Source organism: Cucumis melo, chromosome 3, assembly GCF_025177605.1.
Source record: "Cucumis melo cultivar AY chromosome 3, USDA_Cmelo_AY_1.0, whole genome shotgun sequence".
NCBI classification, from domain to species: Eukaryota; Viridiplantae; Streptophyta; class Magnoliopsida; order Cucurbitales; family Cucurbitaceae; genus Cucumis; species Cucumis melo.
In genome coordinates, this window is record NC_066859.1 from 18,428,776 (window position 1) to 18,500,864 (window position 72,089).

A 72,089-nucleotide genomic window follows, 5' to 3' on the forward strand; every position below is an offset into this window, starting at 1 on the left:
CGTCTCGCATTTTAGGCTAGAAGTAGCCTTTCTTCAATAGGAAATATGTCATCTGCCACCCAGGATAGCATGTCCACAGCATGTCATGACACTCGTACAGTAACTTTTTCCTCAGATCGCCTGCTCTCGAAACATATAGTCTGTTTTCCTTCGTCAACAACAAGTCTTCTTCAACCCAAAATTGTCTTGCTTTGTCAACTTTAGCTAGAGCAACTACAGCTTGGACAGAGGGATCTTTTTGAATGAACTCCCTAATTATACCATGCATCGATGCATCAACTTTACTCGAATGCATGGGGGCTAGCATACACAGAACTGCATGTTGGCCTTTATGATTGAGAATGTTGATAGGTTGATTATAGTACCTCTTTGTGCTCAAATTTGAAGTTGAATTCAGCCAAAAAATTCTGCCACCTCGCTTGCTTAGAAGTCAACTTAGACTAGTTGAAGAAGTGACAGATAACACTGTTGTCAAACTTTACAACGAATGGTGATTCCAGTAAATATTGCCTTTAGGCCCTTAGACAATGGACCACAACAAGCATTTCTTTCTCAAAGATAGTGTACATCCTCTCAACACTAATAAGCTTACGACTTTCGTAAGTTATTGAATGGCCCTCTTGGGTTAAGATGCCCCCAAGGGCAAAGTCTAATGCATCGATCTTAACTACAAACGACTTCAACACGTTTACCAATCCGAGGATAGGGCCCTTTATCATTGTTACTTTTAAATCGTCAAACGTAGTTTGACATTCGACTGGCCATCTCCAAATCGTACCTTTCTTCAACAACTTAGTCAATGGTGCAATCCTTCTTGAGAATCCTTCTTGAGAATCCTTCAATGAACTGGCGATAGTAATTAGCCAATTCAAGGAAGGAACATAACTCTATCACAAAAGTGGGGGCTCTTCACTCTTTAATGGCTCGCAACTTATCTTTGTCCATTCGAATCTTTTCACATTTGATGACATGATCTAGAAAATTAATACGTTGTTGAGCAAAAGTGCATTTCTCTTTTTTCACATACAACTAATTCTCTAGAGCTTGTCAAAGACTAACCGAAGATGGACTTTGTGTTCTTCAAGGCTAGAACTGAAAACCATAATGTCATTGAGAAAAACCACCATAAACTGATCTATATATTCGTGAAATACCCGATTCATTAAGGTATAAAAGGTTACAGGGACGTTGGTTAAGCCAAAGGACATTACGAGAAACTAGAAGGCTCCGAATGAACCTCATAAGGCGAAGAACATTACACATGTAGTCTTCGGTTCATCCCCCATGTTCTCCGAATTTGGTAGTAGCCTGGCTGGAGATCAAGCTTTATGAAGTATTGAGCTCTATTTAATTAGTCAAACAAATCATTTATGATCGAGAGGGGATATCTATTTCGAATTATGACCTTGTTTAAAGCTCGGTAGTTTATGCACAGTCATAGTGTTCCATCTTTCTTCTTTTGAAATAGCATAGCAGCCCCATAAGGCGTTTCTACAGGTTTGATAAATTCGACAGCCAATAACTCATCTAACTAATTTCTAAGCTCAGCTAACTCAGGTGGAGCCATCCGATAAGCATTCTTTGCTGGAGGCTTGGTTCCTATGACAAATTTGATCTTGTGATCAATCCTCCGTCGAGGAGGCAATGTCTTCGATAGTTTAAGTGGCATGATATTAACATAATCATTCATAACTTTCTGGATCTCTACTGGGACAGACCCAATTTCTATTTACTCATCCACCAACAGAATGGCCATGAAGGTCAGCTATTCTCTATCGAGGCCTTTTTTTAGTTGTAGGGCTAAAATCATTCTCACCCTACTCGATTATTTAATCTTTGCTTGGATCATTGTCGGGTTACTGCTCATCACAACCATACATTGAGCCAGTGGCATGCGAATGACTTTATGTTGTAAGAGAAATTTCACGTCGAGTACTACGTCAAAGTCATCCATACGGACCATGACTAAATCAATGTCTCCTCTCCATCCGCCTAATTTTAGAGATACCCTTTTTTATACCCCTACAATTGGCAAAGCTTTGGAGTTCACAGCTTTCATCTTGCTTGTGTCCTCGATTTTCAACTTCAACTGACGCGCTTCTTATTCATAAATGAACTTATGAGTTACACCTAAATCCATTATGGTGCTCTTTATGGTTTTGGAGTTTATGACTGCGTCGACAAACATGAGTCCTTTTTCAAAAGTATCCTTTTGGTGGGATGCCTTCTTTTGGATTGTCGATAAGAATTTTAACGCACCCATTTGGAGGGTGTCCCCCTCATATTCCCTTTCTACTTCTGTTTCCGCCTTTAAATCGTTAGAACATTGTAAAGAGGCTTGCAAAGCTGTCAACGAGTCTCGGTGTGGGCATTCAGCTACCCGATGGGGGCCTTTGTACAACAAGTAAGAAATAAGTCTTGTTTGATTCAAATTTTACTGGTGTGCTCCTCGAAGAGCAATAGAGCTTGAGGTTTGTGGTTTTTTTATCATTTGTGAAGTTACTTAAGGAATTAGGCTTTGAGATCCTATTATTGGGATTCAGTGTAGTCGTATTTCTTTTTTTATGACCTTTGGTCACCACCGTAGTCAAATAGTCTCTCTGCAGCAGCAAGAGCAGAGGCAAGATCTTGAACTTTCTGTTCGTATAACTTAGTCCTGGCCCACAACTTGAGCCCCTCTACAAAGCAAAATACTTTATCTTTTTCCAACATGTCTCAAATATCCAACATAGCACCGGAGAACTGTTTCACATACTCTTTGCTGGTTTCGGTGTATTTGAGTTTTCGTAGTGTTCTTTTAACAATAAATCACTACTAGAAAACTGACATTACTTGAAAGTTGCAGTTTTAAAATACTTGACAGTTCTAATAAAATTGTCAAGTAGAATGGAAAAACACCAAGAATAACGAAAAAGTGGAAAAATGCATAACTTTTCATTTTTTTCGATACTTGATAGGTTAAAAGCGTTAAATGTAGTTTTATTTTTTCCCTCCTTCTATAAACAAAACTTTTCCCACTTTTCCCTTAAATTTTTTATTTGCTCAACACTTCCCCTTCATCCTCACAAAAGTCATTTCTATTTGCCAAACCTCTTTCTTCACAAAACTCACCAAACATTCATGCCCTACAAATCCTTTCTATCTGACGAAGAAGATGGTGGCTAGCGAGGAGTATCTCTTCAAAATTGTCACCATCGGAGACTTTGTGGTTGGTAAATCCAATTAACTCTCTCGTTATTTTAGAAATGAGTTCAATATCCATTCCAAAGCCACTATCGACTTCACATTTCAAGATATCAACGACAAAGAGGTTAAGGCTTAAATTCGGGATACTACCAGTTAAGAAAGGTTTTGTTTTGCCTTTGCCTTATTACCACGATTCTGTTGGTGCTCTTATCATTTACGATATCAAAACTCACAAGCTCACAAGAATGGCTTTTCTATTGTCTTCTTCTTCTTCTTCTTCACGTAGTTCCCTCTTCTTCACTACAAACCCTAAATTTCGACTCTTCTCCACTCTCCCCATTATTTCCCATCCATCATTTCTCTCATTCAACCTCTCTTACAAGGAATTTTGAGCCTGACCTCCTATCTCTTCGATGACCCATCTACCACCGACGAAGACAACACCACTTCTCACAAAGAACTTAATTACTAGCTCATTTTTTTTCTTATTTTAGCCTTACATTTGGACCAACGAATCTCTCTTATGTACTTGTTCTTACATAAATTCCTAGTTTAGGCATGCTTTAAGTTGAGTAATTGCTCATAATTTAAATGTGTCCAATTACTACATGACCAATTATTCCAAAAAATGAAAAGAACAAACAAAAAAGAAAGAAAACAATAGATAAATTCTAGTTTTGAATATCCATTTAGATTGAAAGTTCAGTCTTATTGAAGTTGTTAGTGAAATTACTTTGGGATCAAGAGGGTTTTGTTCTACGACTTTTCTTTTTCTTTTTACTGAGGATGTAAATTGTAGGTTGATTCTTGTTGAAGTTGAAAGAAGGGCATGTCATGGGCTCTGTGGAAGAGAAGCTTAAGACATCAGGGGGTTTGATTAACAACACCCCACATACTAACCTTCTCGACGAGATGAAGTTGTTGAAAGAATTGCAAGATCAATCAAGTTTGTTTCCTTTGTTACTAATTATTTTATCCTCAATATAATTAAACTCAATTATGGAAATGCTTTTTTGAATAAGGTATTGCTTAAATGTCTATTTTTTTTATGTTAGGGGCTCGGACGGCTATAAACTCCAAGTTGTGGCATGCTTGTGTTGGTTCTCTTGTTTCCTTGCCCCATGTGAGTAGTCTTGTTTATTACTTTCCTCAGGGACATAGTGAACAAGTAAGAATTCTTTTTCGAGATTGAACATTAATTTCTCATATGAAGTTCCCAACACATCCCCTTTAATCTATATGTAGCATTAATGTTAATAATGCTATAAGTTTAGTGTTTTATACCATAATTGAAATTCCTGAAACTTTAAATAGTTGTTTTCTCTTTTTCACTTTTTGTTAATAGGTGTCCGTTTCTACCAAGAGAACAACAACCTCACATATTTTTTTGTTAATATGTTAATAATGTTATAAGTTTATGGTTTTATCCCATGATTGAATTTGTATACAGTTCATATAAGCTTCTCTTTTCACATTCGAATTTACCTGTGGATAAGGAAAAATTTGTTTTTCTAGTTCCTTCCGACTTTGGATTAAAGCCAAGTAAACACCAAAATGATAGTATGCATATTGGAGTTCTTGCTGCTTCGACTCATGCTACTACTAATCGAAATTCATTCACAATATTCTACAACCTCAAGTTCTATTTAACTTTCAAGTGGTTCAAGTTCAAAATTTCCAACTTTTTTTTATGAGTGTTCTTGCTTGATGTCTTTCTCCATTTCTCTGTTTGACAATTTTTCTCATAGGTAGAGTGGGATGAGCCAGAATGTTGCGATAAGTAGAATAGGGTTAGTTCATGGCAAATAGAAACTCTAAAAAGATAATTGGTTGATGTTGCTTTCATTATGGTATGTTGCTTAATTTTTTTTGTAGATTAATTTGTTAGATAATAATTGGTAATGAGAGAAGTAAAAAAATTGTGAGATCAATTGATATTTTCAAATATGTATGGGATCCTCAGCAAAGTTTAAGATTTAAGGTCTACTTCACCCAACAAGTCCACTTTTTGATCAAGAAACTCAAACTCTAAGCCTAGGAGTGAACGAGCATTGGTTGATATATTTTGTTCATATTAGATATAGAGCTAGGGAGAAAAATTTCTTCATATTGTAGAAGTTTGGGTTGTTATAAGTATGTAATGACCAACTATATGTATATTGAACAGTATGTAAGGACCAATTATATGTATATGGTTCAATGGTATATGCAATCTGTTAAATGTTAGTTCTTTGATAGAAAGATGGGTTAGTTCTTTGATAGAATGTTGGGTTGATTCAATTGATTCGATTGTTCAATTAATATGGACTTCAAAATAGGTGCAATAATTATATGGGTATTTCAAATTGCACAAATTTTCTTTTGAAAAAAAAAGCCTTGACATGCAAAATGTGTCAAGAATTAAATAATCTTATTCCTGACACTAGATTACTTGACGGGTAATAAGTGTCAAGATTAAATATTCTTGACGAATAATAATGTCAAGAATAAACAAATTTTTGACACGTAAAAAGTGTCAAGTGATCTCATTTACTTGACGTTTATAAAGTGTCTAGTACATTTTATCTTGACGCTTAAAAACTGTCAAGAAAAAACTCTTATTCTTGACACTGGATTACTTAACGCATTTAAATGCGTCAAGTAAATAAATACTTGGCAGGTAAAAAGCGTCGAGTAAAGCTAATTTTGTAGTAGTGAATTCAATATTTTTAGGGAAGAACTGAGCCCTTAATTCTTTTTCAAGATCTTCCTATGGTTAATGGTACATCAACCATTCTGGACGTCGTTCACATTCGACCTCCACCAGAGCTTTGCATCATCAGACAGATGCATGGAAGCTAATGTCACATTGGTTCCTGAATTGTTTCCACTAGCTTTAAAGTACTACTCCATATTGAAGATGAAATTTTCAAGATCTTTAGCATTGCGATTTCCATTGAAGGCTTTCAGTTCCGGGATCTTGAGCCTACTTGAAACACTATATACTTGATTCGAGGTTTGGTTCCCTACTACTCGCATCGTTAAATTTACTTGTATTTTCATCTCGACCATCTTAGCCTTGATTGTCTCGATCATTACTTTAAAATCGTTAGACAAATTGCTAAACAACTTTAGCATGGTCTTTTGGGAATAACTAAGCTCTTTGACGCACTCTTCCATATATGTAACATAACTCCAAAAGCTACTCCCATGTTCAAAACTACCCGCTTGGGTGGTTTTATGTTCCAACGAATCAACCTTTAGTGTCAGTTCACTTATGGGTTGTTCGTCTACTCGGGCATTCAAGTCGTCTATTTCTCCGAATTTTTCTTCCAACCCCTCTAACCAAGTAAGGAGAAATCTTACTTCATTTGGAAATTCTCTCAAATACAAGAATTACTCCTCAATCTCAGTTAGCCACTCAGATTGTGACTTCGACAGTTGTTTAATAGCCGACATACTTGTGTCTCGCTTAGCCAAGGAGCTAACAAAGCTCTGATACCACTTGTCACAATCACTACTTTTCAAACACGTGACAGGTAATTGTGCAACATGTGTTTTAACCTAGTGAACAAGTCAGCTGTCTAAAATTCGAAAGTCGCGGGCAAACTCGCAGTATAATATAGCCTCCCTTTACGTTTTAAGAGAAAATTGTTTTATAAAACATGAGAGAGAAAGAAAAGCATTGAAAACATCGTTAAAGAAAGCATTCAAGATTGTCAATTGTAAAGAAAGCTTAGAGTGCAAAGAGTACAACAAGCTTGGTTAGGGATTCAATTATTATGTCTCCCCTATAGTACATTTTGGGAGACGTAGTAGTTGAATCCCTGATCAAGCCTTATTGCACTCTTTGCAAGCTAAGCTTTCCTTTACAATTGATAGTCTTCAATGCTTTCATTTATGATGTTTTCAATGATTCCCTTTTTCTCTCACGTTTTATAAAACAATTTTCTCAGGAACGTGAAGAGAGGCTACATCGTACAGTGAGTTTGTGCACAGTTTTTAGATTTTATACGGCTGACTTGTTGACTGAGCAGAACAAGTGCCGCACAATCGTGTTTGAAAGGCGAGAATTGTGACAACCCAGCATGCATAATATATTTAGTAAACGATCATTTAGATTTAGCTATTCTTTTCTACATGATAGTTTAGATTTGGCTACCCAAATCTAAATGATTTTTTTTACACGATTCTTTGATTTATATTTGGATATTCCTTGGTACACGATCGTTTATATTTAATCATTTAAATTTGGGTAGTCAAATCTAAATACTTTTTTTGAAGATTTTTTGATACATGATCATTTAAATTTAGGTAGCCAAATCTAAACGATTTTTTCAAAAAATTTTTGGTAATGAACGTTTAGATTCGCTTAAACTTGGGTAGCCAAATTTTCATAATTTTTTTTCAAAATTTTTTGGTACACGATCATTTAGATTTAATACACGATTGTTTATATTTTGGTACACTAATCATTTAGATTTGATTGTTTAAATTTGGGTAGCCAAATCTCAACGATTATTTTAAAGATTTTTTGGTACACAAATCATTTAGATTTGATACACGATTGTATAGATTTGATAATTTAAATTTGGCTACCCAAATCTAAACGATTTTTTTTAAGATTCTTTAATACATGATTGTTTAGATTTGACTACTTTTGTACACGATCATTTAGATTTGGCTATCTAATATCCAAACGATTTTTTTTTTCATGATCTTTTATATTTGGCACACGATCTTAAACAACCAAATAACCGTTTAAAAAAATAGATATTTTATATTTGGTACATTATTTTGAACTAAATAACAGTTTGAGAAAAATAAAAGAAAAATTGCAGAAGAAGAGAAAATGGCGATGGAAAGGAAAAGAAAAATTGTAGAAAAAGACGACGGAAAGAAAAAAATCGCAAAGAGAAAGGGAAGAAAGACAATAAAAAGAAAGACAATAAGACAATAAAAAATAAACAAAATTACATAGTTTGAGCAATATTTTGTGTGAGGAAACAAATTCAGAAATTATGCCACTCATCATTGGCTTTGATTTAAAAAAAAGTTTACAAAATTGAAAATATACCTCCCTACCATGCTCTAAGCTTACCGAATGCCACAAAAAATGGGTGTGGCGTGTAGCATCTATTCAAAATCAGTGAAGGCAAAGAGAAATCGACAACGGGAACACCCACGGACAAATCGACAAGTGGAGCGGCAAGCTAAGTTCAAATTTTGTAAACCCAACATGCATGTCGATGGAGAACACTGAGCAAACATGTGATTGAGGATTTCAGAGGCAAGGAATACTCCCCACAGTCAACAAAATCCAACAACCGAAAACCTAAACGAATTTGGAGACGAAACCTTTTGGCCAAGCCTTTAACAAATTTGTGAAGGGTTTTGAAGAATGAGAGAGAAGGTGCACAGAGATGTAGGTAGATACGGTAACCACGTCGTGTAAAGGAAAAAACGCAAATACAGAGAAGAAGAAGAAGAATAACGTCAGAAATCGAAAGGGTTTTAAGTCGCACGACGTAATACACACCGATTTCAACTCAAAATCAAAGAGAATCATGGAGAAGAAGATGATGAAAGAAGAAGAAACGCAAGTAGGCTTCGACGATTGAAGATAAATCGAAAAGGCAACATGGGTTGAAGGGATGGGTGAAGACGCGTTGAATGAGGAAGTGGAGAGGTTGACGTTTTGGCAGACTGAAAGAGAAAGATGGTGAAGACCTGTTGAATGGGAAAGTGGAGGAAGGGCAAAACTGAGTTTATGGAAACCATAGTTTTCCATAACCCTAGTACCAAACAGTGTTAAACTGGCTATTAAACAGTCCCTAAAAGATCGTGTATAAAGAATCTTGAAAAAATCGTTTAGATGAGAGTAACCAAATCTAAACAATTGTGTACTAAAAAATCTTGAAAAAATAAAGGATCATGTAAACAAATATAAACAATCGTGTACTAAAACAATTTTGAAAAAATTAATGTAAACAAATCTAAACGATCGTGTACCAAAAAATCTTGAAAAAAATTTATTTAGCCAAACTAAACGATCGTGTACCAAATTTTGAAAAAAAAAATCGTGTAGCTAAATCTGAACGATGGTGTAACCAAATTTAAACGATCGTGTAACCAAACTAAATTATAGAATTGAAAAAATAAATCGTTTAGATTAGAAGCCAAATCTAAATGATCAAATCTAAACGATTGTATACCAAATATATTACGCACGTTGTTGACTACATGGTTGACATGATATTTTTGGTAATTTTTATTGTGGGTCTTTGAGATTTTTCCATTTTTGAAATTGTTCTATACGGTGTAAATATTTGATTTGTTATATTTTTGAAAAGATCCCAAATTATTATTTACTAATGCAACAGAAAATCAATTGAAAAACCTAAAAATCCACAATAATAATGATTCAAAACAACATATGTAAAATGAAAATTGGGAAATGAGTTTGACAGAGAGAAGAAAGAATAAGAAATTGACACCGTAAAGGAGTAGAACTTGTAGAGATGGGAGATATATTTGTTAATTAAATTGAATTAACAATTATCCTAATTGTAGGCCATATACCATAATTAGTTAGGATTAATAATTAATGCAATCAAATAAATTAAATAAAAAGAAAAGTATTAAGTAATTAATAGTTGAAATATGTCATTTTTAACATCAATAATAAATGTAATATAATATATTTATGGAAAATAAATAAAATAAATTTTGTATAAATATTTTAATTTTAATTAATGGTAAGGTGTCCTAAACATTGGTTAAATAAATAATTAAAAATTTAAAACATTTTATTATTTTTAATCCTAATCTTACCTGACTTTCTTATTTTAATCCTCGATTAAAATTTGGCCCCAAACAAGGCGTAAGATGATAGAAGGTTAAAAGCGACCTGATTACAATAATTTTCAGCTTGGGCCTCATTTTCGCGGGCTTTTCCTGCCAGTTCACACAACGAAAACACCACATACAAGAAGAGTGGACGTCTCTGCTCCGTGAGCTCCCATGGAAACTCATGCGAATGACGAGATTATTCCCATGGACACCGCTGGGGAAGAAGAAGAAGTAGTTCCTTGTAAAGAACCCCCCAAAATCCTCCGTCTCGACGAGTCCGTTGTCAATCGAATCGCTGCCGGGGAGGTCATTCAAAGACCTGTTTCCGCCATTAAAGAGCTCGTCGAAAACAGCCTCGACGCCCAAGCAACATCCGTCAACGTCGTCGTCAAGGACGGCGGCCTCAAACTCATCCAAGTTTCTGACGACGGCCATGGCATACGTGTCTCTTTCTTCTTTAACTCCATTTTTTGTTACAAAATACTGCTTTACATTCACAATTATCCGTTTTCTATTAAATTTCTAGGAGTGAAAGCGGTGATAATATTAAGATTCTATTAAGAAAGAAAATAAGGGAAACCTTGTGAAAGACTGAAAGTGGCTATAATTAATTCGAGGGAACTCGGGAAATTTATTGTACTAAATTTCTGATTTTCAATTTTTTCCTGTTCCCTAGTATGAAGATTTGCCCATTTTGTGCGAGAGGCATACGACGTCCAAGTTGTCCACATTTGAGGATTTACAGTCCATAAAGTCAATGGGATTTCGAGGAGAGGCTCTTGCGAGCATGACCTATGTAGGTCATGTTACGGTCACCACCATTACTAAAGGACAGCTACACGGTTATAGGTAGAATTACTACAAGCTATGCTCTGCGTCTCATGTTTTTTCGTACTGGGTTGCTCGGGGATTTGTAATTGTAGGGGAAAATAGTAATATTCAGGTTAAAGTAGTATTTTGGTTGCTGAGCTTTCAAATGTTCTAATATTCGAATCTAATGGTTATCTAGATTGTATGTACTATGTAGTTATTTTCACCTTGTGTTCAGAGAGTGAATGTCTTTCAGTGTTTTACTGAGTTTCATGACATAATGTGACAGAGTATCGTATAGAGATGGAGTGATGGAGCATGAGCCTAAGCCATGTGCTGCTGTAAAAGGAACTCAGATAACGGTAATTGCACCAGTCTAGACTACTCTCATTGGAAGGGAACAATTTCTGAAGCAAACAGTAATTTATTGTATCAACTAAATGAATTATGCAACATCACTATTGTGCATGTATGATTCATGATTAATTACAGTCAGGAGGTTAGGAGTTTTCTTAAATTTGATCAGAGATAATTTTGTATAAATACTTCATAATTTCATATTTCGTCATCATGCACTGTATTTGCGATTTTGTTTTCTTGGATGTCTCATGCCAGGTTGAGAATCTGTTCTATAACATGACTGCTCGGAGGAAGACACTACAAAATGCATCTGATGATTACACGAAGATTGTGGACCTCCTAAGTCGTTTTGCCATTCATCATACAAACATCAGCTTTTCTTGCAGAAAGGTTATTTCCATAATTAGTCAATCTTGAATGTTTTTATTCCTTTGGAATTGCTTTCATGGTTAGATGTTTTGATGCTTTAAAATGGGCTATCTGAGTTGAGATATGCTGGTTACAATATTTATTAGCATGGAGCTGCCAGAGCAGATGTTCATTCAGTTGGACCAACTTCAAGGTTAGATGCCATTCGTACAGTTTATGGTGCATCGGTTGCCCGGAATCTAATGAAAATAGAAGTTTCAGAAAATGATGAAGCCTGCTCAGGTTTTCAGATGGATGGCTTGATTTCCAACTCAAATTATGTTGCAAAGAAGATCATGATGGTGCTCTTTATCAATGGTACCAAATATTTTTCTTTGTGTTGTAAGTGATGCATCCAAGTAGTATCTCTATGAGGTTTCTGATGGAACTCCACTGGTATTCAATTACACTTTATTGATATCAAATCTCAATTACAAGTAGTAATCCTCTCCCTCTCGGTTATTCTATCTTTCAAGAATTAACACAAGACTTTCTTCATAAGATTTTCTCTATCTATTCACTGGAGTTCTATGGCTATTTATAATGCACTTATTCGACTACTTCTTTAACAGATTTCCTACTTACTTTGCTAACTGATCATAACAGTTTTGCTAACAAACTTAATTGCCTTTCTTTCTTCTACTGTATGTTTGGCTGATAGGGGGTCTATCATTACACCCCTTCTCCAAATTCACCGTGTCCTCAAGGTGAAGCTCAGGATATCGTTGCTGAATTTCATCGTAGTCCTCCCACGTTGTCTCCTTTCTCGGCAATCCTTTCCATTTAACTAAAACATCCCAACCAGCCACCTTGTTCTTTTGGTATCCACAGATTTCTTCCGGAATCTACGTAGGGCAGCTCAGCTACTTCAACTTGATGTTCTCCTTTCAACTTTTTTAATTGTGATACATGAAAACTAGGTGAATGGATGATGATGCTGGCAGTTCCAGTTTATATGCTACTGGACCAATCTTTTCTATAATTTTGTAGGGTCCAAAGAACTTTGGAGCTAGCTTCTCGTTTCTTCTTTTACGTAATGAGACTTGCCTATAAGGCCTTATTTTTAAGAAGACCATATCACCCACTTCATATTCTACGTCTCTTCTCTTTTGATCTGCGCTTCTTTTCATCTTTTCTTGAGCAAACTTCAAATGCTCTTTTAGTGCTCCCAATGTTACATCTCTTTCTTTCAGTTGTTCATCTAGTGCAGTGCTAGGAGTATCTCGGTCTCCAAAATAAACCAGTGGGGGTGGCAATCTACCGTATACAGCCTGAAAAGGTGTAATTCCCAATGATCTTTGAAATGTAGTGTTGTACCAATATTCTGCCCAATGTAACCATTTGACCCACTCTTTCGGTCTTTCGCCACAAAAGCAGCGCAAATATGTTTCAATGCCTCTATTTACGACTTCTGTCTGACCGTCCGATTGTGGGTGGTATGCCGTGCTTCTATGCAACTTAGTACCCGCCATCTTAAAGAGTTCTTTCCAAAAGTGACTTAGAAAGATTTTGTCTCTATCTGACACTATAGACTTCGGGTATCCATGTAATCTTACTATTTCTTTAGTGAATAGATCAGCCACTGATTTCGCCGTATATGGATGCTTCATCATTAGGAAGTGGCCATATTTGCTAAAGCGATCTACGACCACGAAATTAGTTTCAAACCCATTGGATTTGGGTAGACCCTCTATGAAATCCATAGAAATGTCACTCCATACGCTGTTCGGTACTTCCAATGGTAATAACAGTCTGGCTGGTGATAGAGCTAATGATTTATTCTTTTGACATATTAAGCACTGCTCACAGTATCTTTTTACATCTTGTTTTATCCCTTCCCAATATAATTCTCCAGCTAATCTTTTGTAAGTTCTGAGGAAACCGGAATGTCCTCCAAATACCAAGTCATGATTGGTATGCAGAATTGTAGGAAGTAATGTAGAAGTCTTGCTTATCACTAATCTGTCTTTGTATTTCAGCATGCCCTGTTGGATGGAAAACTTATTTCCCTTACTTTCATTTTCTTCTTTTAGTTCAGCAACTATTTTCTGCAGTTGTTCATCCTTTTCTACTTCCTCTTTGATTCTTGTTAAGTCAATCAATGTCGGTGCTGTTAAACTGTATAAGTGTACAGTGGGGGGTGTTCTTGATAGAGCATCAGCAGCCTTGTTTTCGAGTCCGGGTTTGTAAACTACTTCAAATGAGTAGCCTAAGAGTTTAGCTATCCATTTTTGATATTGGGGCTGAATTATTCTTTGTTCTAGTAGGAATTTCAATGACCTTTGATCTGTTTTCACTAAGAATTTTCTGCCGAGTAGATAAGGTTTCCATCTCTGGACAGCTAGGACAACTGCCATTAATTCCCTTTCATAGACTGGTTTAGCTCTATCACGTATTGCTAAAGAATGACTGAAGTAAGCTATGGGACGTTTCGATTGCATAAGCACGGCTCCAACCCCATAACCTGAAGCATCTGTTCCTACTTCAAAGATGGCATTAAAATCTGGTACTGCTAGTACTGGTAATGTCATCATTGCATTTTGTAGCTTCAAGAATGCTTCTTCTGCGTCTTTATTCCACTTGAATCCTCCAAGTTTCAGCAATTGTGTTAATGGTGCAGCTATTGAACCATAATGTTGTACAAATTTTCTGTAGTAGCCTGTTAGGCCTAAGAATCCTTGTACTTCCCTTACATTTTTCGGTGTTGGCCACTCTTTTATTGCTCGAATTTTTTCTGGATCAACTTCTACTCCTTTGCCTGAAATGATATGCCCCAAGTAATCAACTTTTGTTTTTGCGAAACTGCACTTTTTTTGATTCGCATATAGTTCATTCTTCCTTAATACTTGTAGAGCTAGCCCAAGATGTTGCAGATGAGATTCCAATCCTTGCTGTAAATTAATATATCATCGAAGAATACCAGTATAAACTTTCTCAGATATGATTTAAAGATCGAATTCATCAGGGATTGGAATGTGGAAGGGGCGTTAGTTAATCCGAATGGCATTACCATGAATTCGTAATGGCCTTCATGGGTTCGAAAGGCTATCTTTTCGATATCTTTGCTGTTCATTCGTATCTGATGATATCCCGCCTTTAAGTCGATCTTTGAGAACCATGTAGCTCCGTTTAACTCATCAAATAGCTCTTCAATCACGGGTATTGGAAATTTGTCAGGAATAGTGACATTGTTTAACGCTCTATAGTCAACGCAAAAACGCCAACTTCCGTCTTTCTTCCTTACTAATAAGACAGGACTGGAGTAAGGGCTATTACTGGGACGTATGATTCCTGATTTCAGCATCTCTTCTACAAGTTTCTCCATTTCATTTTTTTTGTTGGTGAGCATACCGGTATGGGCGGACGTTGACTGGATCAGTCCCCTGTTTTAGATGGATGTGGTGCTCTATAACCCTCTGCGGTGGTAATTTTTCTGGCCATGTGAATACGTCTTCAAATTTCTTTAGCACAACTGTCACTGATTCTTCTATACTTAATACTTCTTCGATTTCTTTTTCACTGTCTTCCATTGAAGTACTTTCTCCCTCCATTGATCGAAACTCTATCAAGAATCCTTGATCTGATTCTTCCCATGATTTCATCATATTCTTCAGACTAACTCTTGCTTTGATTAAACTCGGGTCTCCTCTAATCAAGATTTTCCTCCCTTGATGTAGGAAAGTCATGGTGAGATTTCGCCAGTCAACCTATGTGTTTCCTAATGAATATAGCCATTGCATTCCTAATACCACATCTACCCCTCCTAGCTCCAATGGTAATAGGGTCAGCTATCACTTTCCATTCATTTAGGATTATCTCTACTGATTCACATATCCCTTTGCCTTTTATTGCTGCACCAGATCCTAGGATTACTCTATAGTGTGAAGTATCCTTTGTAATCAATTGTAATTCACTGGTCAGTTTTTCAGAAACAAAATTGTGCGTGGCTCCACAATCTATCAGTATTTCGACCCCTCTATCTTTGATTTTTCCTCTTACTTTCATAGTACCTGGATTAGAAAGACCCACAACTGAATTGATGGATAATTCAATTACAGCTTGACCTTCTTCTGCAATGCTAGTCATTTTCAATTATTTTTCTTCGTAATTTGCTTCTTCTATTATTTCGAACTCTTCATCTTCACTTTTTATTACATACATTCTTAGCTCTCTCTGCTCCTTGTTTTTGCACTTATGATCATGAGAATATTTTTCGTTGCAGCGGAAATAGAGACCTTTCTCCTTCCTGGCTTGAAATTCGGCCTCACTTAATCTCTTCGATGTTCCTTCCTTCTTAGTTTCCCCAATTGGATTCGACTTCAGCGTGATTGTTCTCATCGGGAATGTGGTATTTCTTTTATCGCTTACTGTATTATTAGATTTTGAGATAGAAGAAGGGTAAAAAGGGTATTTACCTCCACTGTGGCCTTTGAGACCTGCTTCATTTCGAATTTTCTCCCGATTTTCCATTAATTGGGCTAATAACATCATTTCGGCCAAGCCGATCGGCCTACAAAATTCAACTTCGGCCTTGATCCACGGAAAAAGCCCACCCATAAAAGTCTCTTCGATCACCCGATCTGGTAAGTCCGATACCGGTGCCATTAATCTATCAAATTTGTTCCGATATTCTTCCACGCTCGATTCTTGCTGGATCCTTAAGAACTGCCCGCAGATTGATCCTTCCCTTGTTGATCGGAATCGTACAAGTAATCGTTCCTTTAAATTTTCCCAATCCTTGAATTTATCCCGCTCTTCTTGCGCTCTATACCAATTTAGAGCTGGTCCTTCGAAGCTGATTGTTGCTACAGTCATTTTCTTAGAATCAGTCAACATATGAATTTGGAAATAGCGATCTGCACGAAATAGCCACGCATCTGGATCTTCACCGTTGAACACGAGCATCTCGACCTTTTTGAATTTACTTCGATCATTGTTTTTTTCTTCTCCATTCTTTTCGTTCTCATTTCCTTCATTAATTGGTTCTGTCACTTTTGTTTTCGCTTTACTCGTCGATCCTTCTGATTCACGTGTTGTTGATTGTCCTTTCATCATGCCTTCGATATGTTGCAAAATTAGTTGCTGTTGATGTTGATTCTGTTCATTCTGTGAATCTATCTTTTCTAAGTGTTTTGTAATTTTTGCTTCTAGCATCGGTATTCTCTGTAATTCAGTCTGGATGTTGATGATTTCTTGCTCGATGGCTTCGAACCTCTCTTCAGCTTTCTTTGCCATTTTCCTTTTTTTGCCCAGGGTTGAACAACTCTGATACCAATGTGATGGAACTCCACTGGTATTCAATTACACTTTATTGATATCAAATCTCAATTACAAGTAGTAATCCTCTCTCTCTCGGTTATTCTATCTTTCAAGAATTAACACAAGACTTTCTTCATAAGATTTTCTATCTATTCACTGGAGTTCTATGCCTATTTATAATGCACTTATTCAACTACTTCTTTAACAGATTTCCTACTTACTTTGCTAACTGATCATAACAGTTTTCTGTTAACAGTTTTGCTAACAAACTTAATTGCCTTTCTTTCTTCTACTGTATGTTTGGATGATAGGGGGTCTATCAGTTTCTTGAAATTTTTTTTGTGTAAGCGATGCATCCAAGTAGTCTCTCTATGAATTTTTATCTGCTCTAGTGTTGGATGTTTTCTTGTACTTCCCCAAGGAGGAGTTGCTCTAGTTTTTCAAAAAGATTTTTGCACTTTAGCTTTTTAATATTCTGATAAAAATGTTGTTCCTTTTCAAATTAATAATAAAAATCTCCCCATCTATAAGCTCTTATGAGCAATCTTGGAAATTACCCAATTTCTCTTCCAAATTATGATATGATTATTTTCATCAACACCGATATCACTACCCCTTGATCAGTTACACCACCCCAAAAATCTGACTGGATATGTGCTCTTGCCCTAAATGAGCTTAATATCTAGGTTCATACTGAGAGGAAGTGTGAAGAATGAAATGAACTAAAAATATTATGTTTACAGTAACCTATAAAATTATGCATGTTTAGTACTTTATTGACTCTTTTTTTTTGTTTTTTGTTTTATTAGTTTCATGTGTTTAGAATAGGATCCTTATTATTGTTTTCATTTTTTAATACTTTTTTTTAATAATTATTTTATTTTATTTTATTTTAATTTAAATTTTCTTATTGCAGGAAGAATGGTGGAATGCAGTGCTTTAAAAAGAGCTATTGAAATTGTTTATGCTGCAACCTTACCCAAAGCATCCAAACCTTACATCTATATGTCAATTATATTGCCGCCTGAGCATGTGGACGTGAATGTTCATCCGACCAAAAAAGAGGTACTTCTGTTTGCTTGATATCTGGTACCCACAGTTTCTGCTCTCTAAAATGATATATAAAATATTTATAGAAATAAAAAAAACTTATAAGCCTAAATACTTATAATTTGAGCATTAGACTCATTAGCTATTTTATTGAAAAGTCTTGTTTTCGTTTTTTTTTTAAAAAGGCTGCTTACTTACAGTTAAGCAACGAGTTAATTTATTTTAAGTTTTGATACTTTTTTTCCTATACTTTAGTTTCATTTTCCAAGAAGTAAAAGAAAAAAAAGGAATAAAATTTTGAACATCTTAGTTCACGTGTCTCTAATCATTGTTGTGGTCACGAGCTAGGAAGCATAGATACCGACATGCGACATGGCGACACGCCGTGTTTCAAAAAAGTAGGACATGACACTCAGGGACATGTCTAGTTTTTAGTCAAAAAAATTAAATATATGTCATGTATATGAACATATTGAGAAATATTCCAATTAAGAACATCAAAATACAAGTTTAGAGCCATAAGACGTAACAAGTTAGGGTAGAGAGGGTTGGGTGGTGACCCTGAGCAGGTCAGGGTAGAGAGGGTTGGCGGCAAGAATTTGGAGAAATTGGCAGAGAGGGGAGAAATGTGTGAAAAAAGATTTGAAAAGATAAAATTAAAAAAGAAATTACCTAATACTTGTTAGGCGGGCTAATGGGCTTTTCTAACCTTTTCTTTATGTTTCATTTTCCAGCCGTGTCCGAAATTAAAAAAAAGAAACTGATGTGTCGGAGACGTGTTGGGGGTGTGACGGGTGTGTCGGTGTCAGAAGCGTGTCCGACACTAACACTTGGCCATCCTAGGAGTGTTGGTGCTTCTTATGTCTCGAGTGTCTAATGATATTCAATTTGTTGTGCATAACTAGTGCTTGATGCTTGCCTAAATATTGGATTAGTAATCATTTTGTTCAACTAACATCTGACACATGTTTATTGTACTAGCAAGTGCTTAATAGTGTCCAAGAAGTGTCAAATATCTGGAAACTATGAAAAGGAGTTGCTCCTAAAGAATATTAAATTGTAAAATCCACACATCTCGTTCATTGTTTGAAGTGTTATATTGTGCTGGAGAATAAAACTCTATCAATATGCAGGTAAGCCTCCTGAACCAGGAAGTTATTATTGAGAGGATACAGTCAGCGGTTGAATCAAAATTGAGAAGTTCTAATGACACGAAGGCATATCAAGAACAGGTTCTTTTAGAAGCTCTTTGTCTATCTGAAACTTGGTTTATAATTGTTAATTTATTGAATCTCAGCTATTTATTGATACAAATTCCACCATGAACTGCATATTATAGGATGTAGAATCTTCTGTGGCCTATCAAATGGTTCTTAGCAATGACGATACTCAAAATTCCTCGAAGTCAGGTACAACAGATTTTGTCTTTGTTGGTGTTACGCTGTAGTTTATAAGGTCATGCTTTAGGTTTTTATCTGTTCCTTCAGTCTCATATTATTATAATGCATGTAGGGTCAAAATCGCAAAAGGTTCCAGTGCATAAAATGGTTAGAGCAGATTCAACAGATCCAGCTGGAAGGTTGCACGCGTATGTTCAAATGAAGCAGCCTGGCCTCCCTGAATCTAGCTTACCTGCTGTAAGGTATGCGTTTGCTATTTAGTTTTCCTCCTTGATTTAATTATGGAGCTGTCAATGTTAATGTGTTGCGTCGATCTTGTCTCCTTTTCAAAAACAATGTGTTGCATTGAGACTGACTCTGTCTTTGATGTAACATTTTGAGTGTAGTCAAGTTGATATTCTGTTGATTATTTATTTTGAGTCTAGCTTAAAGCCCTCTCATTTCAGAAAAAAAGTTAACGTAAATTTCCTTTATTTCTTTCTTGGTATGTTTTTTCGAAAATAAATTTCATAATGATATTTTAGCTAATTTTATTTTTGATATTTTAGCTAATTTTATTTTTGATATTTTAGCTAATTTTATTTTTGATATTTCTATCCTTTTCCCTAATTTTATTTTGATATTTTAGCTTCATTTTTTCTTGATGTAGTAGGCTTTGGGATAGTTTTCTATCTTGAACATCTCGTTATTAATTTTTTTCTTAAGAAAGAATGATAATGAGATATTGTTGGGGTGCCACCCAATCAGAATCAGAACATTGAAATGCAAAGGTTAAGTACATGATGTTATTTATCTATTTATATCTATTGAAAGTAGAGACGTAGAACAAACACAAATTTACGTTGAAAGCCTAATATCAGGAAGAAAAATTACGATATTGATATTTCTTATCATTTTCTTATGATAATAATGGTACAAAGGGGGAAATGTTTATAGGCAACATGAGCCTTATTTAATAATAAAAAATTAGGGCAAAATAAATCTTAACTACCCTTGGGCTTTTGACATGACCTAAGCCGACTATTTATAACACTCTCCCTTAAGTTGGGTCGTAAATAGTTAGGACGTAAATGTCGGAAAGACCCAACTTGTGAATACATGAATCAAAGCTTTGTTTGAGGAGCCCCTTTGTGAGAATATCAACAATCTGTTGGCTTGAGGGTATGTAAGGGATGCAAATGCTACTATTGTCCAATCTCTCTTTGATAAAGTCCCTATCAATCTCCACATGTTTAGTTTTGTCATGTTGGATCGGGTTATGGCAATGCTGATAGCTGCCTTGTTATTGCAAAATAGTTTCATAGGCACCTCATAGTCTTGACGAAGATCAGATAACACCTTCTAGTGCCAGATTTACTCACAGATTCCCAAACTCATGGCCCTGTATTCGACTTCAGCGCTGCTTCTAGCCACAACTCCTTGCTTCTTACTTCTCCAAGTAACGAGATTGCCCTACACAAAAGTGCAGTATCCAAAGGTGGATTTTCTATCAACTATAAACCTAGCCTAGTCAGACCTCAATACACCTTTTGTCAGTCTTCTTGAACCTTAACCCTTTATGGGAGTTGCTTTTAGATACCTCAACATTCTATTAACTACCTCCTTGTGGTCTTCAAAAGGAGCCTGCATGAACTAACTGACAGTACTCACAACATAGGAGATGTCAGGCCTAGTGTGAGATAAGTAAGCTGTCCCACAAGGTGCTGATATTTCTCTTTATCAATAGGAATTCTATCACTTGAGTTTTCGAGTTTGACATTGAACTTAATGGGCATATCAGCAGGATGACATCCCATCGTACCTGTTTTAGCTAATAAATCAAGGGTGTACTTTCTTTGAAACATGGAGATGCCCTTTCTGGATCTAGCAGCCTCTATCCTAAGGAAGTACTTCAGATTCCCCAAATCTTTAATTTGAAACTCATCCCTCATCTTTTTCTTTAGTTTGGTGATCTCAATGGTGTGATCTCCAAATAGCACAATGTCATCAACATAGATGATCAAAACTACAATTTTCCTAGTCTTGGAGACTTGTGAACAAAGTGTGATCAAAGTGTCCTTGATTGTACCCCTGAGACTTGATAAAAGTGGTAAACCTATCAAACCGAACTCTCGGTGACTGTTTTAATGTGTACAAAGACTTTTGAAGCTTGCAAACCTGATTATCAAACTAAGCTTCCAATCTTGGAGGAGGACTCATATACACTTCCTCTTCTAAATCTCCATTCAAGAATGCATTCTTAACATCAAGTTGATATACGGGCTAGTCTTTATTCACACCAACTGACAACAAGACTCTAACAATGTTTAACTTTGCAACAGGGGAAAAAGTCTCAGAATAGTCAATCCTATGAGTCTAAGTGAACCCTTTTGCTACTAACCTGACCTTATGTCTATAAAGGGTGCCATCTGCTTTGTACTTTAGTGTAAACACCCATTTGCATCTCACAGTCTTGTGTCCTTTAGGGAGTGTGTAAAGATGTTATGTCTTATTCTTTTCCGAGGCTCTCATTTCTTCCATGATAGTAGTCTTCCACTCAGGGCACTCTAAGGCAAGGTGGATATTCTTAGGTATTGTAGTAGCGTCAAGGCTGACAGTGAAAGCTCTGAACTAGGGTGAAAGGTTCCCGTACGAAACATAGTTAGAAATAGAGTGCTTTGTATAGGATCTAGTATCTTTCCTTGACGCAATAAGAAGATCAAGTGAAGGAAAATACTTACCGATGTTTCCTAGATGGTCTAGCTTGGTTTTGTTTTCAGTAGATTCTGCAATTCTCATCAACACTTCTCTTTTCAACCATATCTTTAGGGATAACTGTCTTGGATCCGTTATTCACAAACTCGTCATTCTCACCCACCTTACTATCGGTATGTGTGTTAGTGGAATTCGTCTCGAACCTGTAATTCTCACTCATTATGTTATTAAGATGTGAGTCAGTGGAATCAGTGATACCTTGATCTCGTAAAGGTTCAAAATCCTGGACCGAAGTCGGTTGAACAGTAGGTGACCAACTTCCTTTATGAGATTCCTCATATAGTAGGTTTTTCCAGAGAACTTGGTGTGTAGGTAGGACTGTACTGTGAGGATTTGGGTTACGTAAGGTAACCAAAGTAGGATAGATAGGCTCTAAGGGAATCACATAGTTAGACTCTTATTTACACTCTCCCTTTGAAGTAGGCAAACAGGAAAAAAGGATGATCCTCAAGGAAGGTGACATCCATGGAGACAGTATTTACATGAGAATAGGTGAAAACATTTATAGCCTCGTTGGTGCAGAAGGTATCTAGCAAACATGCAAGCCTGAGCTCAAGGGGTGAATTTAGTTCGGTTAGGGCCGGGGCTATAAACATAGGCTGTGTACTTGAACACTCGAAGGGGGACATCAGAGATGAGACTGCTGGAGGGATAGGATTCTTTGAGATATTCTAAGGGGGTTTGGAGGTGTAGGACACGAGAAGACATCTGGTTGATGAGATAAGTTGCAGTGAGAACAACATTGCCCCATAGATAGTAAGGAAGGGAAGTAGACACATTAATGAACGAACAACTTCCAAAATGTGACCGTTCTTTCTCTCGGTAACCTAATTTTGTTGGCGGGTGTAAGCACAGGAACTTTGGTGGCCAATTCCTTTAAAGGAAAAAACTCTTTAATAGTTTGGTTTTGAAACTCACGACCCTTATCATTTCTATGGTGTGATAGAAGTCCCAGAACGTGGAGATGACCTTGGACTTGTCGGAGATGAGGAAAACCCAAGTAAGATGGGTATGGTCATTAATGAAGGTAACAAACCACAGTTTGCCAGAGGAGGTAGTGACCTTGAACGGTCCCCATCATTACGAACAAGAGTGAAACATTGGGTTGGCTTATATGGTTGCGAGGGAAAGGAGACCCGATGCTGTTTAGCTCGAATACACACATCACAAGATAAGGTGGAAACATGAATTTTGGAGAAAAGATGAGGAAATAAATGCTTCATCATATATTGAAAATTTGGGTGACCTAAACAAAAATGGCACAACATACCGTCTTTTTCTGATGTAAAGTACAAAGAAAAAAGAATAGTCCTAGAAATGCTACTAGAGGAGGTGTCATCACCAAGGAGGTAGAGTCCTCTATTGTGCCACAGTGCCAATCATCTTCCTCGAGCTCAAGTCCTGAAAAGTAACAGAATCAGGTAAGAATGTTGCTGTAGTTTAACTCACAAGTAATCTTGCTTACAGACAACATATTATATAAAGTTCAGGGCAAATGCAATACATGTGTAAAGTCAACTCTTCAAAAGGGAAAATCAGCCCCTTCCGACAATGGGAGCTAAGAAGTCATCTGCTATTCGTATCTTCTCATTACTAGCACACGGAATAGGACACAAAATATTTTGAGGCGTTTGTCAGATGATCTGTGGTGCTAGAGTCCAGAATCCAAGGACTTTTTCCATTAATACCAATAAGACTGAAGGACCGAGGTATACCTGAGTGCACAATAACTCCTAGTGTAGTCAGTCTGGGATGTTGAGAAGGGCTAGCAAACTCACTCACATAAGCTCGCCTCGTGTTCTGTTTGTTGTTGGAAAGACGTTTCTTACCTCTTGGGGGGCGACCATGTAGTTTTAAACGCTGCTCCTTGGTATGCCAATGTTTCTTGCAATGTTCACAAACTGGAATCAATTTTCCATTGTGCTTCTTCCTGTCATGACTTGGAATACAATTTTTGAGCCGTATCCCAAATATCTTTAGCAGTTGCAGGATATAGTAAGGGCTTGCCGATTTGTGGTTCCATACTGTTGATCAATGTGGACCGAATAAGAGAATCCTCCTCTTTCCAATATTGTTCGTGAGGATCTCCCAGTGTAGGACTAGGTATCTCCTTTGTCAAAAAACAAACTTGTGGTGCGCTTCAAGGATCATTTTAATAGATTGAGACCACGAAAAATTGTTTTGACCATTCAATTTCTCCCCTGAAAAATATCTTATAGATTGTGCCACTGGATTAGACACATAAGAAGAGGACAAAACAGGGAGTGAGGTTATTAGATTCTTAGAATGCACTGGTGTGGTCAAACGAGTGTTGGATGGAGCCTTTAGCATTGCCTCAACCGCTGCAATTTGCTGTTGGAGCATGTTTGAGTGATACCGGGAGACGGACCTTGCTCATGGGCCTTTGACTACACTGAGAACTCACCTACCTCAAAAGACAGTGGGTTTGAGGATTTCCAACCTTAGATTAGCCATTAGGGTTTGCGGCTAACCTTGTAGGAGGTGGTGCAACCAAAACAACAATAGTAGACTGAACAAGAGTTGGCGGTGCGTGAATTGACTGGGTGAAGGCGGAAGATGGTTCATACAATGAAGGTGCAGGCACAAGTTGCAGTGCATGAGGGCTTGGCTGGAGAAGGGACAACAGCACGTATGGAGAAATCTAGACCGATGGTGTGTGTGGAATCTGTGCAGCTGCAGGGTTGTGGTTAGTTGGCTGGTGGGTTCTGAAGACGTCGGAACCACTCATCCATGGTGGTGCTGATCCAAGCATCAACAGCAGCAGCGACGACGACACTAATGTGGCGGCATTATAGTCGACGGCTGTCCCCTCTGCTAGGGTTCCATCAAGTGCTCGATCGTCTAGGGTTTCTTCGATATATCGCTCTGATATCATATTGAAATTAGAGACGTGGAACAAACACAAATTTATGTGGAAACCCTAGTACAGGGGAAAAATCACGATATTGATGTTTTTTGTTATTTTCTTATGATAATAAAGGTACAAAGGAGGAAGTATTTATAGGCAACATGAGTCTTATTAAAATAATTAAAAAATTAGGGCAAAGTAAATCTAAACTATCTTTGGGCTTTCAACATGAGCTAAAGCCCACTATTTATAACAATATCTTATGTTCATCTTGCGAAAGGTGCATTATTGAAATTATTGTTTATTGTCAATAGAATATACTTTCTTCGGTGGTATAATGAAATTAAAGCTTCAAGATTTTGTATGATTTGGCTAGAGCAATATGGAATCATACTTCTCCTAATTAGCATTATTACTTTTTTTTGTAAGGATTATTAACTTGCTCTTTTGCATAAACGGATTTTTAGGTCTTTTGTAAGACAGAGAAGGAACCCAAAGGAATCTGCTAATCTTACTAGCATTCAAGATCTTGTTGCAGATATTGATAAGAATTTCCATGCTGGTAGTTTGCTTGTTGAATCTTTGAAGTTTGAACAATATGAAAGCTTTAGAAATTTTAATCGAACAGGTTTTATGTGCTGGTGCCAACTGCAGGTCTCCTTAACACTGTAAGACATTGCGTATATATTGGAATGGCAGATGATGTATTCGCACTGCTTCAGCATGGAACTCATCTCTATCTAGCGAATGTTGTGAATTTGAGGTAAAAACTCCTTGGGCAAATAATGAGTTTAGTTTGAATTTATTGTGCAATATTTTTTTATGAAGTTGCAGAAACTTCTTCAACTATATGGTACTTTTGGCGTAGTCTTGCTCTATCTGGCCGTTGGATTTTGCAACCATTTGTGACATGTCATATTCCCAAATTCCCAATATTAGCATACTGTTGAAATAACTTATTTGGATGTCTCTTTGAATCACCTATATGTGGTAAGCTACTATCAACCCAATTTTCAAATATTCAAATAGACTGAAATGAGGAGCTATGAGAAGAGTGAAAGCCTATTGGGTACAAGTGGAATATAATGAGTTGAAGAATTCTAATTTTGGATACAGTTAAACATCTGTTAAAAAAGAAAAGAAAAGAAAAGAAAATGGATCATAAACCTCCGTGTAAAATGTATTTTCTCTTATTTCACTTAGAAAGAAAGGGGTTTTGTTAAATAGAAGAAATACCCAATACAAAGTAGGATAATACAAAATAAGGAAAAGATAGATACACAAATATATCTTTAAATACAATGAAAATATCAACAATAAAGGAAAGAATTAACAAAGGAAATAATCAACAAACACAATGGGATAAGATATAGAAACTGGCCATTGTATCTCCATGTATGTACACGGTGCTGATAGGAATCAAAATAAAGAGAAGCTTTTATTTATTTCACACTTTTGTATAACAGATGTACAGTACCCTTCCTCCCACTCTCAAGACAATCAAGACACTACAAAATATTAAGCACCCTACACCACAACTTATTACACATATACATAACTTCTACCCAATAACCCAGACAACTTTAGATAACTTACGAGCCCTCCTAACTCCTCCTAACCCGTAAGCATCCTTATCCATACTACTATTACATGACTCCCCTTCTTCATAAATACTGACATTCCCCTTTTTATCATTACGATATTATTGAAATATAATTAGAGGACTATTAGGTGCCTGACGTTTGATAGGTTTGATACACTTGTTTTATGACATATCCTTTTGCTTTCTTGCTCCATCCATTGTATTTTGTAGCAAAGAACTCATGTATCAGCAAGTTTTGCGTCGATTTGCTCATTTTAATGCAATACAATTAAGCAACCCAGCCCCTCTATTCGAGTTACTTATTTTGGCACTGAAGGAGGAATATGCAAATTCAGAGTGTGAGAATGATGATTTTAATGAGAAGGTAGCTGAGGTAACGTGGTGGCATCTGATATATCTTTTTAAGGCATAAAATAGTGCTTTCCTCGGTTATAGCTTCTTGTTTTACATAGCTAATACTGTCGCTGTTTCTTAGACGAGTACAAAACTGCTCAAGTTGAAAGCTGAAATGCTGGAGGAATTTTTCTGCATAAGTATTGACAGAAATGGGAATTTGGCTAGTCTTCCAGTCGTACTTGACCAATACACACCTGATATGGACCGTGTTCCTGAGTTTATGCTTTCTTTAGCTAATGATGTAAGTTTTTATGTGCTCAACTTTTTGTCATTCCATAAATTTATTTTTTCATTATCCATTTGGTCATGGTTTCATCTATTCATTTGTTTATGATGCTTGGTATTTGTTGAGTATTAATTTGGGCATAAAATTGGTTAAATAATTTACTAATTTTCTATTGTGGATTGGTCGTTTAGTACGAACTTATACTTCAAAATTTCCCCTCAACACAAGCGAAATTACATGTTTACACTGTAAGAACCCAAAAGCAGATTAATTCTCCTATTGGTGATGGTCTTGTACCCATTAGTAGGTTTCTTATTCATATAGAACATTTAGTAATGGAATTTAATGCTGCTGCTTTGCATAGCAAGGACAAAAGTTTCAAAGTTGGAGGCTTGGCTTGAATAACTTTAAATCTTGTTTCCCGGAGATAGATTCAAGAACTAACATTGAGGCATTTCCAATTGCTTATAGTAGAATCATGCAATGGTAATTCCATTATCCTTTGCCCAACAACATTAAAGGAAGCAATTTGAATAGTGCTTTTGATGAGGATTTTTGCTTGAAGATGGTTGAGAGTTCAAAAGAGAAACTCTTCTTCTAAGGTGAAATGGAACCCTTGGGAGTGCTTCAATTTTATAGGTTTGAGATACTGATAACTTATCGGTGATAAGGCCTTGGTAAATAGTAATGAAAGTTTATACATGTAGGCACAAGAAAGGGTGAAGAAGGTATGAATTGAAGAAGTACAGTTTCTCGAAATCGATCATAGGAATAGCCTTATAATAAAGAGATGTTTTTTCTAAAACATTAATTAAAATCATTTTTTTCTTGGGATCCAATCTTGGACTCCTAAAGATGTGATCCCTCCCCTTTCTAATAAATTGGGCTCACGAAATTCCTAGATTCCGTCGTAGAATTTTGTTTAAGGAAAACGATATAAGTTATTAAAAAAGTGATTAGAAAATCTTATGAAATCATAGACTAAATTTTGAAAGTTTGAAAAACATAAAAGAAAATTATAACTTAAGAGACAGATTTTCTAAATGATTAAAAAAAGTCTTTATTTTAAAACATAGAGAACTTTAAATTGGAAGGATTTTAAAACTTCGAAAAGTTTTAAATTGAAAGAGTTGTAAATTTTAAATAGAACACAAAATGAGGCTTAATAGAAAAATTAGATAAGTAAAACAAGAGTAAAAGAAGCATCATAATAAATTAAGCAAACATAAAATAACATATTAAGATTTTAATAAAAACATATTGGAGATCGATCTTGGATTTCCAAAGAATCGATTTCCTCACCTAAAAAATTCTAGAAAATCATACTCTCAAATTTCCTAGATTCCATCATCAGATCTTTTTCAATTTTCTAACCCAACCCAACCCTTACGGTTTAGGTTGAGAATCCGGGTTGGTCGGGTTACTGGTTTCTTTGAACATCCCTAGTGCTAATCATCCACTCCGAACACAAGTCCTGAAAAGAAATAGATCAGGTAATAATGTTGCTTTGCAGTTTAACTTACGAGTAATCTTGCTTATAGACGGCAGATTATAGAAAATTCGAGGCACATGCAATATATTGTGTAAAGTCAACCCTTCAAAAGGGAAAATCAGCCCCTTCCCCAATGGGAGCATAGAAGTCATCCGCTATCTGTATCTTCTCATTACCAACACATGGAATATGGGACATAAAATATTCTGAGGAGTCTGTCAAATGATTTGTGACGTCAGAGTTCAGGGACTCTTTCCATTAATACTAATAAGATTGAAGGACCGAGGTATACTGACTGTGCAATAGCTCCTAGTGTAGTTTGACTAGGATCCCTAGTGGTTGAGATGGGCTAGCAGACTCACTCACATAAGCACATCCTGTTTGTTGTTGGACGGACGTTTCTTACCTCCTGGGGGACAACCATGTAGTTTCAAACACTGCTCCTTGGTATGCCAATGTTTCTTGCAATGTTCACAGACAGGAATCAATTTTCCATTGTGTTTCTCACTGTCATGACTAGGGGACCTAGCACTGAAGGCAGCGGGCTCAATAGCGGGAATCGTCGGACTACTCATAGCACTGGCACGATCGTTCTCAAGATGAATCTCAAAACAATTCTTAATCAGGGAGGGTATAGGTCTCTGGCTCAGTATATGTTCGTGGACAATATCGAACTTAGGGTTGAGACTAGCAAGACAAACATATTTTCTGTCAACTTCCTCGATCCTGCTGCAGTACTGTATCCTATCACTGGGACAATTCCAGACAATTTCTCTACATAGGTCAAATTTCTGCTAGATAAAGGAAAGTTTGTTAAAGAAGGATGTCACATCTATTGCCTCTATTTGCATTTGTGAACTTGTTTTTGCATTGTGTATAAACGAGAGGCATCTTGACGCTTGTAATACAATTTCTGAGCTGTATCCCAAATATTTTTAATAGTGGTACGTACAGTAAGGGCTTGCCGATTTGTGGTTCCATACTGTTGATCAATATAGACCAAATAAGAGAATCTTCTCCTTTCCAATATCCTTCTTGATGGTCTTCAGGTGTAGGATGAGGTATCTCCTCTATCAAAAAACCAAACCTATGGCGCCCTTCAAGAATCTGTTAAGATTCCCAAACCTGAAACTTAAAGAAATCTCAACAATAGCACAAAACATTGATACGCAAAAACAATGTTCAACAAACAACCAATAAGCAACTATAAGCAAGAAATAACAGAATACTATAAGAAAATATCTTAGCTCCTTAGAGAAGGCTGGAATCTTCTCCAAAAGCTATATAGCAGCTTTAAACCCAATCAGTACCTAAAAACCCATTCCCCAAAACATTCTTTATTTATACTCCCTTCACAGTGGGCCCTCAGGTATTATTCTCTCCTTGGCATGAGGCATTCCTCATTTTACACCTTCTTTTATATGTGTGCAGATTTGGGGTCTCACATTACTGCCCGGCTCGAATTGCACCTTGTCCTCAAGGTGGAAGGACGGAAACTGCTGCTTCATTTCGGTTACCCTTTCCCACGTTGCCTCACTATCCGGCAGCCCCTTCCATTTTACTAGCCATTCGTTTACTGCGATTTGTCCGTTCCATCTAATTCCTAACACAGATTCTGGTTTAAGTTGTAATTCAAACTCCTCGGTCAGAGCTGGAAATGGATGCTGCACCTACTACTTATGCCCCAACTTGAGTTTCAACTGTGATGTATGGAAAACATCGTGAATGCTACCTTCTAGTGGTAATGCCAGACGATAAGCAACTTCTCCAATCCTTTTTGTGATTTGGTATGGCCCAGAGTTTCTCTCATTTCTTTTCTTGCTAAGGATCTTTGCTGGTATGGTCTCAACTTCAAAAACACTGATAGACCGGATCATCCAAACATTACAGTAGAAGAAAGAAAAGCAATTAAGTTTGTTAGTAAATCTGTTAACAGAAAATTGTTAAGGTCGGTTAGCAAATTAGTTAGGAAATTTGTTAAAGAAGTAGTTGAATATGTGCATTATAAATAGCTATAGAAGTCCAGTGAATAGGAGGAAAAATCTTATGAGGAAGTCTTTGGTTAATTCTTGAGAATTACTTTCAATAAAGAGAGATTGTGATTGATTACCAGAAGGAGTTCCATCACATTGGTGTCAAAGCAGTTCAATCCAGGGCTAGAAAAGAAAAATGGCGAAGAAAGCCAAAGAGAGATTCAAAGCTATTGAGCAGGAGATTCTCAACATCCAAACCGAGCTATAGAGAATACCAATACTTGAAGCGAAAATCATGAAACACTTTGAGAAGATAGATTCTCAGAATGAACAAAATCAACATCAGCAACAATTAATCCTAAAGTATATCGAAGGAATGATGAAAGAACAGTCGACAACACGCGAATTAGAAGGTTCGTCGAGTATAAATGAAGACAAAAGTGGCAGAACTGATCGATGAAGTAAACGGAAACGAAAAAGATGGTGAAGAGAAAAATAACGATCGAAGTAAGTTAAAAAAAGTCGAGATGCCAGTGTTTAATGGTGAAGGTCTAGATGCGTGGTTATTTCGTGCGGATCAATATTTTCAGATTCACAAATTGATAGATTTTGAGAAGATGACTGTGGCAATAATCAGTTTCGAAGGACTAACCTTGAATTAGTATAGAGCGCAGGAAGAGCGAGATAAATTCAAGAATTAGTTGGATTTAGAAGAACTCTTTAAAATGGTTGGCACCAAGTTACATAGAAGTACAACATACCATCCTCAATCAGATGGTCAAACAGAAGTAGTAAACAGAGGGGTTGAAACATAGTTATGCTGTTTTTGTGGTGAAAAACCAAAGGAGTAGGCCAAATGGTTACATTGGGTAGAATATTGGTACAACACTACATTCCAAAGATCATTGGGCATCACCCCTTTTCAAGCAGTTTATGGTAGATCACCACCATCTCTAATCTACTACAGAGATCGAGACACTCTAAATTCTACATTGGATGAACAATTAAAAGAAAGAGATATAGCCCTAGGGGCACTTAAAGAAACATTTGAGGATCGCCCAAGAAAAGATGAAAAGAAGTGCAGATCAAAAGAGGAGAGAAGTAGAATACATGGTGGGTGATATGGTTTTTGAATACATGGTGGGTGATATGGTTTTTCTAAAGATAAGGCCTTATAGGCAAGTCTCACTGTGCAAAAGAAGGAATGAAAATCTAGCTCCAAAGTTTTTTGGACCTTACAAAATTATAGAAAAGATTGGTCCAGTAGCATATAAACTAGAACTGCCAGAATCATCATCCATTCATCCAGTTTTCCATGTATCTCAATTAAAGAAGTTGAAAGGAGAACATCAAGTTGAAATAGCTGAGCTTCCCTATGTAACAGAAAACCATGAATGGCAAGCAATTCTGGAAGAAATATGTGGGTATCCAAAAAACAAAGTAGCTGGATGGGATGTCTTAGTTAAATGGAAAGGATTATTGAGAAAGGAGACAACATGGGAGGACTACGATGAAATTCAGCAACACTACCCTGATCTTCACCTTGAGGACAAGGTGAATTTGGAGAAGGGGTGTAATGATAGACTCCTATCATCCAAACATACAGTAGAAGAAAGAAAAACAATTAAGTTTGTTAGTAAATCTGTTAACAGAAAATTGTTATGGTCAGTTAGCAAATTAGTTAGGAAATCTATTAAAGAAGTAGTTGAATATGTGCTAGAAGTCCAGTGAATAGGAGGAAAAATCTTATGAGGAAGTCTTTGGTTAATTCTTGAAAGACAGAATATGCTTGTAATTGAGAATTACTTTCAATAAAGAGAGATTGTAATTGATTACCAGAAGGAGTTCCATCAAACACCTCATCCCCCGGCTGAAAATTCAAATCTCTTCTTGTTAGATCGACTTGCCTTTCATTCGATTTTGAACAATAGCTAGGTTTTCTTTTAAAGCATTAAGGGTCCGGTCTCTCACTTGTAGCAACACTGTTGTTGGAGGTTTTCTTTTCCCCATAAGACAGAATAAGGGTGACAGTCTACCATAAACAACTTGGTATGGAGTGGTCTTCAAGGAGGCGTGAAATGTAGTGTTGTACCAAAGTTCAGCCCACGGAATTCATTTATTCCACTTAGTTGGTTCTTCATTGCAAAAGCATCTTAAATATGTCTCGAGGCATCTATTTACTCTCTTGGTTTGTCCATCCGTTTGAGGATGAAATTCTGTGCTCCTTTTTAGCATCGTCCCCGTGGCTGTAAATAGTTCCTTTCAGAAGTTACTAAAGAAAAATTTATCTCTATCTGTGACGATTGATTTAGGAATGCCTTGTTTACTTGCAATATTTTCAATGAATGCTTCCTCCACTTGTTTTGCTGTGAATGGGTGTTTCAACAAGATGAAATTTCTGAACTTACTCTATCGGTCTACCACCACCATGATAGAGTCATACCCTCTCGCCTTGGGCAGTCCTTCAATAAAATCCATGGTCCAGTCTTCTAAAATCAGCTTGGGTATGGGCAAAGGTTGCAGTAGGCCTGTTGGGGACAGCGCTTCTGTTTTATTTCTCTGACAGATTTCACATCCCTCAACATAATTCTTCACATCTGTTTTCATTCCCACCCAGTGCAGCTCTCTGCTCATTCTTTTATATGTTCTCAAAAAACCTGAGTGTCCTCTCAAATTAGTGATGATAAGTGTTGAGCAAGGATGGGATGAGGAAGTTTTTGGTAATACCAACCTTCCTTTATAGCATAATTGTCCTTTAATCCATTCGTAATTCGGCTTCCCATTTAGCTCCCTCTTTAATTCGTCTATAATTTTCTGCAATTCTCCATCTTCCTCGACTTCTTTCATGATCATCTCCACATCAACTATTCCTGTGGTCATCAAAACTATGATTTCAGTTGGCTGGTTTATTCGAGACAATACATCCGCTGCCTTATTTTGTAGACTGAGCTGATATAATATTTTGAGTCATACCCCAAAAGTTTCGTCAACCACTTCCGAAATTGAGGTTGGACTTCCCTTTGCTCGATTAGGAATTTAAGTGCCTTTTGATTCAATATCAATGTAAATTTTCAGCCCAATAAATAGTGTCTCCACTTTGCACAACTAACACCACGACCATGAGTTATCTTTCGTAGATTGCCTTAGTTTGGGCCCGTGGAGATAATTTTTGGCCGAAAAAGGCTATCGACCTTGAATTCTGTGTTAGGACATCCCCCAATCCATATTCGGACGCATCGGTTTCAACCACAAAGGGAAGGGCGAAATTCGGAAGTGTCGGAATCGAAACTAATATCATAGCCCTCTTCAATGTTTCAAAAACCGTGGTGGACTCTTCACTTCGATTGTTGTTAGGCGATTCCCAGAGAGGAAGCCTGCACGTGAGGGTTTGACTATGTTGTAGACTCATCAATCTCAATTATTGAGTGGATTTGAGAATTCTTAACCGTGGGATGATAATTAGGGTTTGCAGCAGAAATAGTGGGTGGCGGTTGGACTAGACGACAGTGAGGCGGTGTCCTGGATGGAGGTTTGTGGCTGGACATGATTGGGCGGCAGCGCGTGCAAGAGAATGAAGGCTTGACAGCGGCTGGATTGTTGGTTGGTGTGGTGGCACGTGTGTATCTTGTTGGCCAGAGGGTTGCAACAGAAGGATGGTATTGACCGGAATGCGTGCTGCTGGAGGGAGAGACTCGCCGAAAGGCTGCGACTGAAGGAAAGGGTTGGCCGACATGCTCTGTAGGTGGTGGAACCACTCATCCATGGCGACGTTGATCCGAGCATCGACCATAGCGGGAACCGTGGCGCTGATCCCGGTGGCTGTCTCCTCTGTTCGGGTTCCATAAAGTGTCAAGTCTACTAGGGGTTTCATTGATATCCCACTACCATATTGAAAGTAGTGACAAAGAAGGAACCCAAGATCTACGTGGAAACCCTAGTACGTGGAGAAAAATCACGGTGTAGAAGTTATTATTTTCTTGTGTCAATAATTGTACAAAAGGGGTACTTTATAGGCAACACGAGTCTAATAGAAAGGAATAAAAATTAGGGTAAAGTAAATTACAAAGCTGCCTTTGGTCTTCAGCATGTAACAAGCTTTCTATTTCTAACGCCTAATAATATTTCTGATTCTATCCAAGTAGCATCCTAGACACTTGCCAAGCATGCATGATAGATGTGCCATGCATTAGTTGAGCATGGTGAAATACGTGCCCAACATTTGTTTGGCATGTTCAGAATACTGTTCGTGAACCTTGTGAAAGTGAAATACATGTAAATGCATAAGCATCAAACCTTCATTTGTTAACCATTTCGTTTTTTATCTTTAGTTTTTGAAAATTATGCCAATTTCCTCTCATTTTTTTTAATATTTTGCATTTTTCTCAAGTTCAAGAGTTGAATTCTTAGCGAAATTTCAAAAAGCAAAAACAAGTTTTAAAAGATACTATTTTTAGCTTCAAAATTTGACTTGATTTTTTGAAAACACTTGTTAAATTTAAAAAGTAGATTATTAAGAAATTTTAGGTGAATGGAATATTTATAGGCTTAATTCTAGAAAACTAAAAAAAAAAAATTCAAATGGTCACCAAACGGAACCTAAATGATCTAAAAAAATTGATAAGTTAGTTTAAAAGCTATCTAGAACATCTTGACCTAAATGATAGGCATCATAATCTAAAACAAAATTTTAGGTTAAGAGTTATTTTAATGCATAAAAACAATGTATATTATAAAAATATATGTAACAACAAACTTGTCCGTGTTCTTAGACATCCTCTTTTCTCAAGAATTTTAGAAACAAAAAGTCCATTTTCTGGAATTCAAAAACCAATTAAGGAGTGATTCTCAATTCAATACATCTTTGAGGAATACATTATCTGCCATAGCTTTTTATCCCTTATACCTCACCGTACTTATAATTTGTAGATTGATTGGGAGGATGAGAAAACTTGTCTCCAGTCGATTTCAGCTGCCATCGGCAATTTCTATGCTATGCATCCTCCCTTGCTGCCCAATCCATCAGGTGATGGCTTGCAGTTCTACAAAAGGATAAAACCATCCGGGAATTCTGATGGTGAAAATATAGGTAACTGCTTTTCCAATATTGATATCTTGATTGTTTGATTTTCAATATTATTTTATTGTAGTGATTGATCTCTTACGTAACAAACTATTATTATTCTAATCTCTTTGTACTTTACAATCTAAGCTTCAATGGGTTCTCTTAATCCTCATCGATCTATCAATGACCTAGACCAACTAAGGTCACTCCTGAAAAACTAGCAGGTTGAGTTTGTGAGAACAGATTTTACTTGGTCTTGCTTCTGTTTGGTCCCCAATTCTGCTGAAATACTCGAGATGGGGTAAAAAGGAAGTACGGGTGAAAGTTAGATATAGGGGGGACCACTGGGTTGAGAAAAGTATATTTCTTATTCATGTAGAGTTAGAGAAAAGTTACATATATATATAGAGAACAAAGGAACCCTAGACTGTATGTACAATTATGATAATGGACATATATATATATATATCATTAACAGTATGGAAGTGAAATGGTTGGTCTATAAATAGAATAAAAAGTGCTAATTAGGGCAGACTTTTTAGTAATTGGAAAGTAGTCTAGGAAAGGAGAGGTTAAGCTCTCTGTACTCAAGGAGACTTGTAGCCTTCGGGCAACTTTTCTTATTAACACTAAAGTTAGTAAGGGAATTTCTTATGTATTGGTATTAGAGCATTCATTTTGAGCAAGAAGGGAAACAAGGAGGGAAAAAATGGCACATAAAAGAATCGAAGAAAAGTTGGACACAATAGAGCAAGAAATCATCAATGTCAAGGACTCAAGAGTAGCATAGACAAACTACTTGGAATTGAAGAGGGAGTGGCAGCATTGTTGAAGTCGGTATCTGCATTATCGACTGAAATAACAATGATCACGAGCCAAACAGAGACTTTTGAGATCGTAAGTGGATCATAATCAAAAAAGGGGAAAGAGAAAGCATATCAAAATGGTAGAGTCTACGATCAAACCCGTCAAAGACAAAGCAACAAAGGAAGTAGCAGATGGCAACAAGTTTAAGAAGGTTGAGATGCCCATTTCTTGAGGAGATGACTCGAATTCATGCCTCTTTAGAGTAAAGAGGTATTTTCAAATTCATAAACTCAACAAGTTTGAAAAATCGACTGTGTTTGTGATTAGTTTTGAGGGAATAGCTTTGAACTAGTAGCAAGGAAAAGAGGATAGAGAACCGTTCAAAGATTGGCAAAATTTGAAGGTCTGTTTGTTGAATTGTTTTTGTTCTTCGTGGGAAGGAACACTTGTGGGATGATTTCTTAGAATCTGATAGGAAACGATAGTGGAAGACTATTGTGAACGGTTTGAGAAGATGATGGTACCGGTCTCACATCTCTATAAGAAGGTGTTATTGGAGATGTTTGTGACGGGCCTAGATGAGGTGATTTAAGACGGAATTAAAACGTTAGGAGACCATGACTCTGGATGAAGTAACGAAAAAGGTCAAAAGAATTGGAAATAAGGAGTTGGCCCGCAAAGAGAAAAAGAGAAGAAAGAAAGAAAGCCTGACCCAATCAGGAAACCCTAAAACGGTTTTGAAGAGAATGCAAGGAGCCAAAAATGTAAATTACCCCAACACTCGTAGTACAACCCTAGCGAATGTGACGGCAAACATGAACAGAAAGGAAAATCAGGGGAGACGCCTATTTGATGCAGATTTTAAGAACAAGAGAGAAGGGCTTATGTTTTCGTTGTGTTGAGACGTTTTTTGTTGGTTATCAATGCAAAGCAAAAGAATTAAGAAGTACGAGAATGTTTGTAGTTGATGAGGATGGTATTGAATTGAAGTATTCCATGAGAAGGGGCCAAAAGAGGAGATTATCATGGAATTGCAAACCGCGGAGGTGGTGGATGCAACAGGCTTGTCTCTGAATTCAGTTATAGGGCTTTCATCCCCGGGAACATTAAGATGAAAGGATTAATTGAGAAGAGAGAAGTAATTGTACTCATTGATCGTGGAGCCACCCACAACTTTATTGCATAGAGAATAGTAGAAGAACTAAAACTACCTATAGTTGAGACGATCCACTTTGGAGTAATCATGGGAACGTAGTCAACGGTTAAAGGAAAGGGAGTGTGTAGAGGAGTAATCCTAACGATAAGGGAGATGATGATTGTAGAAAATTTCTTACCCCTAAAGTTGGGAGATGTCGAATTGGTTCTGGGGATGTAATGGCTTCGAACTTTAGTAGTCATGGAAGTGGACTGGCAATCTTTAACGATGACCATAGGAAGAGGAATGACAAAAACGGTACTCAAAAGGAGACCCTTCACTGACATGAACCAAGGTCACAGTAAAGAAGATGAAAGCTTCGAAAGATACATACCAAGGGTTCTTGGTGGAATGTTGGGTGTTGGAAGGATATATAGAATCGGAAGACCTTATCATCACCTTAGCACCAAATACTCATACCGAAGAATTGTATGCACTACTCAGTGAATTCTCCAAGTCATTTCAAATGCCGAACAAATTACCACCAACACACGCAATAGATCACCAGATCAATGTCGTGGAAGGAGCAATAACAGTCAACGTACGACCATATCGATACATGCACCATTAGAAGAATGAAATTGGGAAAATGGTAGACAACATGTTGAAAGTGGGAATTATACAACCAAGAGCCAGTCCTTATTCGAGCTCCATCTTATTGGTTAAGAAAAAGGATGGAGGGTGGAGATTCTGTGTTGGCTACAGAGCATTGAACAACACTACATTCCCGAATTGTTTTCCCATTCCCTTAGTGGAACAATTATTAGATGAACTTCATGGCTCAAAGATCTACTCCAAACTGGACTTGAAATTGGGTTATCACCAGATAGAGTGAGAATGATTGACATGAGAAAACGGCATTTTGGACTTATGAGGGTCATTATGAATTCTTGGTTATGTCCTTTGGCCTAATGAATGCCTCAACCTTTCTAGCACTCATGAAACAGATATTCTGGCCTTATTTACGTAAGTTTATCCTTGTATTTTTTGATGATATACTATTTACAGCACTGATATTAACCAACATGTGCAACATTTACATATGGTTTTCCAAATTTTGCAAGAAAACTCCCTACATCTAAATGGAAATAAATGCAAATTTGCTCAAGAATGTGTGGAATATCTGGGCCATGTGATCTCTGCTGAAGGAGTGGGTGCAGATTCAGAAAAATTGAAAGCAATGATTAAGTATCCGCACCAACAAACCTTCGAGAATTGCGGGGGTTCCTCGGATTAACAGACTATTATCGACGTTTTCTGACAAACTATGGAAATCTAGCAGCACCATTAACGCAACTCCTTCGTACAGGGGGGTTTCAGTGGACATGGGAGGCACAAGAAGCGTTTGACAAGCCAAAAAATGCCATGGTCACATTACCAGTGCTAGCATTTCTGGACTTTACTAATCTGATGCTTCAGGAATGGTTTTGGGGGGGGGGGGGGGGGGGGGGAACGACCACACACTGTCCCCTCAAGCTCGCTTGAATCCATTTATGAAAGGGAACTTATGGCAGTAGTCATGGCTATTCAAAAGTGGAGACCATATCTACTTGGCCAACAATTTATCATCAAAGCACACTCAAGTTCTTAACAGAACAAAGAGTGATCCAACCAGAATATCAGAAATGGGTTTCTAAATTGCTGGGTTATGATTTTAAAATTCAGTATCGGCCTGGACCGCAAACAAGGTTGCTGATTCACTATCACGCATATCGGAAGTCGCTCACTTAGCAAATCTAAGTGTCCCCTGTTTAGTTGATATAGAGGTGGTTAAGAATGAGTGTAGAAAGATGTAAAACTGTAAACCATCTGAAACCAACTACATGAAGATCCAGAGTACATCTCTAAATTCTCCATTTACCAAGATACGTTACAGTACAACGGAAGATTGGTCTTATCCAGGAATTCTAAATTAATTCCAGCAATATTATACTTGTACCATGACTCTGTGATAGGCTGTCATTCTGGGTTTCTATGCACATATGTGGTTGCAAGGAGAATTATATTGGGAAGGTATGAAAGGGGATGTCAGGAGGTACGTAGAGCAGTGGGCAGTTTACCAAAAGACTTCTGATGGATCTGATTTTCTCAGGATCAACCTCTGCACCTTGGCCCGATATTATATGGCCAAGATACTCCACTCTCTTTTGCAAACCCATATTTAGTCAAATTAGCATATAATTCATTCTCTCGCAACACTTCTAACACCAACTCCAAGTGTTGAAGATGCTTCTTCAAACTCTTGCCGTAAATCAATATATCATCAAAAAAACACCAAGAGAAACCTTTTTAGGTAAGGTTTAAAAATGTTGTTGAACGCTTGAAAAGCTGAGGGTGCATTAGTGAGACCGAAAGGCATGACAAGGAACCCATAATACCCTCATGAATCCTAAATGCCGTTTTCTCCACATCATCCTTGAACATTTTGATTTGATGATATCTTGTCTTAGAGATCAATTTTCGAAAACATACTAGCTCCATTGAGTTCATCAAACAGTTCCTCTATAACTAAAATAGGAAACTTGTCGGGGATTGTCACACTGTTTAATGCACGGTAATTCACGTAAAACCTCCAACTACCATCTTTTTTTAGCACTAGTAACATGGGGCTAGAATAAGGCAAGATAAACTATAACTAGATTAGTAAACATGGATACATGGATAAATGGATCATTAAGTCATGTATTGGTGAAGTTTGTATTGATGATTAAAATATTGATGTTTTTGATGTATTTTCCTACTAATATAAATGTGTAAGATTTTTCATGTGTAAGTCAAGTAAAGTGAAGTCATTTACCAAAACTTACAAGTTCTTTTTCTCTTGATTAAGAGAAATTTTCTTCAATTTAACTCTTGAGTTATGTTATGAAAGTCTGCTACGTTTACAACTACAGGTGATGATGAGGTGGGAATGGATAACGAGATTGATGATCAACTACTATCGGAGGCAGAAACTATATGGGCTCAACGTGAATGGTCAATACAACATGTACTCTTTCCATCAATGAAGCTGTTCTTCAAGCCTCCACATTCTCTGGGCGAAAATGGTACTTTCGTTCGGGTAAGTTGAACTACCCCCAAAGAGATGTTCACCTACTATTTAGAGGTTTAGGACGTGTAGGTTAAGTTGAAAAACGTTTGATGCTGTATCATAATGATCTTGAACGTAACACACTTAGCATGTTCCATTGTTAAAAAGATTGATTTTGATAAGTGCAACTCAAAAGTAGTTGACATGCACTTCTTTTCTTTATGTTGGAGGTTTAAATCTACATATCCACTTGTACTAAAAAACACCTCAATTATGCGTTTAAAGAAATCTTCAGCAGAAGTTCCATAAATTAGGACTTTTCTTTTCATTGAATTTGTTGACAAACGTTGTTTTTCATGCTTGAAATTTGAAAATAGTTTCAATGGCTGAAATAAGAAAGCCGAAGTCAATCGCACATATAATAATACCTGTAGAGATTAAATAGATATGAGGATTTAATTTTAATTGACCATTCTTTTGAGACTTTTTGTTATAACCACCTGCCAAGTGCTTCATTTGTTGACCGTAACCTACATTTAATGCGTGCTTTTGCTTGGATTGAAAACTGGGTGGTCTGTATGTATTTATTAAATGTGTTATCATTGACTTTCCCAGGTTGCATCATTGGAGAAACTTTACAAGATCTTTGAGAGATGCTGAGGGAGTTTGATCAATCTTCGGCAGCTTCTAGAACCACCCTTGTTTCTTTTTAGAAAAATATTTAGGTGTGTCTCAGTAACTTCCGCTCTACTTAATTGTCCAACTAGATTTTGTCACGTGGTGAGATTTTTCTTTCATCTTTGTGATTGGAGTTAGTTGCACAAAAGTGAGTGTAGCTCAAGATGTACCAAATAATTACTTTTCTTTTTCCTATCTTGTATAGCTATCTATAACCCTCTTCCCTACATTAATTTGTATAGTCACCATTTGGCGTGTAACAACTTTTGATAGCTACCTATAAGTCATTTAGTTTTGCAATCATTTTGTGGGTTATTTGAGTACAACAATTATGGGGAATATGATCGAACCTTCTATCTTTAGAGTAGAAAGTCATGGCAGTTATGTCTAAGCAAAGTTAGCTTTTGCTTTTGTTGAAGTAAAATTAGTTTTATTAATTTTCTACCATTTGGTAAATCTTGAGATATAAAAAGAGTTGGGGGTGTTTTTCTTTCAAAAGTGAGCTTAATTTCAATGGAATCCTTTCTTCAATAGGATCCAATTTAGGTCTTATGTAATACAATCCAAGATTATTTCAAAGAAAGTGATTTGAATTAATATTTTGATCTATCTACCCAAATTTGAATTCGGTCTAATGTTGACAACTTCCAAAGTAATTTCAAATTCAACCTTTTCTGTTTAATTTGAATTTTCTTCAGTTTGCTTCTCCAACGTTCATTTCCCCTCGGTTCACACAACGATTGAGTAGTTTTCAACTTCAAATTAAAAAATTCGAAAGCTTCAAACGCATACTCATATATAAGCTAAAATTTAATATTCAAATTTGAACAAAACACCATTCTTTTTTCTTTTTCCTTTTCCTCCGAGAATATTAGAACAAGTTTCTTCTTGATGGAAATTAAAACAACAATCCCCATTTGGAAAAGTTTAGCAATGGATTTCATCAAAAGTAATCTCAAATTATCATTACCATATAATTTTGATGAAGAATTTCGAAAATAAAATTATACAAAAAAAAAAAAGAAAAAAAGAAAATTGTCATATGACAAATTTTTTTAGAAAAAAGCAATTGTACTTTTTTTTTTGTACATTTCAAATATGACAAGTAATTAGATATATCTGCTATCAAAGGATTATTAGAGAGCTATCTGTCTTTAAATATGTTATTTTTGTAATTTAAAAAAATGTAGTTACATGATCTCTATTATCATAATTTTTTTTTGCTATTTTTGCAAACGTAAAAAAAAAAGACCAAAAAACTTAAGTTAATGTTTAAAGACAAATTTAATACCTTATTATATCTTATCGCCTAAAAAAATATTTAGTGGTTTAAATTGGACTATCTACTCCAATATCACGTTGGACAATGGATTGATTTAAAAAATAAAGAAAGAATGTTGAATGAATTTAATTTCATTTGAAGAATGCTTTACATTGATGATTCAGTTGAAGATCTAGAGAGGGTTGTAGGAGCCAAACAAGCAGCCAAAGCTCTCTCCAAACAATTTACAATGTCCGTCATTGAAGGTCTATGCCTTCCCTCTGTAATGACACAATCAGCCGCCAAATATCCCACATACTTCACTGCCTCTATCTCAAACGGTGTTGGTGGTGGCACTTTCACATCCAATACCCTATGTATCTCATCTCTCACTATATATGGTACCATCACATCCACTACATTCCTTGGCGCTCCAATCTCATTCTTATGTATAGCTTTACATCCCGACAATAATTCCAACAACACCACTCCAAAGCTATACACGTCACTTTTTATTGTCAATTGCTGCAATCTATAGTACTCTGGATCCATATACCCTACCGTCCCTGCCGCACGTAACGATAGATGTGATGCCCCGTCGTCTGGTCCCATTAACGAGAGTCCAAAGTCAGAAACCTTAGCAGTCCATCTGTTGTCAAGGAGTATGTTTGAGGATTTGATGTCACGATGGATGATTGGTGGGGAGAGGTAGTCGTGGAGGTATTGGATCCCTCTAGCAGCATCGAGTGCGACAGCGATACGACGAGCCCAAGAAGTGGCAAGGGGGGAGGAGGGGAGGTTGTGAAGATGGTCATGGAGAGTGCCATTGCTCATGAATTCATAGACCAACATTCGCTCATGTGTGTCATCAAAGAATCCAAGAAGGCGTACGAGGTTTTTGTGGTTAATGCGAGACAATGATTCGAGTTCATTGAGGAAAGCATTGTCTTTGTCTTCTTGTCTCTTTGTTCCCCAAGCTGATGAAGAAATGGATGAAAATTCAGCTCTTTTAATGGCTACTTCACGACCATCATTCAAAACAGCCTTGTAAACCGATCCAAAGCTTCCACTTCCAATTTTGTGTTCTTCAGAAAAATTATTTGTAGCTTCAACAAGAACTGAAAGAGGAAAATCCTCCAATTTCCCAAATTGCCCTCCATTTCCCAAGCTAATTAAATGGCTCAATCTCTTCTCCAAAACCTTCTTCCCATTTCCCGGCCGTCCGACCATCGTCTCACGGTGGTCAACGCCGTCACTTGTTCCAACAGGATCCTCCATTGGACCAGAATCATGAACACGACAAACTCTGTTTTTACAATATTTGTACACAAAAAATGAACAAATCAGTACTAATGACAAACTCCCAACACACCCCACTACAAGTAAAGCCACCATTCCGCCACTCCACCGTTGACCGGAGGAACGATGCGATATGTTCGGCGGTGGCGGAGACGGCGAACGCGGCGGCGGTGGCGGAGGAAAATGAGCTCTGTTTTCACAGGGTTTACAAATCATAGTTGCTCGAGTACAAAATTGTTGTGTGTTGGGAAATGGGCCACATGGACATTGGGATCTGCAAGGACCAGGTGAAACAAAATCGAAAATAGATAACAAATTTCGATCGAAAATTTCATTTCCCCAGCAGAGTAAAGAGAAATCTCCTCTCAAAATTCCACAAAAAACATTCTTCTTGGCTTCAATCACAGTAAAAAACTCCCCTTTTAACCTTTCCGGCAAGCTGAAATTTTTTTCACCCCAACAAACAGCGGTCCCATTCAAGCGGAGGCCACAGCTCCGATTATCCCCTAAAGCCAACATTTTAAACTCTCCTGCCGGCTTCTCTCCGATCCCGATCCCCCAACACTCCAATTCGTTCCTCAAATTAATACCACATACATGCCGGAACCCGGCGGCGACCGCCGTGTACCTACCACCTCCGTCGACTGCGACGGTGGAATTCCCACTTCCCTCGCAACGAATCTCGCCGGCGTTAGAGAGCCCACAAATGAAATCGCTACCTACAGCGATGGAGGAGAAATCAAAAGTGAAATTTCGATCAAATCGCCGCCATTGCCAACATTCGAGCCGATTAGTAGCATTAATAACTCCACAAATGTGGGAATTTCCAGCTCGAAGTTCCTTCAAATTTGGGCCATCGTAAACCCTTTTGGTCTCCATGTTTGTTCCGTTTACAGAAAATCTCCAACAAACGACGATGGAATTGGAGGTGGTCGGAAAATTCCTCAACCCACAAAAAAACCCATCTCCGGCAACGATTGCAGAATAAGAATCATTGGGGTTGAAGGGAATTTGAATCCCAGAAGGAAAACTTGAACAATTCAAAGAAAATCGAGCATTCAAACTGCAAATCAGAGTCTGATTTGCAGTTTCGGAAATGGAAAGAGTGGATAAAGAGGAAACAGAGAGGAAAAGAAATGGAAAAATTAGGAAAATGAAGGAAGAGAAGGGGAAAGAATCCATGGAAATAGAAATTTCATGAGGATGAAGAAGAGGATTTGATGATAATGGAAAGTTTTTGAGTTTTGTGATTTTGTTTGTGAGAGTCAAAATAATGTAAAGGTCATATGAAGAAGAAGGGGACGCGGTTGGGAGTGAAGACTAATGACTCAGTCCTTTTGAAGATTTCATTATTACTACTTTTTTTCAAAACCAAATTTGTTTATTGTTTAATGTAATTTATTTTTAATTATTGATTAATTGAATTTGAGGAACATATGTTTAAAGTCACTCCTCACAGTCAAAGCTTCTACGTGTGGCCTCAAGCTACTACCTAAGTCAAATTTGTATCCATTTCTTATTTATTCTTATGTCATCTTTTGTTTAATAAAATTTTCTATTAGAAAAACTATAATAGGAGTTTTAAAATATAGAAAAATCACTACAAAAAGTCAGGGTATTCCCAATGCACAAAACGTCGAGTATTGAGACAGACACCTTTCCCTGAAGGTATTTTGTACACGTCAAGAAATCAAAAACACAATATTTAATTATTAACATTTCTCGACGTCGTAAATGCGTTGTCGGGAAACAAGAACCCATTTCCGACATCTGGGTGTAGGGCGTCGGAAATAGTTAGCAATTAAATAAAATATATCTCTTCTCCCAACGCACCATGCATGGCGTCGGTAATGTGCACCACTGTTCTCGACGACACTTGTTATACGTCGGAAATAGTCATCCTTGTTCTTGACACTGTGCATGGACCGTCGAAAATGTTCAAACATTAATTACGTCAGATCACGATTCCCGATGTCCCATGAATGGCTTCGAGAATGGGTTTAGGGTTTTCTGGCGCCATTTGTTGGGAATATGTGGCAGTTCCCAATGATTCACTAATGGCGTCGGGAACATGGGGGATCTTCTGACATTTTCGTGGTGCGTCGGGAGTTCCCTTATAAAAATTGAAGGGAAAGAGAGGAGATCGTTGGAGCGAAAACGTCGTGAAGGAGAAGATCATTCGTGCTGTCGCCACTGTGCCCCTACCGCCGTGCCTCTGCTGTCGTCTGCCACCGCTCTTCCCTATTTCGGTAAGTTTAAAACTAGTTTAAGTTAGGTTAGATTAGGTTAATTAGTTTAGAGTTTTGTTTTCTGAAATTAGTTTTAGGATTTTAATGGTGAATTAGTTTTAGGATATTGTTTAGGAATACATTTTGGTTTTGAAATTGAAAATTTGAATGTGTGGGTTAAAATTTGAAAGTTTGAGGGGGAGGGCGGTTTAATTGAATATTTTGAAGGGGGGTGGTTGAATTGAAATTTTGAAGGTGGTTAGGGTCAAAAATTTGAGGGGATCGAGAGGGGTGAAATTGAAAATTTAAGGAGGAGGTCGTATTGAAAACTTTATAGGCGTTAGGGCTATTATTGTTTTAAAAATTTTGTAATTTATGGTTGGTATTTGTTTTGGCTATCCTGCAGTTATGATAGCCTTCAGTTCAAATTTAGCTGTTTATTTCTTATTAGTTTTGAAATCATTTGTTGTTGATTTGGGACGGCTATCCTACAGTTGTGTGGTAGCCTTTTTTGTGCCAACTTAGTTTTGAATTTGTTAGTGTTTATGAGGGTTTGAAGATGTGGTAGGTAGCTTGTAAAGTAGTATTGTTGGAAGGGTTGGGTAGATTGCGAAGATTTAAGTTGTTTTTGGTTAATTAGGTTGTGGTGGCTATCCTGTAGTTATGGTAGCCTCTGTAGTTTAAAGTTAATTTTAGTGAAAAGTTTGAGAGATTGTTTTTGCTTATTTAGGGGAGTAAGTTTAGGGTGTGAGAGGAGAAATATACTTCTAATAAAACTTATTTAGGTTTTAGGTGGCTTTAACGATGGACAAGGGTTGGATGAAACTTAGGAATAAGTCTTCCATTGAATAGAGAGGGAGTGATCCAATTTTTAGATGTTACCAAGTTTCCCGTCGATGATTATGGATGAATAAGGTGTCCATGCAAGAGATGTATGAACTCAAATTTGAACTCATTAGAGGGTGTAGAACAACATCTACTTACTATTGGAATATCCCCCTACTGCATAGAGAATTAGTGTATCATGGAGAGCCAGTTAGCTTAAATAGAGGTACATAAAACTTTGATGAAGGAACTAGTAGTAACCATTTTGATGAAGGAACTAGTAGTAGCCACTTTCATGAAGAAGATAATATGTTTGGTATGTTGAATGATTTATTGAAATGATGCAAGTCAAGGTTCTCAACTATTGAAGTAACAAATCCTTTGACATGTTGTTAGAACTCTTAAGAGCAGTATTTCCAATGTGTAGTAGTATTATCTCTAGTTCATTTTATGATGCCAAATGAAAACTTTGTGACTTGGGCTTGGGATATGAGGCTATTCACGCGTGCAAATACGATTGTGTATTGTACTAGAAAGAGTTTGTGGATTTATAATGTTATCCTATATGAGGTGAGGCTCGGTACAAGGTTAATCATAACAGAGGAAAAATCTTCGCATAAGGTACTGTGCTTTTCGTTGTATCGAGATTACATCGCTTGTTTGTCTCGTAAGAAGGGTCCGCTGAAATGAGACGGCATAGGGATAAATGTGTTGAAACAGATGATGTGTTGAGACATCCAACTGATAAGGAGGGATGGAAGCACTTTGATTGTGAATTTCCTGATTTGGCTTCTAATACATGGAACGTGCGTTTGAGGTTAGCTTCAGATGAGTTTAATCTATTTGGTCATATGAGTATCTCGTATAGTATGTGACCTATTGTGTTAATTCCTTACAATTTGCCACCTTGGAAATGCATGAAAGTGATAAATTTCTTCAAGTCATTGCTCATACTCGATCCTAGATCTCATGGTAGGGAAATCGATGTTTATCTCCAACCATTGATTGAGGAACTAAAAGAGTTATGGAATTTCGGGGTGCGTACGTATGATTCTCTTACTGGTTAGTTCTTTCAGCTACATAAAGCCTTGTTATGGACAATTAATGACTTCTCGATGTATGGTGACCTATCAGGGTGGATTACGAAGGGGTATCAGGCATGTCTCATATGCAAGTGATAGTTCGTTGTTTGGGATACGAGGTAGAATATCCTTCATGGGACATGGACGCTATCTTCCAGAGAACCATGTGTAGTGTATAAGAAGGCTACACGATAGAAAGGTAGAGTGTAGGGCTCCTCTAGTGGTGATGAATGGGCATGAAATATTGAAACTAAATCAATTGGAGTTTCCAGTTATGAGTAATCATCCTTTAGTAAAAGATAAGAAAAGAAAGAGCGCTCTTATTTCGACAAAGAGAAGTATTTTTTTCGAACTTTCTTATTGATCGAGACTACTGTTACGTCACAAACTTGATGTAATGTATATTGAGAAGAATGTTTGTGACAACTTGGTTGTTACCTTGTTGAATATTGAAGGAAAAACCACGAATACCACAAATGCTCGGTTGGACCTACAAGATCTAAAAATAAGAAAGGATTTACACCTTATAGAAGTCGGTAATTGATTGGCCAAGCCACATGCGAGCTACATGTTGACTAGCAGCGAGCAAGTTGAGTTTTGCAAGTTCCTGAAATCAGTTAAGTTTTCCTTGTTTCTTATACTTCATGATGTGTGAATGAAAGAGGGGAAAATATCAGGTCTTAAAACGCACGACTATCATGTTTTATTACATTGGCTGCTACCTATTGGTATTCGAGCATTCTTACCAAAAAACGTGTACACTGCTATTACCGAACTATGTAGTTTTTTTCGTGACTTGTGCGCTAGAATGATAAGAGTAAGTGATTTGGACAGATTGCAAGTAGATATCATAATCATACTTTACAAGTTGGAAATAATATTTCCACCTGCCTTCTTCAGCGTTATGGTACATCTTGTCGTTCACTAACCATATGAAATCAAGGTTGCTAGTTTGGTTTCTAACAGTTGGGTGTACCCCATTGAAAGAAGTCTACGCACTTTGAAATAGTATGTTCGAAACAAAACATGTCCTGAGGGCTCTATTGCAGAAGCATATGTGATGAATGAATCATGCACCTTTTATTTGTGTTACCTAAGTGGTATTGAGACTCAATTCATTAGAGATGAGGGAAATGATGATACCATTCCAGATGACGATGTGATTGGTGAGTTCGAAATTTTTAAGTAGAAAGTACGACCATTAGGTGCGTCAAGTCTTTGAACTCTATCACAGGAAGAGAAACGCCTCTTCCATTGGTACATACTCAACAATGTAGACGGAATATCGGAGTATCGCAAATAAGCATTTCTTACCTTCGTATTTCTTAGGTATAGTTGTTAAGTATTTGTTATACATTGTTGTTACACAAATTAAACTCATGATCATTGTCGTTAGGAAACATTTGAGGTTAATACGTCAGAAGACTCAAAACGCTACTGATTTGTACAAAAGGCACCAACGAGGATTTTCTGAATGGTTCCAAAATCAGTATATAGTGTGCACACATTTGATAACTGACATGTACGCACTAACCTATTTGAACGTGATGTATATAATCATTGTCACATGGATTTCAAGTTATAGAATTGTGTGAGGCAGAAAATCTATCTCGCGATTTCTTCTCATTTACGATGGGACCATCACTTGATGTTAGGTGTTATAATTGATGCATTTTCGGTGGAGTGAGATTTCACACGTTAGAACGTGATTCCCGATGCACTACATAAAACAGTGGAGTGATGGTAATCTGTGAAAGCAATGCTAGTGGAAGTGGCGACAACAAATTCTACGATGTTCTAGACAAAGTGTTGGACATTCAATATCTAATGGGAAGGAGTGTTTGGCTATTTAAGTGTCGGTGGTATGACACCGATAACAAGAAAAGCCAAAGGACGCATGTGACATTACGGTACAAAGCTATCAACACGTCTCATTTTTGGTTCGTCGTGGAACCAATCATTCTTGCGACGCATGCACATAAAGTATTTTACCTAAAAAATAAGCGTATATAGGGCATGCCCTAAGTGACGATGTTAAGATGAGCAACTGAATATACTCAAAATCGTTGTCAACCATTGAATGGATGAACACCTTGAGGATGACACTCTATGTAGGACTGACGTTGATCCTACAATCATCGAAAGATCGGTTATGCATCATGTCGCTGACGACTACATAGACGATGGGGATGAGCAATTATCACATCAAAGCGGATCAATCAACGGTGAATGATAATGACGTACCACGTACCCACATATTTAATTAGTTTGGATTTCCAATCTAAGTATTCGTATTTGCTTAATGAATGTTTGTTTCTTTATGTCTACAGGTACTATGTCATCATTCTCGAGCGATTTCAAGGAGACATATGTGATGTTCCTCGAGTTTGACAAGGATTTAAACACTATGAGAGGGTCGTCCTCGGTAGACAACAATTCGGGTGAGTCTCTCGATACTTAACTCATAATTATATTAACTTGGTTCTCACTTTTATTTATTGTTTTATTTAGTAGAAACTACTCAACCATCTCTGACTCCTAGGAGACGTGCACAGCCTCGACTCTTGGAGTTGGAGAGGTGAACATTTTCAGTTTGCTACCTTAGATGGGTTGACGTTGGAAGAGATTACATCGAGGTCGTCAAGGGTGATCTACATGTATGTGCAATACACAATTCTGTTTTCATTTGAAACATACTTAAGTTAACCAAGCTAATGTATGATGTCTGTAGTGTAGCATTTTTTCGTGCTTGATTTCAACGATCAATCTATGAATAAATTTGTTGAGCATCAAATGCTCACTTGTTTCAAGTAGTTCAGAGGCGACTGTTACAGACACTTCAAAAAGTACAACGACCTTAAACATGCATGTGCCAACCCATCTCACATATTGGTGGGACGTATGAAAGATTAACACTTACTATACGTTCACTACATGAGTTGTGCAATCCAGTTAGCCTTTATATTTTGTAATGGTTATTGCATTTAACTTTTTATATGTATTCATAATCAATTGTATGGATACAGGAGCAATCATGGACGAATAAGGTTGTTAGACAAAAGTGACTTTACTATCATAGCAGTGGGTCGAAGTCATTTCTTCAACGACAGCACGAGCTCGTTGAGCAACAAGGTGAGCCAGTCGACCAGGTGGAGTTATTCAAGCAAACACACGTTTGAGATGACATGTTCGTATCGCAGGCCGCTCAGGATGCACATGTAAGTTCAAGCAATAATTTTGTCTTATTATGTCCTCTTTATTTGTGTCTTACTAACTTAATTGTGAAATTTGTTGCAGAATCAACCGCTGGAACTCTAGTCTCAGCCTACCAGAGGATTCTCAACCACTCTTTAGGAACAAGATATATAGATCATTTTTTGGGTAGACGACCGAGCTACTTAAAAGGTCTTTGTTGGGGTCCTAAGCCCAAGTCCCGCAAGACGACAATGAGTGCGGGCAGTTTCTCGACCTTGTATTTAAGATCCAAGGAGTATGGCATATGGATCGAGTTTAATGAAGCTAAACGAGTGATTGAAGAATAGAGAAAGACATCTGAGATGTTGGCTTCACAAGTGTAATAAATGCGAAAGCTCATAGAAGAAATGAGACGGGCATAGAGAGGACCATGATCCCTTGCGGTACGTATATATGTTTCCGTTCTTAAGTTTTTTAAATTAGATTATTTAGTGATGATATGGATATGTACTAATCTTAGGTACTTTTGTATCATTATAGGTCTCATCGGTGTAGAATGGCATATGTGGCTTGTTAGGAGACATACGCAGTTTTTGGATTTTTAAGTATTTTTTGAACATTTATTATTTTTTTAGTCTACGTATTATGTACCTTTTGGAATCGTAAACATATAAAATTGATTTTGAATTTGATATTTTATATAGTTGTTTACTAATTTATTGTTTATTTTTTTTTGTAATTTACTATTGAATAAATCGTATTAGAATCGAAAACGAATACTACAATTGAATAAAAAATATTTTAGAAAAAAATAATTAAAAGAATATATATTTAAACGATTTTTTGAACCACCAGAGATGTTGGGAATTAGGAACCGCTCCTGACGTTGTGTCGAAACGACATTGGGGATGGTATTTTTCGACGTCCTGATAATGTTAGAAATAAAGATGTTGGGAAAGGTATGTTTTCGATGTCCTGGTAACGTCGAAAATGAAGATGTCGAGAGACATACACTCCCGATGCCATGTTGGCAATGCATAAAAAATAGGACTTCCAACGTAGTTCTTCTGACTCTCTTCCCGATGTCTCGTTCTGCATTGAAAAACGAGTTATGGACGTATTTGAAGCCTATGTTGTTGTTTTTATGCATCGGAAATAGCCCGACTTGTTGTAGTGAATGAGTCAAAGTATTAATAAGTCAGTGTAAAATTTTCTACCATTCTTATAGTCATATAGACGTTGATAGAAGTCTATCAGCGTGTATAAGTAATATAAACTGATACAAATCTATCGTTGATAGATGCAAATAAAAGTCTATCAGTGTTTGTTAGTGACTTTTAGTTAGCTAAATATATTTATTTAAGTCTCCTAGTTGTTGTCATGGTTGTCCTAGATTTCGTTTTAAAATGTTTGTCTTTTAGGGCTTGTTATTGAAGTTGCAGATCTTGCATAATATTTCTTTCCATATTTAAATTATTTTGTGGATATGATTTGCTGAGATGTTTGCGTTTTTTAGAGTTGTGCCGATTTATTCTGTTTCTGTGAGTTATTTCCTTGCTCCACTGTGTTATTTAAGCTTAAGTTGCATTCATTGCTAGGGTTGCCACACATGTTTGTATTACTCTTCATTGAGATTCCGACAAAACTTTGAGTTCGAAGAAAATGTTCTTCTGTGTGTGTCGCTATTGTTCTTGTGAGTTGTTTGTTGAAGACTACATTCATTCCAACTATATTGCACTGCTTTAAAGGGAGCCTAAAGCCAACTAGAATGAGAAAGGAGTTCTTATTCATTTAGGGGAAGCCTAAGTTGCCTGAGTGAAGTTGAGTTTAGAAGAGGAGATGGAAGACAACTTCAAGTTAGAGGATGCCCAACATGCTTAGAGGGAGCTTAATATATTAACCACTAATAGCTATATATTTCGGGGGAGTTTAAGTTTTAAAATGAAGAAGTCTCACATCTAAGGGGAGCCTAGGTTTTCATTGAGTGAGCTCTACAATTTTCATTGTAATATTGAGAGTATACCAGTAAGTACAACGTTTGTAAAATTTGTACCAATATATATATATATATATATATATATATATATATATATATTTCTATTTCTATTTCTATAAATAACTTGAGACTTTTCTACTTTTTTTCATATTAATGGATGAAAAATTTAGATGATATAATTGCATGCATGCCATTAGTATCCAAACTTTACCAAAAAATTGCAAAAATATAAAAAATGCCCAAAAAATAACATTATGCATGGTTGTTGTGTAGGCATGGGCAACAGGTTGCACGCATGCGCTCAGACCTAAAGGCCTGACCGCATGCTAAACATGGAAGTCATAGCACACTGTATGTCATAACCGCAACCTTTGAAACATTGACGAGCGGTTGTTTGACACTTGTTTTGCTCAGACAACAAGTCAGCCGTGTAAAATTAAAAAATAACGGACAAACTCATGGCTATGATGTAGCCTCACTTGACGTTCTTGAGAAAATTGTTTTATAAAACGGGAGAGAGAATGGAAATCATTAGGAACACATAAAAGAAAGGATTGAAGACTATTAATTACAAAGAAAGCTTAGTTTGCAAAGAGTGTGACAAGGTTTGGTTGGGGATTCAACTACTATGTCTCCCTTATAGTATATTATTTTGAACATTTTTAGCTTTGACAGGCTTGCATATGAAAATGTCGAAACGTCACACCCTAGGTCGACGACATAAAAATGAAAGAATTGACTAAACTAAGTAGAAAACATAAAGACAAGGTGATTTGGAGGTATCTAAACATGCGATCATAAGCAAACAACACCTTAGACAAGCATGTTCATGACATTCTTCCCCACTTAAATAGTTGATATCCTTGTCGACTGGTGAAACTTGATCTCTTCGATCTTTTGCATCTAGGATTTTAGGTCTTCGACACATTCCCATGCGTGTAACCTGGATGATCAACAAATACTCATGGATCGTTCTTGTCTGCCCACTTGATGAGGACCTAATCCCCCATCCGAAAATCAAAGGGGCATCGCTTTTTATTTGCCCACTTCTTCATCTGCCTCGAGACTTAATTCATAAAGTTGTGAGATTGGAGGTCCTTCCTTACATAGGGATGATCAACAAGGTACGGTAATACAGGCTGCCTAAGACAAATAATCTCAAACGGGCTTATCCCAGTTGATGAACTCGTCTAAGCATTGAAACAGAATTGGACCATATCTAGCAACTGAACCCAATTCTTTTGTCTGGTGTCTTCAAAATGACACAAATATTCTTCTAGCATACAGCTGAATTACTTAGTCTGACCGTCGGTCTGGGATGGTAGCTTTAGGATATATTCAGACTTGTCGTCAATAAGGTAAATAATTTTGTCTAGAAAGTGCCAATAAATCTACCATCTTTGTCGCTCATAATGCTTGTCGAGATTCCCCATAACTTTACAACATGTCTGAATAATAATTAGGCCGCCAATTCGGCTGAACACAACTTGGCAGTGGGAATGAAGGTGGCATATTTCAAAAATCAATCAATAGTGACCAAGATGGCCTCAAAGTCGCCTACCTTGGAAAGATGGGTGATGAAGTCCATAGAAACACTCTCCTAAGGTCTTGTGGAAACTGATAGAGGTTCCAGAAGCCAAAAAATCTTCGCTTTCTCAATTTTATTATGTTGACAGACAAGACATGTCTTTATGTACTGCATGACATCTTCTATTATATTTGGCAAGAAGTAGCCTTTTTCAGCAAAGCGTACGTCCTTTGCCATCCAGGGTGACTAGCCCACAGAGTGTCATGACAGTCGTGTAATAATTTCTTCCTTAGGTCCTTTACTCTAGGGACATACAGTCGATTACCCCTTGTTACTAATAAGCCCTCTTTAGCTCAAAACTGTCATGTCTTACCTGCCTTAGCTAAATTCATGATGGTTTGAGTGGCAGGATCTTTCTACAAGAACTCTCTCAAGACATCACAAACTAACCCATCAATCTTACTCGTCTGAAGGTGAGCTAACATGCACAGGGTCACATATTCATTTTTGTGGCTCAAGGCATCAACAACGTAATTGCTCGATCCCTTCTTATGTTCAAATTCGAAATCAAACTTGGCCAGGAATTCCTGCCAACTTGCTTACTTTGAAGTCAATTTTGGTTAAGTCAATTTCGTCTTCAAAACAGATGTTGAACCCAACAAATACCATCTCTAGGCCCTCAGGCAATGTACCACTGCAAGCATTTCCTTTTTAGACATGGTATACCTCTTTTCAATAGCATTTAGTTTTCAACTTTTATATGCGATCAAGTGTCCATTCTGTAGGAGAACATTGCCCAATACATAATCAGACACATCGGTCTCAACTTCGAAAGGTTAGGTTACATCTACGATCCCAAGAACTGGCCCCTGAATCATGGCTTGCTTCATACCATCGAAGTTGCCTGACATTCGGAGGTCCAACCCCATTGCATGTCCTTTTTTCAACAACTCAGTCAACGGGCTTTCCCTTTTGGAGAATCCTTCCACGAATCACTTGTAGTAATTAGCTAATCCGAGAAAAGAGCGTAATTATGTGACTGATTTCAGTGCTCAATCATGTATTACAACAATCTTTCCTTCTTCCATACCAATTTGGCCACACTCTATCACATGACCCATAAAGTTTATCAGTTCTTACCCAAAGTTGCATTTTTCTCTCTTGATATATAACTAGTTTTCCTTCCATTTATGAAAATGCCTTTAAAGGTGATCCCAATGTTCTTCCATTGAAGAGATATTGACCATTATATCATCTAGATAGACCACGATAAACTTGTCAAGGTATGCATGAAACATCTGGTTCATCAGTGTACAAAACGTTGCAACCTTGGTAAGACCAGATGGCATTACGAGGAACTTAAATGCTCCATATCTTGTGACACAAGTCGTTTTAGGCTCATCTCCCTCCATAATTTTTACTTGATAATATCTTGACCGCATGTCTAGCTTCGAGAAATACTTCGTCCAATGTAAACGACCAAATAGGTTAGTGATTATTGGAAGCGAATATTTATTACTAACAATGAGCTTGTTCAAGGCACAATAGTCAATACAGAACTGTAAACTCCCATCCTTCTTTTGAAAAAGGACTAGGGCCTCATACCTTTTGTAGGCTTAATAAATCTTGCATTCAATAAGTCATCTAACTGTTTTTGAAGTTTAGCTAACTTCCTTGGCCCTATACGAAAAGCATTCTTCGTAGGCGGTCTTGCCCCTTGTAGTAATTTGATCTTATGATAAATCATCCTTAATGGCGGAAAGGACTTGGGCAAACTGTCATGCATCACCTCACGATACTTTTTTAAAACACAGAATTTCTTTCGGGACTCTCTCCCAGGTTTTCCAACGACTCAAGTGGGATGACCATAAACGTTGGTTTGTCTCGAGTGAGGCCCTTCTTTAGTCGCATGGTCAAAATCATTTTTAACTCGTTACGCTGGTGAATGTCAATCTATACAGTGGTGGAGACAGATCTAGTAAACACCAGACATTTGGCTAAAGACATTGGTATCACCTGATGTTCGAGTAGAAATTCCATTTCCTGTACCACATCAAGGTTAAGTGTCATTATTTTGGTAATAAGTTAAAATGAAAAAGGTTAAGTGTCATTATAGCCAAAGTAGGCCTAAGGAAGGTTTAAAATTTGACTAACTGTTGGCTAGATCTTTTGCTTACTTCTAGGCAGCCAAAGCTTGGGATTAGGAAAGAAAATGTTGTCATATGCAACAAAGTGTCAAAATAACCTCTAAAGACATTGAAGTAGGCGGCCAACTAGGCCTAAAAGCCTCTAGGTTAGCAAGCTAGGCTTTTTGGTTGACAAGATTGACTAGGCGAGCAACAGGGAGCTTGGCGAGGAAACTAGGCATTTTGGAAGTGTCAAGAAACTCTAAAGAGGCTAGCATGCGACAAAGTCTCCCTATGCGGCCAAGACAAGCCACATGAGCTAGGCTATGTAGCATGATAGGACATGCAGGGAGGAAGGGTTAGGGGGTAGGAACTGTCCAAGTAACCTTTAAAGACAAGAGGTTGGGTGGCCATGAGGGGTGCTAAGTAATTTAAGCAAGAGGTGAAGTGGAGTATAAGTTGGATAACATGCAAAACACCTAGGTTTTGTTAAGTAGGAGGTGTAAGGTGAGCAACATGACATGGAAAGTGATAGGTATGATGTTTAGGAGGTGAGAAGAGGGTGTCGATAAAGTAGCATGCAAGAACTCGTATGTAAAAGAAAATTTGGATGAATGGTGTTCACAATCCACTCATGCCAATTTGGTAATTCCACTTGAAAAATATCTTACATTGAGTCTAGTATCAATGGAAGGGCTGCCGAGAAGAGAATGACGGGATGAAAGTCCTTTGCACAGCGGAAGAATTACAGAGACCTTAACCCAATTTTAATTGGAACCTTAAATGTACCAATACATTATCAAAATAATTATAAAATTAATTTCTATGGCTAAGCATGCTTTCAAAAAAATTACAGAGAAGAACAAAGAAGAAGTTACGATCGTTGACGTCTCTGTATCTACAAAACACCAAATTGAGGCACCACCACTTGGAAACCTTCCTATCCTCTGGATTGAGATGGTTTGTGGGAACCAATTGGTAGGAAATTTTTTACAGAGAACTTTTTCCAAAGAAAAAAAAAGTTTAGGGAGAATAAGTTGTACGTAAAAAATTCACAGAACTTTTCTACTTCGTTGTACCAGTAACTAAAGAAGAGGGAAGTTGAGAGAAAAGTGGGAATGTGGGAAAACCACCCACGTTTCCTATTAATTTAATAAATAAATATTAAATAAATATTAAAATAAATAAATAAATAAATAATTTAATTAATTAATTAATTTAATAATTAATTAAATTATATTTAATTAATATTTCATTTAAAAATCATATTTAAATGAATATCTCTCACATAACCTATAGTTTTAATTTAATTAAATCAAAATAAACTAAACTATTAATTAATTGTCCAATTAATTAAGGAAAACTTTTGTAAATGTAACAAAACACCAAAATATTTACGACCTGTATAACAAAGCCCATAAAGTTAGCCATTTTTTAAATATTCCAGGTTTACCCTTCCATCTTTTTTTCTTCCTATCAATTCGTCTTCCTTCTGCTATTTCTTTCATCGTCTTTCTTCTGCGATTTCGTCTTTCTTTCCTTATTTTTTTCTGCAATTTCTTTCCATCATCTTTCTCATTTTTCAATTCTTTATTTACATCGTTTAATCTTTCCATCATTTTTCTTCTTTTCCTCATCTTTTTTTCGCTTTTCCATCGTCTTTCTACTTTTCCTCTTTTTTTTTTTTGCTGCAATTTCTTTTTTTTCTTTTCTTTTTTTTTTTACGTCGTGTACAAAAAATAGCAAAATCTAAAAGATTGTGTATAAAGAATCTTGAAAAAAAAAATCATTTAGAATGGAGTAGCAAAACGTAAACTATCGTGTAAAAAAGTAAACAATCGTGTAAAAAAAATAAAAGATCGTGTATAAAAAATCTTGAAAAAAATCATTTAGATTGGAGTAGCTAAATGTAAACGATCGTGTAAAAAAAGTAAATGATCATATAAAAAAGTAAACAATCGTGTAAAGATTTCTAAACGATCGTGTACTTTTGAAAAAAGATCATTTAGATTTGGGTCCCCAAATCTAAACGATTGTGTAACCAAATTTAAACATAATCAAATTAAACGATCGTGTAACAAAATTAAACGATGGAATTGAAAAGATAATTTGTAGCCATATCTAAACGATCGCGTATAAATTGTAGCCATATCTAAACGATCACGTATAAATTGTAGCCATATTTAAACGATCACGTATCAAACAATAACCAAATCTAAATGATTGCAAATATATTACACACGCATTATTGACAGCGTGGTTGACGGGGCATTTTTGATATTTTGCATGGTGGGTCTGTGAGCTTTTTCCATTTTTTTGAATTGTTTTATAGAGTGTAAATATTTTGCCGCTTTTTTATACTTTTGAAAAGACCCCATTAATTAATTTCTAAATTAAATATCTTATATTTAATTTAATCCAAATTTGAATCATATTCAAATATAAATTTCTCTCATAACCTATAGTTTTAATATGTATCATATACACATTAAATTTTAACCTATAGTTTTAGTATGAATCCAATTCACATTAAATTAATATTTGAGCTTATTGAAATATTTTATTCTCTCATAAATTAATTTTGAATCATATCCAAAATTAAATTTATATATTAAAGTCTAATTAAAATATAAACTTCATATTATAATGTATCACCAAACATTATATTAATTCCCAAAGTAAATTTGAACATTTCAAATTACAACCAATATAAATAAATCTCATTACCCTTTACGAGCTAGGAAGGGGACCTAATGAAACTACAGATCAGAAGCTACAACGATATAAGATTAATTGGCTAAACTCATTAACCACATTAATCAATATTCGTTAACTGTGCGTACACTTCACTAAAGACTCACAGTTGAACTCTTCTCACTATAGATATATTTATGTGTCCACGAATATAGACCAATACCAGTAAGTTAGTCCTTCACAAGTGTTCGTAACACCAGTTGGGTTAAATTATCGTTTTACCACTGGACTACTTATAGTCCTTAAATACGAGTGCTCCTCTAATGAACAACAACCTGTTTATGGTCCAACCACTAAACATAAACCCCTCTCGTGCCATAGAGAGGGTAGGGCCCTTTGTTCAAGTCCCAGATAAACCATTTAAAAGAACACTTATCTATTTTCCCTAAAGGTTGGAAGGATGAATTTCGTCTTGTATAATTATGTTCCTAGCTGCTCACTCGGTCTTGTCCCCAAAATGATAAGCATATTAAGTCGGCAATCTGGTCACTTTCACTCATACAAATCAAAGGACAATCCCTCGCAAACAGGAGTTCATAATACACTCAGGATTAAGGCCAAGTTACCTAGGTCATCCTAATGAAATAGAAACCCAACTAGTTAACAGAGTTACATCTAGTGATTACTATTTCGTGGTCCAGTCTTATGTAAACTCATTGCATAGGATACCCTCACTCGCATGTCCCATACACGAATATATTGGATCAATGCGTTTGTATCAAATACAAAGCGAGCTGTATCCATAGTGTTACCAGGATAAGGGACCCAACCTTAACCCTATACTGTAGACCCTTTAAGCTGATCTTGAACATTGATCCCCATATGTCTCTACATATCGTTGAAGACTCAATAAACAACTTAGAATGTTGGTTTATTGGATTTAGGTTATTAAGACAAAACTAATAATATAATCAATAACACTTATTAAAATTATAATAATAAAACACTTTATTAATAATGGTCAATGAATCGATTATATTTACTATCTATGAGTTTTAGGACATTAAAACCAACAGAGAAGATGTGAGAAAGGGAGGCATTAAAGTGAATAAAGTGACAAATGTCATTTTCTTAAGGAAAACTAGGCGGTTTTGAGTATTTTGGAGCTCCATAAATTAATACTTGGAATTTTCTGGTTGAAATTTTGAGGTACGCTAGTTAAGACATTTCTAAGAAAGTTTGTAAAAAGGAGTTTTCTTTTTTAAATTTTATTTGAGTTCTATATTTTAAGTTATTAAACTCAAAAGTTGAGTAAAGTTTCTAGTCAAAAATCAAGTTTCTGGATAAGGCCAATGGTGGGTGGAGTGTCAGGATGCCAGTGTGAGATGGACAAAAAAATTGGGCAAGAGATGTTTTCTAAGCCTTAGAGCATGTGAGGAGTATGTCAACAGCACGACCAAGCGACATAAGGCGTGTGCCTAGGCCATGTGGGATGTTATGCACGTATAGATAAGGACGTCATACGGAATGTTCAATACATGTTACATGGACACGACCAGTTCTACGTGTAGGCATACAACGCTCAGTGTGTTAGGGCTTGCGAGGTTAGCACGTGACTAGGCTTTAGGCCAAAGACCTAAGAAATTAGTTTAGATTTAAATATCATTATTTTAAGTCAAGAAGAGATCAAGAAAATTTATAGGTCAAGGATCTAGCTCTTATCTGTAAGTGACAAAACATTATTCAAATAAGGATTTCTATATAAATTTGATAGCCAAATGTCTTAGCAAGCTTTGAGTTTAATTTGATTGTTGAGCTATACCAAGTTATCTTGTTACAACTACAGCCTTACAAGGTAGGTTATTAAACGCCAAGGAAACTTTGAGGTAAGGACACCTATCTTTGAGGATTTGAAGTAGGAATGGCTATCTCTAAGGTAGAGGTGCGGATACCCATATCTAAGGGACCAATAGTGTCGACCATACTCTACTATCTGAGCTCAGAATTATGTTGGATTTGGTATCGATTAGTTCTGTCATCTCTTGAGGATTTGATATCTGGTATAGAGGAGGAGAAACCTAAGATTTAGAAATTATTTCTACAAATACTTTACTGAGTTATTTGCCTAATTGTTTTGTAGTACACTTATTTCTAAAGTCTAGCCACTCATTGCACTTTTTAGTTCACTCTTTCAAAATTGTTTACCACTTTTCAGGTAGAGATTGCAATCCATCTGTTAAAGAGTTTTGTCTTTTCTTCAGTATATTGTTAGGTCATTTGTACTTTTATGTACATACAATCTTGTAATTATGCGTAGATTATAGTGAGAGTTTGATGTTGTGGGTTGGTGCTTGTAGCTAACGAATATATGGTCTGTGTTAATAGTTTATGTAAGACTTATCTTAAAAATATCTTATAAATAGGTTGCATTTGAGTTCTTATATTAAATCTTTCCCTAGAGTTGTGCTATTTGTTTCCGCATGAATTTCAAGTAAAGGGGTTAGAGGTTAGGGTCAATAGGTATTGTTGAGAGAAGAACGATATCAATTGACTTCATGTCGCATCTCAGATTAAGAGGTGGTTGTCTGGGATGGAGTGTGACAATAGGTGATCAAGATGGCAAGTCAAACAATGGATGTCCTTTCCTACATCCGGGGGGGGGGGGGGGGGGTGGGGGAAGGAAAGTAAACAAAACATTTGAAAGATTAGACAAAATGTCTAGTGAATGAGGGTTTCTTCAACATATTTCATTTAAATAGGTTTTCATAAACACAACCCATAAATTATAAACTTGAAATTTATTTCGCAAGCACAACACGATCGACAAGAATATGCATTTTAAATTAGAAAACCATTTCATTGTCTTAAGAAATTTTAAATATTTGAAATCCACAAAACTTAGTTCACAAAGATTCTCTTGAAAATTCATCTTTTCCTCGCATAAATCATTTCAACATAAATCACGAGGCATAAATTTACAACGTATCATAGATGTACCAATTACCTCGATTGAGATGCACTCATACACATTCTCATCATTGAGTTATGGCTGTGAGGGGTAATCTCAATGCATCGGTAAATATAACCATTTACCGTACATCTATACAGTATTTTCCTATACCAAATCATAAAGCTAGTGTAGGATAATCTTACACAAGATCACAACAAGTGTAAGGTTCATCATACCATATCACAAAGCAAGTATATGAGTCATTCATCGCATAGGGTACCAACATATTTCACAAATTATAAACCATAATTCATTTTCGGAAGTTAAGTATGCTATCCAATATTCCTAAAAATAATTTTTTTTACCTTTAAAAAAAATAATTCATTTTCGGAACATCCTGATTGACAAATCAAATGGAAATATTAAATAAACATCAATTCTCAAGAGTTCAAATATGAGTTGAAAATCATTTTGGTTCTCAAAACATTTTTCACTTAAAGTCAATAGAAGGCTTCCTTTTGGCCTAAGCATTTGGCCACACTGCTTGTCAAACCTTGTATGCGAGACTAATATGAGGAAACCTCCTTAGCACCTTGCACCCCCTCCTATGGCCTCCTTATGCAACCAAGTAAGGTGTGACCACCTAGACACTCATCGCCTATCTCATCGTAAGATAATATGTTGAGTGCCTAGTAAGCTAAATTCTACAACTTATTAACTCTTTAACGTGTGCCAGCTAACTCAACAGAAGACTTTATTCAAAGAAACACTTACTTTGATCGAAGGCTACATTGCCTAAGGGTTATACCACATGGACCAACTCCAACATAGGTTACATGACGTATTCAATGACTTACTCATAACGCATCAAACGTTTAAGTCAAAAAGACATAAGAAAGAAAGTACTTCATTCATTTGTAGAAGAGTTTAAAAAACGACAATGTCAAGGTGATAAAGCAAGTACGACCAAAAGTTTAAATACAAATAATTGATTAACAAAATATCTCTCCTTTTGCATAATATAAACTTTCATGCTACACGACCAAACTAGTGGTTACTAACAAGAAGATATGACGCAACAATAGATGATCAAGACAAAAAGTCATATTGGATGTCCTTTGCTACTAGGGGGATGGAGATAAAAAAAAACTTTTGAAAGATTAGACAAAATGTCTAGTGAGTGGTTATTTCTCCAAGTCATTTCATTTTAATAAATGGTTTTCACAGAAACAACACATAAATCATAACTTAGAAAATTATTTCACGAGCTCAACTCGATCTATCAAAATATGCAGCTGAAAATCTGAAAACCATTCATTTCATTGCCTTAAGCAATTTCCAACCTCAAAATACATACCACTTAGTTCACAAACACTATGGAAATTCATCTTTTCTTCGCGTAAGCCATTTCAATATAAATGGTAGAACATAAAATCACAATGAATAAAAATTGTACCCATCACCTCGACTGAGTTGTCTTCATACATTCTTATAATAAATGATGATCCATTTTTAAAATATACCCATTTATAAAATGATTGACAATATTAAATAAACATCAATATTCAAGATTTCAAATATGAGTTGAAAATCATTTTCGGCGTTCAATTCATTTTCAAAATCACTCATAGTTAAGATAAAGTTTCCTTCTGGTCTAAGCACTTGGCCAACTCCTCATCAACCTCAAATGTGTGGTAGCTTCTGAAAACTTTTCTTAACGCCTTGTAATTTTTCCAAATCTTACTTAGCTCAGAATTCATATTAAACTCTTAAAACTTTTTCGAAACTCCCTATTTATAAACTTCTTTTGCGAGAACTTTCATGCTAGAATAATTACTTCTGCTCGGCGGTGAGTTTCAACAAATTGCATTCTGCCATATAGCTCTCACTGTCCAAATTCTGATCATCAATGAGTGGCTGGTCAGAACCGAGCACCACCTTTCATATGTAAGGAATGTTGTCAACTACTTCTTTATTAAGAAAGCTTTGATCACCAACTACCAGAATGCACAAGAACTTCCTCAACCCATGATCAAAATGCCTCATCGCGTCAAGTCATGAGAAACCCTTCCACTCGTTCGTATAGAGTCTTATTGCGTAGCTTAGGAAGCAATTAGGGTCTCACAAAAACTTGTCCGAAACTTTTCGATTTACACACTTTTCTAGTGTACACTTCTAGGCCAGCATGATTACTTTTGTTCGGGGATGAGCTTCAACGAATTGCATACTACCACATCGCTCCCATCATCCAAATTCTGATCATCAATGGATGGCTGGGTCAAAATGCTGTCTTACTGAGCACCGTCCTTTAGATGTAAGGATGACGTCAGATACTTTCTTGTTAAGGAGTCTCTGACTGCTAACTAACTGACACGTATAGGAATTTCCTCAATGCTTGTTCGAAACACATCAACGTGTCAAATCATGAGAAACACTTCCAGTCTTGACAACTCTCATCACGTACAATCTTATCGTGTAGCATATGAGGTGATCATGGTCTCACATATATTTTAAGAATTAAATAGTAATCAGTAAACTAATACACTTACATGCCAATATGAGTTATAACTAATTTTAGTATTAGACGATAGTAATCAGATAACAATAAATAGTATTGATAGTTTGATAACAGATACATGAAATAACAATTAGATCACAATAATAGTTAGTAAATTAGTATTATTAACAATTAGTATAAGATAACAACTTGACTTAAATGTATCCTTTCTTTCAAATCACATAGCAATATATATGTTTTTCCATAAACATACAATAGAATCATATAATACATGAAATTTTCTTGAAACATAGCATTAAATCTTCCTTCATAAAACATGCTTTATAGAAATCAATGTTCAACATAAACATGTATAAAACGACAACATGCTTTATACTATGAAAAATATAACATGATTCAATTTTAAAGAAAAACTTTGGAAAACTTTTCTTTTCTTTGAAAAATCACTCACAACTATAAGTTTCCCTTTTTGCTTAGAACACTTAGCTTTAAGATCCCTCCTTGCCTAATACTTCACCGTAGCACAACACTTAAATTTTTTTCTTTTAGTAAAATCTCATAATAACACACTTTCTTCTAACCTCTTATCCTTATTTATTCTAATTCTAAGTTGGATTAGTCACCCTTAAGCTCCTATAAGCTATCCAGCTCTTCCTGACCTAAACTATAAGTCTTTGCATGTCTAAACACCTAGATTTCAACTCCACTGAACACTTATCTCTCATTAATCCTGACCTGAATTAGCCCGAGATCACATCGAGAACCTCAACAAAACATTTACTGTCTCCAGTCTTGACTGACACAACCCCAAGATAGTCCCAATATCCTTTAATTTCCTCTTTTACCTTCAATCTCGATCGAACTCGTGTCTGAGATTGTTCGAGATCTCCTTAAACTTGCTTCTCTACATTTAATCTCGACAAACTCAACTCCGAGATTACCCAAGTTTCCAATTTCTTAAGCATTCCATCCTTCATCTTGGTCGAAAAAGCACCGAGATTGCTCAAGATTTCTCTAATTTCTTTTCTCTTCTTCTAATCTGGGTCGAACCAAAATCAAGATTACTTTAGGATTACACTTCTTAAGCTTTCTATCCTTCATCTCGGCCAAACAAGCACAAGGATTTCCCCGAGATTCCATATGATTGCCCAAGATGAAAGTCTACAACCCTTCTACTTTTCATCTCGATCTACTACAGCCTTGAGATCAACCTTCTTTCTTCAAAACACTTCTTCAAAATCCCCTAAAAAAACTCTTAAATCAAAAATTTTTATTTACCAAAATAATACTTCTATTAGGTATGGGTCTCACGAATCCCCTAGGTAGAAGTAGTAACCTGTGGTAGAATGAAGATTAATAGGACCATCAGCTCAATCAACATTAGAGTAGTCAAATAATGCAAAGGATGATTGAGAATAAAATAGAAGTCCATGACTTAGAGTGGCCTTGACATATCCACTTACAACTAATACATGTTTTTCTTGAAGGACGATTTATGTAATCCGAAGTATGAGTCTTTTCTTATTTTTGGAGTTTCTCTTCTATTGTTTTCTTCTAAAGAGGGTTAGTGCTAGCCAGATGATAAGGTGATGGTTCAACTAAAGACTGAATAGTAGAAAAAATTGAAAGTTTTGGAGATGATGCAAATGTTGACTTACTTAAGTGGAGCGGCAGACTGGAATGATCGATTTGAATTTAAATTCAGTAGTAGGGATAGATGATGATGTCGAACGGGCATAAATGTTAACATATTGAATTGGCTAAGAGATTTTTTTTTCATTGGGTTTTTCCTAGTAAGATTTTAATGAGACACATTTCATATTAGTAATGGACATATAAGGGATAGTATTATAAATATTATTAAATAGATTGCTATTATGCTTAGTACTAAAATGTCATGTGTCACTCCCTCTACAAATTGTCATGTATTTTGAAGATACTAACCCTTATTGTCTATCTAATCCACCTCATGTTTTGTCACGATTTGGTTAAAAAAAAACATTATATGCGAGGAGCTGGAGACGTGACCGCCTAGACATTCTATGTGAGATTTTTCGGGAAGTAATGCGCGAAATGCCTAGTAAGCGAAAATAAAGACAACCATAAAATTTCAACGCGAAATGTAGACCTAGATGAAATGGAAAAACTTCATTGATATTTGAAATAACAAGGATGCAACATTTGTTACAAAAAAACTAAACATAGCTTAAAACAACACTCATACTCTCCTTGCCTAGTTACTATGCAAGTTGACAGTGACCAGTACCAAAATGATGCGTTCTCAAAAGGCACAGTAGGTGATCAAGGCTACAAGTTCAATGCTAGATGTCATTCGCTACTAAGGGGAATAAAACAAAATATTCAAAATGTTAGACGAAAACGTCAAGTGAGTGGGATCTTTTAACAACACCTTCAATAAGCCAAGTTTTCCTTAACGCAATATAGACATTTTGCCAAATCAAGAGGTAAAAATAATATATAAGTCAATCATTATATCTTTGAGTTTAAAACAATCATTCATGGCGTTAACCATTTTTCAACATTTCAATTTTATCATTAATTCATAAATCACAAGGAAGAATCACTCGTTTTTTCATTTATTATATCGTATAGTGTGTGTTTCACATAACATAATCTTTTCCGCAGAGTCATTCTGCACGTTTAATTACATCTTTCTACCATTTCTTCAGCTCAAGTATTTACCACACTTTTTTGCCAAGTTGTAGCTATGCGGAGTAATCTCAACGCCTTTAACAAGTTCTATCAATTCCACTATGTAGTATACGTCTCCCCATGCCAAATCACTACTTGTTTCATTATATACATGCATTTATTCGTGGATACGTCATGTTTAAGCTCTAATTTAACGACCTATTAGGCGACTAGACTAGGATGACGCAAATCCTATCTATGTGTTGCCAATATTCTCATGATATGCGTGCAATACAAGTTTTTCTCTCTATCGCCGAAGTATAAGCGAAAAGAGGTTTCCTGGTAAATTCAAGGTCGAATAAAGGGAATTAATGTTTCTATTGAACCTATCGCACAGCTAAACCTATGCGGTATAATTGATATAATGTGGATATGAATAATATATTTTATATAAATTATTTACACTAAGGTTCATTTGGTGATGCAAGGTGATCATGACAATGGAGTGAATGGAAAATAAACTCAATTTACAGGCATGATATGAAGGAGTACATTAACTAATTACAATGTATTGTGTATTAATAATTCGAGGAGATACAAAACATCTATTTACTCCAGAATTAAGGTAAGTGTCCTTTCGGCGCCTTCGCCATACTTGCTCGCCTCTTAGGATCCAAATACCTAAAGTTAAGCTATGATTTGTACCTAATCAGTTTATTTGTATTACAAGTAATTTATCCTAATTTAAGGCGGGCAACCTTGTGGAGCTTTCGCCTCACACGTTAACATTTCTGCAACTTATGCGAAGGATGAACTCGACGATGAGAGAGTATTGCTACAATCTCTTCGTCGCTTGTTTAGTTAAATACATGTTCTCACTTGTCAGGTGATTAATATCAATACAATTGTCTTTCTCTCGAATAAACAATGCTTTGACATCTTTGCGTTTAGCTAAACAAAGGTTAGAAGACATACATATGGATTCTCTAATATTAATAACACATTGCATTGCTCATAAATTAATTAAATAGACTGAACATGGATATCAATAGAAAGATGGAAGAATGGTAGAAGAAATGCACTAATTTTATACATATAACTTTAGGCTTTTCGTCCATGGAGTAAATGTTACAGATTAATACAACAAAAGAACAAAATGGTATATAGATAAATGTGTCAAGCCTCAAAGTATGATTTCTCATACAGGCTCTTATTTTCGCCTATTTGTTGAGGGGAAAATAATAAGAGAAGAACTCTCTCTTTTTGTTCTAAGCTCTCACCTAAAACTCAAGAAAGAAAGAATGGAAGATAGTAAGCTTGCTATTCGATCCAAAATTTTCACACTTTGTTCTAAAGTAAAGTCTTCTATTTATAGACGAGGAGTGTTGTTGATAGGATATTTCATTCTTCATTAATGCTTCTGATTAAAGCTACATCAACATTACGCAAACAATATTTTGTCATTTTTCTGACATTCGCACCAACCAAATTTGTCTCCTAATACATCAGATCGTCTAGCTTGTTTACTCGTCGCCTTGGTGGTTGAAAGCGTCTCTTCGCATGACGTTCTATCGCCAGCTATACTTCTTTTTACCTAATATCGTGTGATAAGACATATAAAATGCGATAAAACAGGAATAAAACTCTTTAGTAAGATGCGATCACAAGTTAGTCAAATTCTTTAGTTTTTCCCCTATTTTCTTTTGTTCTTATGTGATAAGGCTTCATTATTTTACGTAAAAGGCCATAATGACTTGTAGTTTTACAAGATATTCATCACTCAACAACCAAGAGGTATCTCATACTAGATCTCACGACAAGTATGAGACATCTTACTCAAGATCATACAACATGAAAAGGGCATTCTATTCTAAAACACACAACAAGAATAAAGCATCTTATCGTATATCACATAGCAAGGATAAGTCATCTCATACTAGATCACATAACAAGTATGGGGTATTCTCATCGCATAGGGCACAAAAGGTCATCTCAATTCATCATTACATATTTATACCAAATCTTGTGCATTTCTCAACTAGACTTTATCTTATCGTATCATTCTAGTTCATATGTAAGTCCAATTCCTTTATAAATCATACTCATTTTAAGATTTGGAAAGCATAAGAGAAATCTTGTCGTTCATAGTTTCATTAGAAATATAGTAAGGATTTAAACACATTTTTACGAATCCTTTTTATTAAGATATAATTATAGTAAAACAATTGATAGCGTTAAAAATTTGCTATCTTATCTTGCTTAAATCGGAATGTTTTAAGTATTTTGCATCTCTATTTCATGATTTTGTAGGTGTTGAGCTTAATTGAGGTCATTCATGGCTTTACTATTTGTTCTGGGACTTATTGGGAGTAATTGAAGGTTTAGAGTGTCAACGGAGCAAGATTTGGATATACAAAAAGTTGGGCGTTGTGGTGCTCTGAGGTTTGATGGAGATTTGATGCATGCACAAAAGCTTGTGCGCCGCGATGCCGTCATATTTTTGTGTTAATAATCCCTAGCCGCCAATTTATTCAAGACACTTTTGACACACTCTTGAGAGAACTTTTTAGCAGTTTTTTCTCATATTGTTTCGAAGACTTTCTTGAAGATTATTTTTGTGCTTTGGACTATGTATCGAGGCGAAGGTAACTTTATTTAGCTTAGGTTGTTTACGATTTACCCATTTTCTTTGTATTTGTGACTTTTGGAACCAAGATATCTCTTCATTGATAATTCAATTTTGTTTTGAATACTTTAATATCGTGCTTTTAGACGCTTGGGGCGTAAGTCCTGATTCCATTCTACTTATATGTATATTAATATTCTCTAAGTTGTGAAATACAAGTTTAAAATTCAAGTGTAAATTCTTTATGAGTTGAATCATTTTGATGAGAAAATTATAGGAGCGATTTTATTTTGATAATGATTTGAAAATTTAATAAGTGATGGAAAGGCTAAGGAAATGGCTAAAGTTCTAGTTTGGTTTTGAGTTGAGGGATGAGAAAGTGAATGTTCAGTTATAGGTGTAAATATTGTTGATCCTGGAGTTAATAGCATTCAGAATAACTATAGAAACATGATAAGCAAGTAGAGTAACACAATCAACTTTGGTAACCCAGTTCGATGATACAACATTTACATCTGGGAGGCCTCAAACCCATGAGAAAAGATTATATTACTATTGTAGAGCTTAACGATTACAATGTTATGACTTAGGCTTTAGCACTCAACACATTTTCCTATGCTAACCATGAACCGATACATTAAATCAGAAAACAATAAAATTATAATATGAGAAGGAATACTCCCCTTAAATCAATCTTCACGGTCTACTTCATGCTTTCTTCAACCCGTAAATCAATCTCTTACTTCCGATATGCTATTACGTCACTTTTACATCTTGAGGTAATATTGAAAGAGATCACCTTCAATCAAAATTTTCTTCAATTCTTTATTCTTCAAGCACACACCTTTCACTACGCATTCTAATGTCCTTAAATAAAGCTGATCATGTTTAGCAATATCCAAACCAACCTTAATTTAAGGAATCTTAACCGAACCATTCCAAGACTAATTACTTTCCAATAATTATATAAACAACAAATAAAGGGAGTGAGACCACATTCCATTATTCGTAACAAGCTCCCCCTTGGGACCATCTTCTTTAATTTGCGCAGACAAGAATAGACAAATCAACTTGAACCATATGCAAGAATATAATAGATAAGCACACCCATTTACAATCACCAAAACTGTAGTTCATCAATCAATAGACACAAAATTGCCATTTGCACAGAACATTCTCAATTTAACAGAAGGAGAAACTTATTTATTTCATATCTTAATTCAAGTCGTCCATACAAAAACATATTCCAGGCACCAAGGAGCTATCAACAAAATAAAGGCTTGAAATCATTCTAAAAAAAGTGATATCATTTTCCTGTAGCTATTATACTTTAGTTAACAACTAGAGAAATAGCTAAAGGAGTAAAATGAAAAATAATGTAGAGAACACATGAAGCTTTGTTAACCCAGTTCAGTGAACCCACCTACGTTTAGAGAGCTTTTCTAGCTCAGATAAGCAGATCTTATTAAGATTCAAATAATTATAACACTTTAACAATCTAGAAGACACTCATTCTAGATCTAATGCTCTTTTTAGTTATAAACAAAACTAAAAATAATTAGGCTCCCCTTGAATTGTATTTGAATCTAATGAAGATGGACAGGCTTCCCCTATAGAAAAGTCTTCTTTAAATCTCTTATATCGGATACATCTTGAGTTTTTTATGAAGATATCAAACAATCTTGATATAATATCTAAAAAGGTAATAACTTACCTTTT

The 72,089-nt window shown here is 36.2% G+C and overlaps 2 protein-coding genes across 3 annotated transcripts; one reads left to right on the top strand and one right to left on the bottom strand.

The window, feature by feature from the left end:
• The first annotated feature begins 10,105 nt into the window (after nucleotides 1-10,105).
• Nucleotides 10,106-41,693, top strand: LOC103501309 (DNA mismatch repair protein MLH1). Of its 2 annotated transcripts, XM_008464850.3 has the most exons (16): nucleotides 10,106-10,461; nucleotides 10,694-10,866; nucleotides 11,117-11,189; nucleotides 11,443-11,577; nucleotides 11,703-11,913; nucleotides 17,771-17,919; nucleotides 19,038-19,136; nucleotides 19,244-19,313; nucleotides 19,417-19,546; nucleotides 25,395-25,489; nucleotides 25,582-25,690; nucleotides 26,741-26,903; nucleotides 27,006-27,167; nucleotides 35,544-35,703; nucleotides 40,576-40,742; nucleotides 41,328-41,693. In XM_008464850.3, exons 1-16 carry the CDS (start codon nucleotides 10,189-10,191, stop codon nucleotides 41,370-41,372), a joined length of 2,214 nt encoding a protein of 737 aa, XP_008463072.1. In that variant the 5' UTR covers nucleotides 10,106-10,188; the 3' UTR covers nucleotides 41,373-41,693. The 2 variants fall into 2 exon arrangements, with proteins under 2 accessions (XP_008463072.1, XP_050938878.1); XM_051082921.1 differs by lacking the exons at nucleotides 10,106-10,461; nucleotides 10,694-10,866 and having other exon boundaries at nucleotides 11,178-11,326.
• Nucleotides 41,694-42,787: 1,094 nt separating this feature from the next.
• Nucleotides 42,788-45,243, bottom strand: LOC103501310 (serine/threonine-protein kinase-like protein CCR4). The gene has a single exon (XM_008464852.3). The coding sequence runs from the start codon at nucleotides 45,130-45,132 to the stop codon at nucleotides 42,820-42,822; it is 2,313 nt and encodes a 770-aa protein (XP_008463074.2). The 5' UTR covers nucleotides 45,133-45,243; the 3' UTR covers nucleotides 42,788-42,819.
• Nucleotides 45,244-72,089: the final 26,846 nt, after the last annotated feature.

Bases quoted from the DNA above. Each gene is read 5' to 3' on its own strand.
- LOC103501309 (XM_008464850.3), top strand. From the start codon at position 10,189: ATGGAAACTCATGCGAATGACGAGATTATTCCCATGGACACCGCTGGG. The intron at 11,190-11,442 runs GTAATTGCACCA...GTCTCATGCCAG, and splicing joins TAAAAGGAACTCAGATAACG to GTTGAGAATCTGTTCTATAA. The intron at 11,578-11,702 runs GTTATTTCCATA...AATATTTATTAG, and splicing joins TCAGCTTTTCTTGCAGAAAG to CATGGAGCTGCCAGAGCAGA.
- LOC103501310 (XM_008464852.3), bottom strand. From the start codon at position 45,132: ATGGATTCTTTCCCCTTCTCTTCCTTCATTTTCCTAATTTTTCCATTT.